This window comes from Nicotiana tomentosiformis, chromosome 1 (assembly GCF_000390325.3).
Source record: "Nicotiana tomentosiformis chromosome 1, ASM39032v3, whole genome shotgun sequence".
In the NCBI taxonomy this organism is placed as follows: Eukaryota; Viridiplantae; Streptophyta; class Magnoliopsida; order Solanales; family Solanaceae; genus Nicotiana; species Nicotiana tomentosiformis.
This window is the reverse complement of record NC_090812.1, coordinates 21,380,464-21,452,552: the sequence shown is the minus strand read 5'-3', so window position 1 is coordinate 21,452,552 and position 72,089 is coordinate 21,380,464. Positions and strand designations below refer to the sequence as shown.

The 72,089-nt window shown below is 36.2% G+C and overlaps 4 protein-coding genes across 6 annotated transcripts; 2 read left to right on the top strand and 2 right to left on the bottom strand.

The window, feature by feature from the left end:
* Positions 1 to 16,982: 16,982 nt before the first annotated feature.
* Positions 16,983 to 18,513, bottom strand: LOC138904324 (uncharacterized). The gene is made up of 3 exons (XM_070192825.1): positions 17,782 to 18,513; positions 17,595 to 17,732; positions 16,983 to 17,120 (listed from the first exon to the last, which is right to left on the bottom strand). Exons 1-3 carry the CDS (start codon positions 18,511 to 18,513, stop codon positions 16,983 to 16,985), a joined length of 1,008 nt encoding a protein of 335 aa, XP_070048926.1.
* Positions 18,514 to 39,409: 20,896 nt separating this feature from the next.
* On the top strand, positions 39,410 to 40,285 carry LOC138904309 (uncharacterized). Its single transcript, XM_070192811.1, has 2 exons — positions 39,410 to 39,925; positions 40,016 to 40,285. Exons 1-2 carry the CDS (start codon positions 39,410 to 39,412, stop codon positions 40,283 to 40,285), a joined length of 786 nt encoding a protein of 261 aa, XP_070048912.1.
* A 4,589-nt stretch (positions 40,286 to 44,874) lies between these two features.
* On the bottom strand, positions 44,875 to 59,787 carry LOC104117666 (mitotic spindle checkpoint protein MAD1). 3 transcript variants are annotated; one of them, XR_011409101.1, is made up of 16 exons: positions 59,424 to 59,787; positions 57,637 to 57,736; positions 56,480 to 56,640; positions 55,364 to 55,561; positions 55,115 to 55,207; positions 54,214 to 54,327; positions 53,267 to 53,514; positions 52,356 to 52,527; positions 51,945 to 52,055; positions 51,653 to 51,856; positions 50,585 to 50,747; positions 46,474 to 46,523; positions 46,322 to 46,391; positions 45,741 to 45,869; positions 45,494 to 45,532; positions 44,875 to 45,265 (listed from the first exon to the last, which is right to left on the bottom strand). XR_011409101.1 is itself a non-coding variant. In XM_009628740.4 (16 exons), the coding sequence occupies exons 1-16, from the start codon at positions 59,601 to 59,603 to the stop codon at positions 45,176 to 45,178; spliced, it is 2,163 nt and encodes a 720-aa protein (XP_009627035.1). In that variant the 5' UTR covers positions 59,604 to 59,786; the 3' UTR covers positions 44,875 to 45,175. The 3 variants fall into 3 exon arrangements, 1 of the variants encoding a protein (XP_009627035.1); XR_011409102.1 differs by having other exon boundaries at positions 46,474 to 46,514; XM_009628740.4 differs by having other exon boundaries at positions 46,474 to 46,564; positions 59,424 to 59,786.
* Positions 59,788 to 71,339: 11,552 nt separating this feature from the next.
* On the top strand, positions 71,340 to 71,768 carry LOC138904303 (uncharacterized). The gene has a single exon (XM_070192805.1). The coding sequence runs from the start codon at positions 71,340 to 71,342 to the stop codon at positions 71,766 to 71,768; it is 429 nt and encodes a 142-aa protein (XP_070048906.1).
* The last annotated feature ends 321 nt before the right edge of the window (positions 71,769 to 72,089 follow it).

The following is a 72,089-nucleotide window of genomic DNA, read 5'->3' as shown; positions in this document are numbered from 1 at the left end:
TTCAGAATACTTGCAGTGCTTCAATTAATACTTTTAGTGCACCACCGGCACGAGGTTCTTACAGTGGTTATTCCAGTTATCCGACAGAGATTTAGTATGAGCAGTTGCGCCCACAGAGGGGTTGTTATGAAAGTGGTGATACTAGACACATCAAGAGAAATTGTCCCAGACTTGGAAGGGGTGGATTTCATCAGAACACTTAAGCTACAAGCTTTATTCCAGTTAATACTCCACGTGCATAGCCAGTTAGAGGTGGAGGACAGGCGGGTAGAGGGCGCCTAAGAGGTGGAGGCCCAACCCGTTGATATAATTGCTATGAATTGGTTGAGGCCGATGCACCAGATGGTGTAGTTATAGGTATGATTTAATTTATAATAAAAGTATCATCATTCTTATTTTGATTCGATTCCGATTATCGAGGTGAGAACTCCTTTCATGCTCCTTATATATGGTGGATTAGTGAATTTGTACTCCACTCCCGTGTTTATCCCTGTTGGGAGATTTTATGGTGTTAGCACGTGTGTATCATTTTTATTTTGTACATTATTGTGGGCTATAAGTCCAAAGGTGACTTTCTATTACTCTCTACTGTGGGTTTCGATGTGATTTCGGAATAATTGAATTCAATTTTATGAATTATATGCCCTACCGGTATGAGGGTTCATTATGTGTTGAGAAAAAAATTGTTTACGAAATTTATTGAAAAGAAGAAAGAAAGGAAATTAAAATTTTCAGTTGGCACAATGTGCAAAATACTTGTAATTCGGATTTGAGGACGAGATCTTCGCATTTTTATATGATGTGAAATGTTTAAATTGGGCTACAAGCCGCGGTGGAAGTTATATAAGGACAAGATCCTTGTGATAAAATTTTATGTGTTTAAATTCTCCCTTTGTGAAATTAAAATGTGTACTATAGTATTAATAAGGAGGCATGCCTGTTAGGCTTATTTGATAATTCTTTTATGTGTTTCTGTGCATATTTATACATAATTATGAGGCAAATATTGAGCTTTAGCCTACGAGGTGAGTGCCCAGGCGGCGTTAAATGTGACTCGTTAAGTCGGATAAATAATTATGAGGTCTTCATGCCTCACATTTTGCTGTCAGTATTGTGAAAATTCGAAATGAGGTTTTGGTTAATATGAGGTTAATTCGCGATGTTGTAATCGATTATGAACAACTATTAAGACCAGAGATGTGGTGATAGGCATACATATGATATGCTTCATGTCGTGATATCATTATGATAATGTGGTGCTTGTAATACTGAGATTAGTGTTATTGATATATACATTGTGGTGCTTTGTTAGGTTGTGGATGTGTTGTTAGGAGTTATTTTGGTGTTACTCTGGCAGGTGGATAGGCCCCATTTACAGGGGAGACTCTGCCGAAATTTCTGAAAAATTTGGGAGTTAGTAAAATTTGGGGGATTGAGACATGCGAAAGAAGAGATAAGTTATGTTATGTGTTTGAGGACGGACTCTACCTCTCATTCAAGGGCGAATGATCCTAAGTGGGGGAGAATGTAACACCCCGAAAAAAAATTGAAGTACTTCAACACTATCAAGAAAGTTGATGCGTGCGTAGGCACAAGTTGCTATAGTTAGTTGAGACTAATATCGTGCGTTGATGTGAAAATCAGGCCTTTTGGAAATGTTTGGAGTGTAAGAAATTGGTTTTAAAGTTTATAAGTATGGATAAAAGAAATAATCTCAACTGAGATGGTATTGTCGGACCCATGTTAAATTGCGGAACATAAAACCACCCGCGAGTATGTGTGTAAGAATACACTCGGTAATTTAATGTCCTTGGAAAGATTCTTGGCACGTTCGAGGACGAAAGTATGTTTAAGAGGTGGAGAATGTAACGACCCGACTTGTCGTTTTAAGAATTTATGCCCCGTTCAGTGACTTAAGGTCTCGAGCAACTTCGTAATATGTATTATGACCCGCGGGTGTGGTCGAGTTTGATTTTCGGAAGATTCGGGATTAAATTGAAAGAACAATTTTCATTTTTGAAGCTTAAATGAAAAGAGTTGACGAGAGTTGGACTTTTGAGTAAACGACTCCGGAATAGAGTATTGATTATTCCAATAGCTTCGTATGGTGATTTTGGACTTAGGAGTATGTCCAGAAAATTATTTGGAAGCCCGTAGTTAAATTAGGCTTGCAATGGCAAAAATATGAAATTTAAGTTGGAAGTTTGACCGGGGAGTTGACCTTTTGATATCGGGGTCGGAATCCAGTTCTGAAAATTTGCATAGGTCTGTTATGTCATTTATGACTTATGTGCAAAATTTGAGGTCAATCGAACTTGATTTGATAGGTTTTGGCGTCGAATATAGAAGTTGAAATCTCTTAGTTTCATTAAACTTGAATTGGGGTATGATTCATGGTTTTAGCATTGTTTGAAGTGATTTGAGATTTTGACTAAGTCCGTAATATGTTTTGAGACTTGTTGGTATGTTCGGGCGGGGTCCCGAGTGGCTCGGGTGAGTTTCGGGGTGATTTCGGACCATTTCTAGGCCATTTTTAGTTGCTGATTTTTTACCACAGAGGTATGCATTGCGATCGCGGACAAAAGCTCACGATCGCGAAGAGCAGTTTTGCCATTTGGACACTGTGAATCGCGATCGCAGAAGCCTTTTCGCGATCGCACAGAGCAAAATCTGCTGCACTGACCCAACTTTGGAAGCTTATATCTCGCAATCTATAAGGAATTTGGAGATGATCCAAAAATAAAAGTTGTAGCCCTTGATGTATAGTTTTTAGAAAGTTAAACCATTTACAATTTTGAATTTTGTACAAAACGTTATAACTATTATACTAGAGGCTATCTGGAAGAGCTGGGCACTTGTTCTTCGCGATCGCGAAGCATTTTCCGCGATTGCGAAAGGCAAATTTTGGGCTGAGAAAAGTTGTGCTTCGCGATCGCGAAGAGTAAATACCTGGGCAGTAGCTATATTTTGAGGTTTCAGCCATTTTTAATATATTTGGAGCTATGGAGCTCGGATTAAAGCGCATTTTAAGGCAATTTTCACCATATGGATTGGGGTAAGTGTTATATATCCGAAAGTGATTATACTTCATGATTCTATGGTTATATTCATCATTTATTTTGGAATTAAATGGAAGAAATCAAGAATTTTGCAAAATATTTCAAGAACAAAAATTTAAGATTTGGAGGTCGAGTTGTTATCGAAATTTGATAAAATTGGTATGGTTGAACTCGTATCGGAATGGGTGTTCGAATTTCATAAAAATTATGTTGGGTTCCGAGAGGCGGGCCCCGCATTGACTTTGGTTGACTTTTTAGAATAAAATTTTATGTCGACGTTATATTATCCAAAATTGTTTCCAATAAATTTTAATGAAGTTATACAATTAATTTGAATAGATTTGAGCTTTTCGGACGATTAATTCAAGCAAGACGGCTATTTTGGATTATCGGTATAACTTTAAAAAGGTAAGTATCTTGCCTAACCTTGAGTGGGGAAATTACCCCTTATGCATTGAGTTGTATGTGCCATTTGTGTAATGTCAAAGCCGTATACGTGAGGTGACGAGTACGTACTTGGTTTATATGTGCAAATATTATTGGTTAAAATTCGTAGATGCCTTTATGTATTAAATTAAAAAATTGTTGGAACTTAATAAATCCTTGAATTGTCATGTCCCATTCCTTGTTTGTCGAATTTGTACTTTATATGATAATTTGGTGTTATTGTCACTTGTATTTTTATGTGAATTCCGTGTGTTGTTGATTTGATAATTTTCTTGGAAAAATTAATTATGGAAATTCTTATCTGCAAATAATTATTAAATAAGCTTAAAAGGTGGCGTTAATATATATATCAAAATTTTGGACTAAAGAAGGTGTTGTCCTATGCTGAGTTACTTTTCCATCTCAATTGTTATTTTGAGATTTTATATACGTTGTGCGGAGCCTTGGGCTGTTTATTGAGAAATTTATTGATTTTGCTATATCTTTGGAGTTGGTTGTGGTCATTGGGCAAATTGTGATATGAATTATTGTATTGTGCTGTCGGTTAAACACTATCCTTGATGTTACTTATGTTTCCTACCTTGCTTGTTAATGATATACATGTGCTTGGTAAGGAAGAGTGTAAAGCACGAAGGGTGATGTCGTGCCATTTAAACTATATTATCATGTGAGGGAGAGTATAAAGCACGAAGGATGATGGCGTGCCATTTCAGAGTGTAAAACACGAAGGGTGATATCGTGCCATTGAGAGTGTAAAGCACGAAAGGTGATGCTGTGCCATTTTATTTATATTATCAGGTGAGGATGAGAGTAAAAGCACGAAGGGTGATGGCGTGCCATTATTTTTATATTATCATATATTCATGGCACGAAGGGTATTTACGTGCAGGCGAGGACGAGAGACATACATTATATTGTGATATCGTTTTGTTGTGTATACTTTCATGCCTTTATCTTGAGATTTTAATGTACACCTATATTTTCTATGTGACATGTAGTCGTTGCTGCTTCCTCTGTGCCTCCACTTTATTTTTTTTATTGTTATTGGCATTTCTCCCACCTAGTTGGTTATGTTATATGTATGCACGGTGAGAAAGATATAAATGCACGAAGGGTATTGCCGTGCCAATTGATTTGATCTCTCTCTCTATATATATATATATATATATGGTGAGAATGAGACAAGTACACGAAGGTATTGTCGTGCCATTTGATGTGATATGATGAATATATTTCTCACGCCAGGAAAGTAAAATGAGGTGTCACATGGTGACTTTTATTTGAAAGAATTATATTAGAAAGATATTTATTTAAAAGATTAATATTAGAAAGATATTTACTTGAAAGAAGTATATTTAAAAGACATTTACTTGAAAGAATTATATTTGAAAGATATTTACTTGAAAGAATTATATTTGAAAGATATTTACTTGAAAGAATTATATTCGGAATATATTTATTTGAAAGAATTATATTCGAAAGATATTTATTTAAAAGAATTATAATGGAAAGATATTTATTTGAAGGAAGTATATTCGAAATATATTTATTGAAAAGGATTATATTTTAGAGACTTTTATTGAAAAACTTAAAGATAAAAAATGTATATTTTGAAGGACTTGATTAATTGGTTGTACATGTGTTTATTATTCCTTTAAGCAATATTTATGGTGTTCCTGTTGCCTTGCTGTTTAAATCACTAGTTGATTGGTGTTGCTATTACTGCTATTTATTTTTTATTATTTTTGTATGCTATATTGCACTGATTATTTGACTAGTGAATGTCTTGACTGTACCTCGTCACTACTCCACTGAGGTTAGTTTTGATACTTACTGGGTACCGACCGTGGTGTACTCATACTACACTTCTGCACATTTTTGTGCAGAGTCAGGTATTGAAGATATCGGATTCGGACAGAGATTAGAGTATGATCGCAAGGATTCAAGGTAGGACTGCTTGGTCATCGTAGTCCCTTGGAGTCTTTTCATTTTATTGTACTGTTAATTTCTTATTCGATCAGTACTGTATATTCGATCCTTGAGATAATTTCATATATTCAGTTAGAGTTCGTGACTTAGTATTACCAGTCTTGGGAGGTTGTATTAAATTATATATTTTTAAAATTGCTTGATTTATGATTATAATCGGCTTACTTAGTCTTAGAGACTAAGTGCCATCACGATGCATGTGGTGGGATTTTGGGTCGTGACTGGAAGCTCGTATCATATACTCTCCAAAAACAAAGGGATTTTGACGTCATGTTTTTGTCACTTGCGTCATGATATACCGAAGTGAGAATCTGAGGCTCATGTCGTTCCTCGTCATCTACTCTCCGAAGAACGGGGGACTATCTGTATAAAGGTAAAACCAAACTCAATATTCGATCGAACTTTCGAACTCCCTGATTAGGTTAGGGTCAAAATATTTGTGATCGAGTGAATTCGAGCTCAAAGATCGATCTGACGTCTAACATCATCAGTCAAGATCATCACATGGTGATTATGATCGAACCCAAAGTATTGTCAAAGTTAGCCATCGAAATCATCAGATTTGTCCTCGAGTTTACCGAAGGCGTAACCGGTAGGGGTCCGTAATTCACGCCATTAATCAATCCTTATGGCAGAAATCACGGAACGACTCAAAAAGGGAACCAACGGTCAATAAATCAAGGACTTTTGCCTTTTATAAAACAACAAAATAATACCTTAAAAGGGTAGATCTCCCCTAATATATAAAGGGGACTGGACAATTCGTGAAAAAGGTGGTAACATATACTAATAAGCAATACATTCTCTAACTTCTTACTCTTTGTTATCCTTGTGTCAATAAAAGTGCTTTCAACTCAAGGGTAGCTTGCTTTCCTAAGCTGAAATCATCTCACGTGGTTTGCAGTTAATTTATCGTTATTTATTTCAGTTGTAATCTAATTTATCACTTTGTATCATGTTAATCCGCATATCCTTTAAACCCCTAACAAATTTAATTGTTATCCAATTTTGAGGGTAAACATTTTGTATTCTTGATCATTTAGTCAATACTATTCTTTACAAGTTTAGAGATGAATTGATAAGAACAATTGTGCATGCCAAGAAAGTTGATTGACCTTGTGCATTTTTAATTCGACGCCTGGTAACTATGAAGTAATATATATTCTTTTACTTATTATTTTTTGGTTTATGGGTGAAGATAGTGTGTATACATGGACCACCATAAATATTGTTTTTTGACGAAAAAAATATATCGGAAACATAAACACTAAGCACCAACTTAGTCTAACTTTAAATATTCAGGAGTTAGTACAAGCTATTATTAGGGTCAAGAGTTGGACATGCATGTCACACGTGTTAATCTAGCATGCTAGTACTAAAAAAGAATTTGCCCCACAAATCCAATGCAACTACATAAAATTAATCACTTGTTTTGTGTTTCAAACTGGAAATAATATTGGAGTGAGATAGCACTATCTGAAAGAAGATTTGGTTGTGTCCGTCATTTATACAATTGTTTTTTAACATGCGATTTTATTCTTTAAACTAGTGATTTATTCTAATTGGGTTGTAAGCAAGTATAACCACTTAAAATTACATATATATATTCTTTAAACTAGTTATATATATTTAGTATCAGAAGATCGTCGTCGAGAAAAAGCAACGTAGAATAAAAATGAGGTATTCTGGGTTAGTTCCAATTCCAAATTTCCAGTTGGTCATATCCACGCATTGTTGGTAGGTGACGCTGGGAAAGTGTCCTCCCATCTCTCCGAAGGAAAATAATTTACTCTGAATATAAATATTTCTCTATAAGGTTTTTGAACTTTTTTGCAATTAAAAATAGTTAGCAATATATTCCGATTTATAATAGTAGGAAGCCTACTTTTGACTAGAAACTGAATAGTCTACTCCTATATGAGTTTGACAACAAGATTCTAACTCGATATGAATTAAATAAACAAACAAATATCAAATTCTAAACAAAGTTTACTAGTACAACTTTAAAGTATTCTTCCAACACTCTCTATAAAATAAAATTCCATACATAAGTTTTGATGATGCTATTTTGCAATAATAAATACAAACTAATGATTTTAGGAAAGAATATTACGAATAATTTTATCAAGTAAATAAAAAACATTTCAAATTAAACAGATATAGAGCCCGTTTGGCTTGGCTTAAAGAAACTGGCTTTTCAGCATAAATACATTTTAAGTCAAAAAGTAATAAGTTTGGGTTGCCTAACTTATTATTTTTGACTTATTTTAAGTAATTTTTAACTTATTTTAAATACTTTTTGACTTTGTCAAACACTGAAATAAATTATTAAAAAAAAGCTTAAAAGCTGATTTGACCAGCTTAAAAGCCAATACAAATACCCTCGTAGTGAAACAAACGAAGCAAGTACTTAACAATTCCTTGCAATGAGGAATTCAGGGATCAACCTAAATATAAAAAGGTAAAATATTCTCCACATTCGGATCACTTGTTACCAAATAATATTAGTAATGATAATTGTCAATATGTCAAAGATCCTTCTTTTTAGAAAAATGTTTCGCCATTTTGCTTTGAACTTTCAGTTTCATGGGAAGAATATATATAAATATTTTGTCACGATCAACTAATCGTGATGACACCTAACTCGACTCCCTAGATAAGCCAACTAAGATTCAATACAATCCAAATGAGATTTATAAGAAAATAGTAAAAAATTATCGGAACATTTATACAATAACCCAAAGACTAGTAGTACAAATCACGAGTTTTTAAGACTTAGAATTTACAACAAAAAAAACTGGTACGAATAAATATGTCATCTGTTTGAAGTTTATATAAACAGATTAGCAAAAATCTAAAGCTACCAAGGACAAGTGACAGCTATAATTGAAACACAAGTACATCTTCAATACCAGTTCTCGCCATACACAGCGACTCCAGCTTCAAAATCTGCACACAAGGTGCAGAAGTGTAGTATGAGTACAACCGACCCCATGTACCAAGTAAGTATATTGTCTAATTTCGTTGAAGTAGTGACGAGGATTTTTAGTTAAAAGATACTCACTGTTATAACATGTGCAGTAGACTAGCAATATAAACAATTCTAGAATATAACAGATAAGAGTACAAGAAAATCACTATGCGAGGCAGTAAATGATTAATAAAAGAAATCACGGTAGTAAATTCATAACTTTCATAGTGTGAGAAATATACTCAAGATATCAAATCAAATGGCACGGCATCACCCTTCGTGGATTTATCTCATCCTCACCAAATATATGAATGTAGGTCAACTCATTTGGCACGGCAACACCCTTCATGCATTTATCTCTTCCTCAACGAGCATACGTATAACAGTACCAACTAGGTGAAAAAAATGCCAATAAAAATAACGATAAAGTGGGAGACACACAGGAAGTAATAACGAGCAACGCAATGCATATGGGAAATAGTAACAGACTAGATATAAGGCATAGAAGTAACGATAGCATTTAAGATAGAGGAACATAAATTTTACTAGCTAACATGGTAGAAGGCTTAGATATAGATATAACATCCATGAAGGAAAGCATGATATTTATAAGCTAAACAAATAGAAGGCATGAGTAACTAACATGGTAGAAGGCTTATACGAAAGTGCAACAAATGAGAAACGTCACAGATGTAGATATGACAAACAAGAAGAAAAGCATGATATTTACAAGTTAAACAGATAGAAGGCATGGATAACACAACCACAATTGAGATAGAGGACAAAGACAGAACAACAACGACAAGTCACATAGAAAATATAGGTGCAATAGTAACCACTCAAGATAAAGGCATGAATATATACACAAGGAAAAGATATTACCATATAATGCATGTCTCTTGTCCTCGCCTGCATGGAAACACCCTTCGTGCCATGAATACATGATAATATAAAAATATGGTAATGTAAATAAAATGGCACGTCATCACCCTTCGTGCTTTTACTCTCATCCTCATATGATAATGTAAATAAAATGGCATGGCATCACCCTTCTTGCTTTACACTCTTCCTCACCAACCACATGTATATTAATGACAATCAAGGTAGGAAGCATGAATAACATCAAGGAGAGTATTTAAGCGGATATTCCAAATGAACATCAATCATAGTTTTCAAGCCAATAACAATTCTTATGTAAACTTAGGTTCCACCAAACTGTATAGAGAACTTGGTTCTCTATCAGTTTCTACAAAACATACACACACAGCAGTAAGTAAAAGACACAGCAAAGTTTTAAGAGAACAACTCCCAGCTCACGGGATTAAAAATCATGACTTACCCTCGTAGGATTTCAACTTCACTAACTGAGCAACTTCTAGATTATAACTATTGTAATCTATGAATTAACCTCTTAATCCCTCACATATTTGTAATAACTCTATTACAAGTCTTTGTAATAACTCTATTACAAAGCACACACTTTGACTAACTCTAACCAAAATACAAACACAAGGTTTATGATTTTGCAAAAGATCTCCTACAGAAATGCTTCTAAGTAAGCTGGGTAGGAGTAATAGATAAATGACACTAACAAAGACACAACAATACTAAAGACGTATGATAGACTTAATTCTAGGATCTGGTCCTTAGTTTTGTTGTTGCTTTGTTCTTCACTGACTTGAAAGTCGGCAGCACAATTGAGAGAGAATTGATGATTTAGGGTTGGCAAGTGTGTCCATTTTCCTTGTCTCATATTGGTAATATACAAGTGAGGTCATTGGGATGATGTATGCAATTATTCGGTAGAAGGCATGCTCCATGAAGTGACTGCTACATTGTTGCATGTGCAGAAAATAGTACAGCGACTTTACAACTGTATAGTGTTGACTTGTATTGTCATTAGAGAAACTGATAGACATTTGTTCCATCTCCCATTTCTTTGACTCAAGTTTTTGGGACTTGTGCCAGATTTGAGACTTGTTGTTCTTTAGCACTTTGAGGATGTATAACAGGTTCCCAATATGGTTCTTATTAAGAAGTTTGTTAGATCATCAAAATATACAAAGGCACGTAACTTAATAATTTTCTCCTTTTTGATGATGACAAACTTATAATTGAAGTTCTCCCCTAAAAACCAGATCTTTCTACAAAAAGACTTTATTCCCCCTGAGAACCTAAGGACATGTTTCCCCTTATCAATTTTCTTTCCCCTTTTGGAATCATAGAAAGATTATACACAAGTAAGAACAAAAAGAAGTCTAGCAAAGTTAACTTATGCCACATGTGTGCACACAACATGGTTAAAAACAGAGCGCAAAAGTATAATATGCATACCAAAGGATGAGATGCTCATTAATTTAAAAATAATAAATCAGAGATAGTAGCATCATTGTTACAAAAATATCCACACAAAAAACAACTTAAAGTACAAGTCATAGGAATAACAAAAAAGACTAAGATAGGATATACATCATTCAACTAGACACTGGGAAGGGAACTGTTTAAGGGGCACTAGAAGGGGGGAGGATGAGGAGGCAAGGGTTCTTAGAAGAATGTCCATTCGAGCATTTGCAGAGACTTGTTCGTTAATTAGCCGCTCTTTCAGGCCTCGGCCTATTTCCTAAGATCTGTATTTTCTTTGGTCAGGCGAGAAACCTCTGTGCCTTGTGCACTGCTAGAACCAGGTGCCTCATTGGCCTGACTAAGCTGCCCTTCAATAATGGCATTTCGTGCCTTCAACCTCCTTATCTCCTTATTTGCAGCATTTTGAGCATCAATCAATTGAGAGATAGTGGAATTGCTGCCAACACACCCTTTCTTATCAATACACTCTCATTCCTCCAAGATTGTCTTTGAGAAATTTTGCTTGTGAGTTCCCACTGTTGCTCTTCCCAAAGGGACTTTGAAGAAGTTAAACACCTTAGTAAGCAAGAACCCATAAGGCAAGTCATGATTTACATCCTTGAAGTCTGCCACCTTCTTCATATGTTCAATCATAAGACCAGGCAGAGTGATAGTGGTGTAGGAATCTAGGGCTTCCATGAGGAACATGTCTGCTTTTGAAGTAATAGAATGCCTTTCTGCGCGTGGAAGCAAGACCTTATTCACAATTTTCAAATAGAAGTTGATACACTGGAAGAAGGGCCTTCTTGTACACTTGTTCCCCCTGCTGTACAGCATCATCCTTTAGAATGGCTCTTCTGAAGTTAGGAGAACAGGTTCCTTCAAAGGATGAGAGCCTTTAAGTAGGCACTCCCAGAATGCTCCCTAGAACACCCTCGTCCATCACAAAATCTACGACATTGACCTTCAAGCAAATATTGTCATCATCCACTATAAACATATTTGCGTAGAAGCTACGAACCTCTTCCTCGTACACCTTGGGACTCTCATTGGTGAACAAATGTGTCCACTTTTGAAACTCACAAATGTCAAATAGTTGTGTAAGGCCCCGTAAAATTTTACCGAAAACCCGGGATTTCGTGTTGCCAATGTAGACTTATGTGTTGATAATTGTAGGGTTGCGGTACGGGATTTTTTGTGTTGAAGAATGCACTAAATTATTGATGAAAATTTTGGCAGAAGAAGGAAATTATGCGGTCTGTTTCGCGACCGCAGAACCATTTGCGAGCCGCATAAGCGTCACAGAGTGAAGCAAAAACTTGAGTTAATTTTTGGACCTTTATGCGGTCCATTATGCGACCGCATAATCGTTTTGCGAACCGCACAATACATAACAGAATAATCATGAAGATTTCTGGAGGGAAGTTCTACGGTGCATTATGCGAGCGCAAAAAATGTTTGTGGTGCATTATGCGACCGCAGAACAGGTCTGCGAGCCGCAGACCTGCCGCAGACCTAACCTGAAATAACCCAGTTTTTTGTGATCAATTTTGTGGTCCATTTTGTGGGCCCCACATCAACTCTGAGGTCCACTCTGTGATCGCAGACTTGGAATCGGAGGGTCCATTTTCTGATTTTTATAACCCGACCCCATTTTGATAAATAGCCTTTGTGATCACAGACTTTATATTTTTAAAGAGAAGTGAGAGTGTTCTAGAGAGAGGAAGAAGCTCAAGTGCTTTGTTCATTAAGATCTTGTCCAAGTTTTGAAATCCAATAAGGAAATCTCACAAGATCTTCACTCAAGAGTACGGCTCTAACTCTAGTCTTCAATTTCAAGTTTGGGGTAAAAGATGGATGATCGGGAGTATGATTCTAGGGTGTGAGAGTATTATGTATACATTCATGTACCAATAAGTCTTACAGGAAGATTGTTGAGACCAAATGGGTAAAGATTGGGTTCTGAAGTTAAAGAAATCTTGTGGAAGAACCTTGTAACCAATTTGCACATCTAGTGTTTGATAAAATGCTCAAATGAGTTGAAACCATGAATCTCTCCCTAATTATGGTTCAATTTTATTATATCTCCATTTGATTGGAACTGCTAGAAGTGTTGGGACGTTATGGTAATCTAAGGGAAGCTCAAGCAAGGTATGTTGGCTAAACTCCTCTCTTAGAATTGAATCCCACGGTATTCATATAATTTATGTAAGTCCTGATTTGTTTATTATAAAATTGGCTATTCTGAATAAGCTTGTGTTAAAAGATATATGTTCAATATGTATCCCAAATGCTTTTATCATGTTATGTTATCACTTGAGAATGTGTTCAAAGTATGGGCTATGCATTAAAAATGTTTCGACTTCAAGTCAAATTCAAACGAAGGCTATTATGTCAAATTTTGTGAAAAGTCTATATGTGCCTAAGACTCTTAGTTGCTCACATGTGTACTAAAAACCTTGATTTGAAATGCCTTATTGCTCATGAAGATGATGATGTTTGAAAGTGAAAAAGGTCAGCGTGAAATACTAAATACGGCTGACGTGCCAAAAATAATTTTATAATTATGGCCACTAGTGCCAATAAAATGAAAAGATGTGAAAGAAGTATGAAACTAGATTATTGGTAGAAAAGGATGATGTCGATCCACACATCATTGTGGTGAGATGGCCTAGCCGATCGGGTCGTGATCGGACGCCATGTCGCACACATGGTGGTGATTATGCTGGAAATTATAATTGAAATTGTGATTGTGGTTGATATCTCGGATGAGACGGCCTAGCCGATCGGGTCATGGTCGGACTCCGTGCTAAGAGTATGGTGGTATTATGAATGGTGGCATATTGGTACTAAAGATCTCCCAACTTGAGATATTGAAATTTATTTGAACATTGTCTTGTTCCTAACTTGAGGTTTGATGTTGTTTGAGGCTTCCACTAATATTATGATTGTTCTTGCTTGTATTATTAATCGTTCTATTGAGAGGGTATTTTGTCATTCATTCTAGTACTATTCCATATGTACTAACGTCCCTTTTGCCAGGAGCGCTGCATCTTCAATGGATGTAGGTGGTTCCACAGTAGGAGACATTGATCAGTGATAACGGTACACCCTCTTCCCAGCTGACTTGGTGAGCCCCACTTCATTTCGGGGTCATGTATATTTTGTTCCTTGTGTATTGTGTTTGAGGTATACCCTGGGCCTTGTTACCAGCACTATCATAGTACTCTTTTGTATCTATTAGAGGCTCCGTAGACTTAGTGTTGGGGAAATCAAACAAGTTATGTTGTGTTTGAATTACTTGTTCCACTTCAAACCATGAAAATGTGTGTAATTTGAGACTTTAGAATGAAGTAAATGATGGTAATGAATTGGTATTGTATACATGATCTTCTTATTGTCTAATTAACGAAAATATGTATTCTCTTTATTGATAAGTGAGTTTGGGTAGAAAGTGTCTAACAGGCTTGCTTGACCGGGTTCACTCGGTTGTCTTACCCCTGACATGTCAAGAATGTCAGTTTCAAAAGTTCTGCCCCATAGCACCCTCTGCTTTCTAAGGTTTTCTCTGCCTCCATCCTTTGACACTGTCACTTTAGCCTTCTTGGAGGAACTAGGTTCCTCTTTCTCACTAGCCTTCCTCTTCACAAACTTCCTCACATTTTTCTCCTTCTTTTCAGACTTCTCAGAAGATTTTTCACCAGATTTATCTCCCTCGACACTTTTCACCTCTACATCTTTCACATATGACCCTCTCCTGGGTTTTGGAATCAAAGGTTTCTTAGAGGATTTATGAATTAAGGAAGCAGGTTCCTCATCCACCTCTTCATCGTCAACATGAACAACAAGTGTTGGAGGAACATCCTCCTCATTTACCAGCTTTTCCACTTTCACCAACCTCCTTCTTTTCCTCTTTGTATTTCTCCAAAACAGTCGCATAAGCTTCTTTCTTTTGCAGTCTGGTAGTGGGTATTTTAAGAGTGGGATCTTCGGGAACTGCCCTTGTCACGACCCAAAATCCTAACCTGTCGTGATGGCGCCTATCTCAGTACTAGGCAAGCCGACAACATCAATAACCCACGATTTCCTTTAAGTTTGAAAACGTAATGTTTAAATAAAATCCACAAATCTTAGAAATACCGATACAACCACTCCCAAAACCAGGTGTCACTGAGTACATGAGTATCTAATTATGAATACAAGTTTGAGACCAATATAGTAAATAAGGAGATAGGGAAGGAGAGGCAAGGTCTGCGAAATACGGCAGCTACCTCAGGATCCCAGAAAAACTCAGCTGTGCGGAAGAATCAACACCGGCTATGTCCAGGAGCACTTGGATCTACACACGAAGTGTAGGGTGTAGTATGAGTACAACCAACTCAGCAAGTAACAATAATAAATAAGGAACTGAAGATAGTGATGAGCTACACAGCTACAGTCATATTCAGTAATTCCAGCAAATAATAGACATGCTTTCAAATCTAGCAGTTTAAGTCAAATCAATTTATACAGTTCATATTCATGTAATTCGGATAAAAACTCTTTCAGAGATTTCACAACAATGACAGATAGCAACTAAGTGCAACAACAAATGGAAAGCAAATAGAGCCTCTCACGACAACAATCACTCACTGGGCTCCCAGCCCTTATCACTCACACTCAATGGGTACCCCGCGCTCACTGGGGGTGTACAGACTTCGGAGGGGCTCCTACAGCCCAAGCGCTATAATCTGCACGGCCAACTCACGTGCCATAGTATCAATATATGGATCCGCACAGCCAACTCACGTGTTGCATGGACAACTCACGTACTATAGTATCAATATCTGGATCCGCACGGCCAACTCACGTGCTTCACGGACAACTCACGTGCTATAGTATCAATATCTGGATCCGCAGGGCCAACTCACGTGCTATAATCATGAAATCAGCCCAAACAACAATGATATGATGCATCAATAATGAACAATAGAGACTGAGATAAAATAAATAAGTAAACTATGACTGAGTACCAAAAAATAATTTAGCAGATAATTCAACATGTACACGACCTCTGTGGATCCCAGCAGTACCAACATATAGCCTAAACACGGTTTCTAACATGTCTTAAAGTCAAATTTTCACAACACATAGAGAGCATATAGCTAACAACAAATTATTCAACTTTACAGTTTCACGGGATGGACCAAGTCACAATAACCTTGGTGCATGCCCACACGCCCATCACCTAGCATGTGCGTCACCTCGAAAGTAATCACATGATACAAAAATTCGGGGTTTCATACCCTCAGGACCATATTTAAAACTGTTACTTACCTCAAACCGCGTAATTCTTTATTCTGTTATGCCTTTGCCACGAGAATTGGTCTCTGAAAGCCTCGAATCTAGTCACAATTAATTTGTTTCAGTCAATAAATTTATTGGAATTAATTCCATAAGAAAAACCTAATTTTCCATAAAAATCCAAAATTTAGCTCAAAAGTCGCCAGTGGGGCCCACATCTCGGAACCCGGCAAAAGTTACAAAATCCGAAAGCCCATTCAACCACGAGTCTACCCATACCAATTTTACCAAAATCCGACATCAACTCGACCCTCAAATCCACAATTTAAACCAAGAGGGTTTTCAAACTTTTCCAACTTAATTCACCAATTAAATGATAAAAACAACCATGGATTCGGGTAATTTGACCAATATTGAGTTAAGAACATTTACCCCGTTGTTTCCTCTAAAAATCATCCAAAACTTGCCTCAATCCGAGCTCCAAAACGTTAAAATGGAAAATGGGACGAAATCCCATTTTCTGAACTTAAACTTTCTGTCTAGACCTCTCTTCTTCGCGAACGCGACAGGTCCCTCGTGTTCGCGAAGCACAACTCGACTGACCACAAATTTAACCCTTCGCGAACGCAACCACGGCTTCGCGAACTTGAAGCTTTACCAGTTCAGACCACTTCAGCAACATAGATATTTTTCAATGTTTTTGCCAATAGAACCACTTCACCAGTCACAAGGTTTGTGACTGTGCAAGTCTTTGATAAGAATTTCACTTTGTTTCCTTTGTCTCAAATTTGAGAGACACTCAGTAGGATATATTTCAAGCTATTCACATAGTACACATTCTCAATTGAGTGAATGAGCGTCTTCCCAACTCTTCCTACTCCTAGAATGTATCACTTTTTACCATTGCCAAAGGACACACTCCCTCCTTGCAGGGCTTTGAGTGAAAGAAAATCATCAATGCTTCTAGTCATATGCTTAGAGCAGCCACTATCCATATACCATCTTTGGATACTTCCTTTCACTGCTCCCTTCACAAGAAGATCAAGGATTATACTTAGGAACCCAAACAAGTTTGGGTCCCTTGTAATGAGTAAAAGGGCAAATTAAACTTCTTTTTATTCAAGAAGGCATTACACGTTTTTTATTGGAGGAACCAGGTTCTTTAGCAATAGTTACCTTTTCAACAAAAACTTTATTTTTCTATTAGGATTGAATTCTAGCCTTACAGGTTTCTTTAAAGTGCCCAGTGTTACCATAGTGAGTGCAAAGCCAATTATCAGGGATAGTAACATACTTGCTATGTGGATTGTAGGGAGTCCTTTCCTTTTGGAACCCAACTCCCTACCTGTCCCCCCCCCCCCCCCCCCACTTGTATACATGGCAGTGATTGTATCAGAGGACCAGGTACACTTTAGAGATTTTTCTAGGTCATTTTTAACTCTGCCTAAATCTTCCTCAAGTTTTCTGTTTCTTTTAAGTTCAGCACACATACTAGATTTCACCAATTTGAGCTCATTTTCAAGCTTAATGTGTGCCTCACTTGAAACTTCCTTTTCATTTTGGATGTTCCCAGAACTGTTTCCCCTTCTTAGTTCCTCAATTATTTCTTTTAGATCCACATATGCCATCTCTCTCATGCCCTACGTTTTCAATTCTTTCAATTAGAGCATTTCTTTCTTTCTTTAAAACCTCAATGGTCTCTTTTAGGTCAACCACTACGACTACCATATCATCTCTCTCATGTTCTACCTCTCCTAGTTTCACAGTTAACACATATTTATCATTTATAAGAGTGTGATAAGTATCAATTAAAACATTATCCAAGGATATAAGCTTTTTTTGAGAGTAAGACTTCAAATTTTTTTGAACGTCTAGAAAGTGTACCTCATCATCATCATCATCGTTAGATTTTGCCATCAGGGCAAAGATAGAGTCATATTCAGTTGCTTCACTTTCAACTGCCATCATGGAGGTGTCACCTAGTTCATCATCTTCCCCAGATTCATTGGAGGAGTCTCCACATGCAGCAAGATCTTGTTTCACAACATTGTTAGCGGCATCTTTTCTCTTGAATTTCTTGTCAGGAATCGAGTTTCTCTTGGCTGCTTTGTTTGTGTTGTGCTTGTAATGGTCTGGCTTGAGGAGAGGACAGTCTTTGATGAAATGTCTTGGCTTCCCACATTTATGACACAAGTCATAAACTTTTGGTTTGCTAGAGCTTTCCCTTTTTGGAATGCCTCTATTCCTGCAAACCATTTTCTGAAATCGCTTTGTCAGGTAGGCCATGTCAGCATCATCACCACTCGAGTCATTGTTTTCTGCCTTGAGGACCAAGTTTTTCTCCTTTTTGGGTTCTTTTATTTCATAATCCTTCTTCTTCTTCATTTCATAAGTCTTTAGATTACCAATATCAATGGTCATCTTTTGTAAATATTTTACCTCTATGATGGCATTGACTTAGCTTTCCCAAGAGCCAGGTTATATGCTAAGTATTTCCTGAAAATTTTGTTTCTTGGAATGATTTCTCCTAGAGAGTGGAGCTCATTGATGATGGAGATGAATCGAGTATTCATGTCCTGAATGGACTGATCATCCTTCATCCTAAATAGTTCATACTCAGTAGTGAGCATGTCGATCTTTGACTACTTAACTTGAGTTGTTCCTTCATGTGCTGTTTGGAGAGCCTCCCAGATCTCCTTGGCGGATTGACAGGCAAAGATTCTTTTATACTCTTCTGGAACCATACCACAGACGAGGATCTTTTTTGCTCGGAAGTTATTCTCTATAGCTTTGTGGTCAGCATCGTTGTACTCCTTCCTTATTTTTGGAACTGTCACTCATGGCTCCCCAATGGTCTTCATGGGAACGAAGGGGCCATCGTATATGACATCCTAGAGCTTAGAATCCTCAGCCATGATAAAATCATGCATCCTTGTCTTCCACCATCTGTAATACTATCCATTGAATCTTGGTGGTCTGTAGGTTGATTGACCTTCTTAAAAGTTCGGTGAAGCAGTCATGTGGATCCTTTCTAGGTGTTAGTCTTGTAGAAAGAACCTGTTCTAATACCAATTGATGTAAACTTAGAGTCCACCAAACTGTATAGAGAACTTAGTTCTCTATCAGTTTCCACATAACACACACAGCAGTAAGTAAAAGACACAGCAAAGATTTACATGGAAAACTCCAAGCTCACGCAATTAAAAACCACCACTACCCTCGTAGGATTTCAACTTCACTAACTAAGCAACTTTTAGATTATAACCTATTGTAATCTAGGAATTAACCTCTAAATTCCTCACCTACTTGTAATAACTCTATTACAAGCCTCTTTGCAATAACTCTATTACAAAGCACACGCTTTGACTAACTCTAGCCAAATCACAAACACAGGATTTATGATTTTATAAAAGATCTCCTGTAGGAATGCTTCTAAGTAAGTTGGGTAGGAGTTAAAGATAGATGATACTAACAAAGACACAACAATAATAAGGACGTATAATAGACTTGATGCTTGGATCTGGTCCTTGGTTCTGTTGTTGCTTTGTTCTTCACTGACTTGAAAGTCGGCAGCACACTTGAGAGAAATTTGATGATTTAGGGTTGAGCAAGTGTGTCTATTTCCCTTGCCTCATGTTGGTAATATACAAGTGAGGTTATTGGGATGATGTATGCAATTATCCGGTACAAGGCATGCTCCATGAAGTGACTGTTTGCATTGTTGCTTGTGCAGAAAATAGTGCAACGATTTTACAGTTGTAGAGAGTTGACTTGTACTATCATCAGAGGAATTGATAGACATATGTTCCCTCTCCCGTTTCTTTGACTCAATATTTTGGGACTTGTGCCAGACTTGAGACTTGTTGTTCTTGAGCACTTTGAGGATGTGTAATAGGTTCCCAATCTGGTTTCTATTAAGAAGTTTGTTAGATCATCAAAAAATATAAAAGCACGTAACATAATAAAATTCAATAAATTTCAAGAACCTTATTGTGCAAGTACTTCAACAAGTCTCAAAAATTATCTTCAATTCAAGTATAGAATACAATATCTCAAGAATAACGGTCGAAGCGATGTGTTAGTGATTAATCATAGTGATGACCGAATTTAACACATCAATAGTTTTACAAAAATCCATCAAATTTTAATCAAGTTATAATAAGCTAAATCTTAGTTTCTAGCATTTAATTTCACACTCTTAGTAGTCTAGAAGTCAAATAAGACATAAAACAATAAGATCACATAATTCAACAAGGCACAATTAATCATATAACTTACCGTCGAGCATGATTAACCTTGACACATGAAGATATGCTCGTCACCTCATATATGCATCACCCCCGCATGTAGAAAATAATGTCAATCAGTAGAAAAAATCTTGCAACAAAGTTAGACAAGATATTTACCTCAAACAAGTCTAATCGATACACTAGAAGCGTCATCATGCTCAAATCATCCTCCGAACGACTCAAAAATAGCCAAAAGCAACTCAAAATCATCAACTAATGACATAGGAAGCAAACCCAACCGATAAAGGTCGAATCATACCCGAGCCCACACCTCGAAACCCGACAAAACTCACAAAATCTGATAACCCATTGAATTACGATTCCAACCATACTAATTTCACTCAATTCCAACTCTGAAGCGATGCTCAAAACTCAAAAATTCAGTTTAGGAAAGTTTAGACAAAAACCCCAAATTTCTCTTTAGAAATTATCAATCAAATACCAAAAAAGAAGATGGAATCATAGAATATAATCAAAATCGAGTAGAAAATACTACCCCAATTCATGTGAAGAAAATCCTTTCCAAAATCGCTCAAATCCGAGTTCCAAAATAATGTGAGAAAAAGTGACTAAATTCCGGAATAAGTAAAAAATACATTGCAGATATTATAGCTCGAATCATATCCAATATGACCCCAAAACTCACATTTGATAAGCCCAACATAATCCTTGCGAGATTACAATGAAGATAGCCTTTTGAATCACCCAATTTGGCCTTAAAATTAGGGAGATATGATGCTTTGAAATTTTAAAGGAAATCTAAAAATTTAAGAGACAAAAATGACATTTTTATAATTATTTTACACCAGGAAATGAGCAACAAAAAAAAATTCGTTTTAGCACCCAAAACTCATTCGGAACCTCCCGTACACAAACCATATATGTATTTCAATCATTAAACATGCTATGAACCTGCTCGCGCACTCAAAACACCGAAAAGAGGTCATCTTCACCCGATATTGACCACGGTCAAACTTCAAATCCTTAACTAGTTTCTCAACCAATAATCCAAAACACACCTGAGCCCCTCGATACCCCATTCAATCATACCAGCAAGTCCTAAAATATGATATGGACTTATTCGAAGCTTCGAATCACATCAAATAATATAAAAACCATGAATAGCAACTCAAATCAAACTTAATAAACTTTTAAACTTTCAACTTCCAAAACTCGTGCCGAACCATATCAAATCAACTCGGAATGACTTAAAATTTTGCACACAAGTTTCAAATGACATAACAAAGCTATTCCAACTCCTGGGACCAAAATCCGAACCCTATATCTATTACACCCCATATTTTTGTACGTGAAAGTATGCTATAAGTAAATTGATAAAAGCTCGAAAATGAGATGTAACATCCCGCAGTTTCGTACATTAAAGTATCGTCGTAAGTTAATCGACGTAAGCTCGGGAACAAAATTATTTTGAGGTTATAAGTATTATGCTATTTCAAACAAGTGATAAGTAAATTCGTAAAGGTGAGAGGGCGAACAAATCGAAAAAATTGAGTTTCGTCGAAGTTTGTCATTTTGGAATAAAATACGGTTTAAGCTATAATACCCGGTATTTATAAACTAGTGTCATACAAGGTATCACATGACCATGATAGTAAGATGTATAAAGTGTGTTAAATGGGACTAGTATTTTAAGTAATTTGAGATAATTCTTAATTATGCGGGTAATTAATTAATTATAGATTTTTAGTGGGAGATTAATTAAGTAGTTAAGATCTTTGGATAAGTTTGGTGGAAACATAACGTGGCAGCAAGTGGAAATGGATCAAGACTACATGATGACTCTTTAATTTTAGGTAATTAGGTGGCACATGGACAATATCCTTAATCATCTTTTGGTGACAATTCATATATGCACATGGAAAACATGTAGAAAGGGAAGTTTATTTTAGTCATCCTTAGGCTTTATTAGTCATGAATTCATGAATTATCACCAGCATATTAGTGATCCTTACACCTTATCTTCAATCCATACCATAATTTTATTTGGGGGAGTTGTAGAAAGGAAAAAGGCAAGATGACAAAGTGAGGAGATTTGGGAATTCATACGAGACTACATAATGTAATAGCAACGGGATTTGCAATTATAAGGGAGCCCGGTATAACCTTTCTCAAGAATATCATATGAATTTTTCCCTACTTCAATCTCGTCGTTACGTGTTTTGTCGCGATTGACATGTGTTAGAGGGATTGTCAATAGAATCGGCTCAGGTATGTTAAGGCTATCCCTTCTTTCTTTTTGGCATGATCCATACGATACAAACGAAACAAGCAAATGCACAACTTTCATAAATGACTCTATTCATAGAAGTACTAGAAAAGCCTATGTTCTTGATTCCCCATGTATCCTATTGTTCTATCATTTGTTCATGGGTCTCAAAAAATACGTAAGTTGATAAAATTTATTTCATGACATTAATCAAAGGCATAATGGCCTTATGACGTTCCGAGAGATTTTATTGGCGTACTTTTTATGCATTTCATGCATTTATACATGTACATTGACCCATGACCAGATAGCGTTATATACGCGTATATTATATGTATATGGGATATGGAAAAAGGTTACGACGTTATATACGCACCACCACTTGATCAGCTGGTATACGTTGATGATTTGCCCACAGTGGCCGAGATGATATGATGGGATGCCCTCAGAGACTTGATGATGTTATGTACGCATACACTTATGCATGGTGTGACATTTATATGTATATACATGACATTATAAATATGAAATGATTCACAAAGCGATTCAGACTTACGTGTTGAGTCTTTTACTCCATGTTTCTCTCATGTCTTTTATTTATGAATTTTCATTTCTTACATACTCGGTACATTATTTGTATTGACGTCCCTTTTGCTTGGGAACGCTGCGTTTCATACCCGCAAGTCCCAATAGACAGGTTGAGAGTCCTTCAAGTAGGCTATCAGCTCAGCGGAAGTTGTTGGTGCGCTCTATTTATTTTGAAGTTGCTTATTTGGTCAATATGATTTGGACATATAATGATTAGTATGGTGGGGCCCTGTCCCGATCTTTATGGTATTTATCTACTCGTAGAGGCTTGTAGACATATGTCATGTACGTGAAAGATTGTATGGCCTTGTCGGCCTATGTTCAGTATACGAGTGATCATTTTGGTCTTATACCGTATGTCATATGTATAAGTTTGTATTAGATGTTGAGTCGTCCTATGTCGAGTACTTCCTCATGTTTTATTCTACAGATCTCACGACAGCCTCTCCGGCTCATTTACCTATGATAGTATGATATGAAAGATACGTTACGTTGGTACTCGGTTGAGTAGGGTATCGGGTGCCCGTCGCGAACCATCGGTTTGGGTCGTGACAAAAGTGGTATCATAGCAGTTTTGTTCTAGGGAGTCTACAAGCCGTGTCTAGTAGAGTCTTGTTTATGGGTGTATTGTGCACCACACTTATAAGCAGGAGGCTACAGGGCATTTAGGACTGTCACTCTTTCTTCTTACTCTAGATCGTGTGGTAGAGATCACTAAGAGATAGAATATGTGATGCAAGATTTTAAGGTAAGTAAGGTAAAGGTGAACAACATATGAGATACTCAAATGCAGAAGGTTGTGAATAGTCCATACTTCGGATAAAAGTCTAGAAGCGTTGGGATTCAGTATCCAGGAATGATAGCGGCATCGTCAGTAGCATATTTTCAGCCTATGGTTTCTAGGTATCGAGAGGTCTAGTTAAGAGAGTAAAAAAGGGTTAAAGACAATATGATGTCTCGCTTGATGTTCCAGAATGACATAAGGAAATCTATGGTGCAAGCAAGTTGAAGGAAGGTTGGGAGTTGTATAAATAGATATGTGTAGGTCGCAAGCTAAAGTATGGTAGAGCGATAAGGTAAGAAGATATTAGTAAGGATAAGGAAAGGCGAGTAAGAAGGCGGCGAGAAGGGATAAGTCCTCAGGATTAAGCCCATGAAAACAAAAGAGCTGATGGTTTGTCTAAGTTATAGAAAGCTCAGTATAGCCTGAACGAACTCAAAAGAGTCTAAGGCTAGTAACATTTAGAAGAGATGGAATGTTGCTATGATAGTAGAATAAGGGTGTAATTATAATAGATAAAGGATGACGTTTGGGCCTTCGATTAAGTAATAATTTGAAGGAAAAAAAAAAAGATTTCATGGACGACACGGAATTAGAATACCCCCACCCATAAGATGAATCATGTTGGCATGCTATGAAATACGGTCATTGAAATATAGTATCGCCCCTAGGAGGATTAGGAAAGCCACTTCAGATATCCCCCGATGAGATGTAAGCCCTAGTGGCAATGTATTACGTAAGAAGTTTCAAGTTATCAGTGGTAGATTGTAAATCAACAATGGATGGATAAAAGATACAAAGTATGAAATGAGATTAGGCCATCAGTCTTAAGGTGAACAGTAATGAAGAAGGGTTAAAAGACTTAACTTTATGCATATAGGATGAGCAACGAGAGTAACCTGGAGTTTGGTAGCATACCTCAGTAACGATAAATCAAAGTAAGAGTTATGGTATAGTATGGCCTACTTAGATGTAGTAAAGCTAATGACGCCTAGAGGGACAGCTTGTCATAATTTTGTACATGTTCACAAACTGAGGCCTAGAGATTGGCTAAAAGCTGGAGGAAAGAGGAGAGAAGAGTTGCATAGGTGCACATACAAAGTCAGAGTCGTACAAGCTGCATGATAGAAGGTAGCAACAGATACGAGATTGGAAGAATTTCGACCACAAGTCGTGATATGAGAAAGAGGCCTAAAGGGGGGAATGCCCTGGCCTTTGGATTTATTCACAGAACAGTTGCCTAAATGGATTGGAGAGTACTAAAGTATTCGCAAGAGCCATAGGTTATGATAATGATAAGTGCATCACTCAATATTCGAGGACGAATGTTCCAAATGGGGGAATGATGTTACACCCCATATTTTCGTACGTGAAAGTACGCCATAAGTAAATTGATAAAAGCTCGAAAATGAGATGTTACATTCTGCATTTTCGTGCGTTAAAGTTTCATCGTAAGTTAATCGACGTAAGCTTGAGAACAAGATTATTTTGAAGTTATAAGTATTATGCTATTTCAAATAAGTGATAAGTAAATTCGTGAAGGTGAGAGGGCGAACGAATCGAAGAAAATGAGTTTCGTCGAAGTTTGTCATTTTGGAATAAAATACGGTCTAAGCTATAATACCCGATATTTATGGACTAGTTCCATACAAGGTACCACATGACCATGATAGTAAGATATATAAAGTGTGTTAAAAGGGAGTAGTATTTTAAATAATTTGAGATAATTCTTAATTATGCGGGTAATTGATTAATTATGAATTTTTAGTGGGAGATTAATTAAGTAGTTAAGATCTTTGGATAAGTTTGGTGGAAACATAACATGGCAGCAAGTGGAAATGGATCAAGACTACATGATGACTCTTTAATTTTAGGTAATTAGGTGGCATATGGACAATATCCTTAGTCATCCTTTGGTGACAATTCATATATGTACATAGCTAACATGTAGAAAGGGAAGTTTATTTTAGTCATCCTTACACTTTATTAGTCATGAATTCATGAATTATCACCAGCATATTAGTCATCCGTACACCTTATCTTCAATCCATACCAGAATTTCATTTGGGGGAGTTGTAGAAAGGGAAAAGGCAAGAAAAAAAAGGTGAGGGGATTTGGGAATTCATACGAGACTACGTAATGTAATAGCAACAGGATTTGCAATTCTAAGGGAGCCTGGTATAACCTTTCTCAAGAATATCATATGGATTTTTTCCTACTTCAATCTCGTCATTACGTGTTTTGTCGCAATTGACGTGTGTTAGAGGGATTGTCGAGAGAATCGGCTCAGGTATGTTAAGGCTATCCCTTCTTTCTTTTTGGCATGATCCATACGATACAAATGAAATGAGCAAATGCACAACTTTCATAAATGACACCATTCATAGAAGTACTAGAAGTGCCTATGTTCTTGATTCCCCATATGTCCTATTATTTTTCATCTGTTCATGGGTCTCAGAAAATACGTAAGTTGATAAAGTTTATTTCATGACATTAATCAAAGGCATAATGGTCTTATGACATTCCGAGAGATTTTATTGACGTACTTCTTATGCATTTCATGCATTTATACATGTACATTGACCCATGACCAGATGACGTTATATACGCGTATATTATATGTATATGGGATATGGAAAAAGGTTACGGCGTTATATACGCACCACCACCTGATCAGCTGGTATACGTTGATGATTTGCCCACAGTAGTCGAGATGATATGATTAGATGCCCCCAGAGACTTGATGATGTTATGTACATACACATATGCATGGTATGACATTTATACGCATATGCATGACATTTTAAATTTGAAATGATTCACAGAGCTATTCAGACTTACGTGTTGAGTCTTATACTTCATGTTTCTCTCATGTCTTTTATTTACGGATTTTTATTTCTTACATACTCGGTACATTATTTGTACTGACATCCCTTTTGCCTGGGGACTCTGCGTTTCATGCCCGCGGGTCCCGATAGACAGGTTGAGAGTCCTCCAAGTAGGCTATCAGCTCAACGAAAGGTGTTGGTGCGCTCCATTTACTCTGGAGTTGCTTATTTGGTCAATATGATTTGGACATATAATGATTAGTATGGTGGGGCCCTGTCCCGACCTTTATGGTATTTATCTACTCGTAGAGGCTTGTAGACATATGTCATATACGTGAAAGATTGTATGGCCTTGTCGGCCTATGTTCAGTATACGAGTGATCATTTTGGTCTTATACCGTATGCCATATGTATAAGTTTGTATTAGATGTTGGGTCGTCCTATGTCGAGTACTTCCTCATATTTTATTCTACATATCTCACGAGCCTCTCCGGCTCATTTACCTATGATAGTATGATATGAAAGATACGTTACATTGGTATTCGGTTGAGTAGGGTACCGGGTGCCCGTCGCGGCCCATCGGTTTGGGTCGTGAAAATATCACCAAAGTCAAATTCCGATCAAATTTATGAACATTCCAAAACTCCAAATTGCCAACTTTCACCAATTAACGCTAGAACCTTCAAGAAATATCCAAATGCAAATCCGGAGATACGCCCAAGTCCAAAATCATCATTCGAACCTAACGGAACCATCAAAATTCCGATCTGGGGTCAAAAACACAAAGGTCAAACTTGGTCAACTCTTCCAACTTAAAACTTTCTAGTTGAGAATTATTCTTCCAAATCAACTCCGGATCACCTAAAACCAAAACCGACGATCCACACAAGTCATAACACATTATATGAAGCTACTCAAGGCTTCAAACAGATGAACGGAATGCAAATGTCCAAAACGACCGATTGGGTCATTACATATATATATATATATATATATATATAGGCTGCAGCGGAGTCCAGATACAAGCTCGGTCAAACGTAATAGATTTTGTTCAAATAATATATTTAAATTTATATTAAAAGATTTATTAAATATGTACACATATTAAATTTATAACTCAATTATTAATACTTAAAGTTATCGTTTTATTTGTGAAAAACTTGGATTGCCTTGTTATATGGCTGAAAGTGTGAGGTGAAGTTGGATTTTGCAACAACAAAAAATGTTATCATTCACCGGTCTATATAAAATTGAAATCCTGACTCCGCTATATATATATATATATATATATATATATATATATATATATATATATATATATATATATATATAAGTAGTACTAGAAAATTTAGTACGAGGAAATTAGGAGAGTGATTTTGACGATACATACAAGGAAAAGCTTGAGAAGAAAAAAATGTCAATTTTGATTCATGTCATCCTTCTTTTGTGGGTGACTTATGAGTCTATCGATTGCATATTATTAGTACAATTTAGTGCCTTTGTCGACGTAGAGTGTTCCTATCCAAGTTTTTATTTATTGGTTATTTGAGAGGAAGTATCTAGCCACTTTTATAGTACTGATAAAGTACTGTAGAGAAATAGGATTGTCCACATGCGTCTTGAAATAAAGATATTCTCATTCAGAATAATTTATAGGACTATAATTTTTGGTCAAGATCATTCTCAATTAGGTCTTCTGCTCATAAAAGGGTGTCAAGATCTTATGGATCTTGCTGGTTCTACTTTTTAACAATCTCATATAAGTGAAGTCCTTATTTTGCTTTGCTAAGTTTCCATTAATGTTAAAGAATGCGAAGGCTGGCTAGCGTTTGGACTAATGCTACACGTGACATGTCTAGAAAAGTTTCTAAAAAAAATTCATACGTCATGCTTCCAAGAAGTAGGAGTGACTTTCCTATAGATGTGTTAAAAAAAATAAAATCTATGAACTTTTTTAACACATTAATTAACAAGCTAAAAAAAATGATAAATCCTATAAGCTCATTATCATGACATTTAATCCATCTTTGATAACAAAAATTATAGTGTTAGTTGCTTCTTATTCAGCCGATGATATGTTTATATGTAGTCTATGAGCCCTCTTTCTAACTTGTATTTATAATATCTTTAATCAAATTGACTCTATGAATCGAATTGCCATATATATATGATAATGAGTTTAAGTTCAGCGTGCAAAAATATTTACATAATTAGGTCACTTATTTGGTTACTACATAACTATAAATATTTATATAAGTATTAATTATAATCTGATAAAAATGATAACTATACACATATAGTATAAACAGATTTATAATGTAAGTACATATAACTAAAATGCTACCACGCGATATGTCAAGTTCTCAGCCTTTGATATTGTTTACCTTTCCGCTTATTAAGGAGTAGGTGGGATCTTCAACAATATGGAATATCACTCAATCTTTGTACTTAGTATAACATTAGTGATGTTCCATCTACACACAAGGAGAGGTTGAAGTGAATGCATAGGTTTTGACATTTTGTTGTTCCTTTTAACTTTAAGGTTAAAAAGAAAAGGAAAGTCAAAATGATAGTTAGTGATTTCTGTGGACTCTGGGGTTTGTCCTTAAATTTCTTCCACTCTCACAAGTTCTTCTTTTCATCCACCACATTTTGCCACTTTCTTAGTTTGGCCATGGCAATCTTGGCTGCAATTGCATCCCAACGGTGTGGCCTAATGATCAATGAAGTAGGTTAAGAACCATGAGGTTTCCAATTGAGAAAAAATATTAAGTGATTCTTCTTATTTGTCCAAGACTTGGTGGACAGAGTTAATTGGTTCCTGTTACTGGTGGGACGTAGCAGATATTCAGTAAAATTAGTTGTGCGTACAATCTTACCCGAATACCACGATTAGTTATAAAAAAATCTTGGTTGCAATAATAATCTTTTTACTTCTGAAGTGTCATCCATGCTCTTAATTCGAATATTGTAGTAAAATTCTGAGTGACATCAAGCCCTTCTTTTGACTTTTAACATTTCCTTCTTTTTCTTCTTTCAAATTAATGCAAGTTTGACATTAAGATAAAGCTAGGGTAGTAATACAACACTCTAGTAACATTCTCCTTTCATCATAGTCTCCTTCACTATATTTACCATGGTAAAATGGTTTCTACAAACTTGTAATCACCCTTTATCTTGGTGACCCGTTTACCCTAAGCTATAACTCTGATATGAAAATGAAACTTGGATTTATACATTGAACTTCAAAATTTAGATCATGATACGAGAAGCACAGACGACCATATAAAGTGACAATCATATGTTGTCTCAACCAATGCGGGGATTCTAACATTCCCGCACGCACAAGTCTAACTAACCGGAGCATGGACAATATAATATGAAAACCTATATAGAGTAATTAAATCAAAAACAAACATGTATCTAACTTTGATGCCATAATAATAAAAGGTAAAATTTCACGACTACATAACCTTTAAGACCAAATTTCATTTTCTACAACAAATAAATTGATTTCAGAATACACTATCTCCAACTAAAATTAAACACCTGAAAAATAAGGGAGTATCCCTACAATTAAATAACTGAATGAAAATAAATATTAAATATAAATGATTGTTGCCTAAAAAAATTCTTTTTCCTTCATATCTCCTCCTTCGACTATTTTCATGCTACAATTTCTACAAGTAATAGTTTCTCTCATTTTTTGTCGAAGACAATAACATAATTAAATTAGAATACCTATTTTAATGGGATTGAGTAGTTTTAAGTGGATATGAAAAATTATATATAATTTAATTAAAAAGTTAAACATTTATAATAAATTGTATTTGCAAAATTTTCTGAAAGTAATTGCAACTCTTTTAAATTATAAATTTCTTGTATCGTGTGTAAATTTCTCATAATAAAGTGAACCTCGAAAACTAACTAATGGGAATACTCTAGCAAGTTCTAAAACTAACTAATTCATGAAGATGAGAATCGCCCACGATCATACAGGGATACAAACTATTAATTCTCCCCACCGATGGGAATACTCTAGCAAGCTCTAACTTTTTTTTGTTGCTAGGATTTTTCTTCATGAATTATAACATAATTTCTTCATATGATTTGACACCAGATCTTAGAGTTGATTTTGCAATAATAAAACAAATCCCTTATTTGCCGAGATAGTCTATTCAGCATATATATCCACTGAATCCCAGGAACACAAGTTACAGTAAAATGCAAACTAAATAAAGAAATGATCAAAAGGGAAGTGCAGGTACAACAAGATCACAATGGAAAGAGTTGCATATATATGTGGTGTCCACGTGTTTGTATGGACTCTCATTTATTTATTTGTATGTATATGTATATATTGTTTTCTTCAAATATTTTGGTGGATGTCAACGTATCATTGTCGGCAAAAATTGAGAATAAGCTATAAGTACTATTATATTACAGATCTATGTCACGCCCTTAGTCGTTAACTAAGTACACGTGCGGCACTTGATAATTTGCTCACGTTCTTGTTATGCCAAGTCAGCCTTACTACACTCAAGATCGCTAAGAGAATGGCAGAAAGAACACAAGAGAATTGTTAAAGGAAGCTTTGTATTAGAGAGAACTTAAATTGTTTTCTTGATGAATTACAAATGAATGGCCTCCTTTATATACTAGTCTCCTAGGGGCTAGTGTGCAAATATCAATTGTTACACAAGTCCTTAATATTTACAAGATAAGGACTTTCTCTAGAATTCTCTACAAGCCTAGAAGATTCCAAGGACTTTCCTAGAAAATCCATAAACATCTAGGATCTTCCAAAGGAAATGTCCATACTTCTCTAGAATCTTCTCACAAATGCAAGCATTCCTCCTATGTAAGCTTCCACATGGCATTAATATATGCCAAATGGCGCTTATGTGGCATGATGATATGGCGAGTCATCACACTCTCCCCCACCTAATGTTGCGACGACCGCGGCGCAATGTTGCTGCATAAACTCTCGGATCTTATCATTGAATTGCCATAAATCTTCATAACGTTCCCATGTGGTCTCCTCCGGTGATTGCCCCTTCCAATGGATGAGGAACATTGCGGTGGCTTTTTGCCCTTGTTTTCGCCTGGCCTGGTAATCAATAATAGCCTCAATCTCCCGGTCGTGCGAGGCGGTGATAGTAATAGGCGCTCGACTTGATTGGCCCCTACTTGGATCATCATTGTCTTCATGATAGGGCTTAAACATGCTGGCATGGAAGACAGGGTAGATCTTAAGATATGATGGCATGTCAAGCTTGTATGAGATCTTTCCTACCTTGGCGACTATCTTAAATGGCCCCTCATACTTGCGAATCAGATTCTGATGCATGCCTCGTAGTGCCTTAAACTGTCTTGGATTAAACTTCACCATGACCATATCCCCAACTCTATAGTCCGTGGGACGCCGCTTATGATCTGCAAACTTCTTTATCTTCTTAGCTGCCTTATCCAAGTAGGGCTTAGCAGTGTCAAGCTACTCCTCCTATCCTTTAGCCATATGATAAGCCCCCAAACTCTTTCCCTCAAACGCGGCTAGTAATGAATGTGGAGTTTGTGGCTGTTGGCCTGTGGCTAGCTCAAATGGTGTCCGTCCCGTGGACTCACTCTACTGCAAGTTATAAGAGAATTGGGTGATGTCTAGGAGCCTTGACCAATTATTCTGATGCGCGCTTACATAATGCCTCAAGTAGCATTCTAGTAAGGCATTGACCCGTTCCGTTTGTCCATCTGTCTGTGGGTGAAAACTAGTGAAAAAGTGCAGTTCCGTGCCAAGTATATCGAATAATTCTCTCCAAAAGTTTCCAGTAAAACGGAGGTCTCGATCACTGATAATATGCCTTGGTAAGCCCCAATACTTCACCACATTCTTAAAGAATAGCTTGGCGGCTTCCTTGGCGGTGCAACCTGGTGTGGCGGGCATGAAGGTGGCATATTTGGAAAATCTATCCACGACCACCATAATAGTACCATAACCGTCAGACTTCGGTAGGCAAGTGATAAAGTCCATAGTCACGCTCTCCCATGGACGCTCTGCAACTGGTAGTGGCTCCAAAAGTCCTCCGGCACATAACACTCTATATCATCTCGCATGCGTGGCCAATAGTAGACTGACTCAACCAAGGCCCTAGTGTGATGTTGGCCTGGATGACCAGCCCACATTGTGTCATGACTCTCCCTTATAATCCGCCGTCTAATGTCTCCAAACTTAGGCATGTAGACCCGCCGACATGTGGTAAGTAGTAGGCCGTCTTCGACCCAAAAACGTCTCGTATTGCCCTGGTTGGCTAACTCGATAAGTTGTTTGGCTGCTGGATCGTGTCGCATGCCTTCTTTTATAGCCTCATGAATGTCCCATCTTGTTGAAGTGATTGCAGCAAGCTCGGCTTTCCGGCTCAAGGCATCGGCTACAACGTTACCTTTGCCCGGCTTATACTCTAGTACATAATCAAATTCGGCCAAGAAATCCTGCCACCGAGCCTGTTTTGGGGTGAGCTTCTTCTGCGTCTAAAAGTAACTAGTAGTTACATTGTCGGTCTTGACCACGAACCTCGACCCAAGCAAATAATGTCGCCATGTACGAAGGCAATGCACAATAGAAGTCATCTCCTTCTCTTGCATTGTGTAACGCCGCTCCGTCTCATTTAACTTGCGACTCTCAAATGATATGGGATGCTTATCCTGCATCAAGACACCCCCAATGGCAAAATCTGAGGCATCTGTATGCACCTCAAATGTCTTGGCAAAGTCAGGTAATGCCAAGACTGGCTCCTCTATTACAGCTGCCTTGAGGTCTTCAAACGCCCTTTGACAATGCTCCGTCCAAACCCATAGCTTGTTCTTCTTTAGCAACTCAGTCAATGGTGCGGCCTTTGCTGAGTAGCCATAGATGAACCGACGATAGTAGTTAACAAGGCCAAGGAAGGATCTCAACTCAGTTACCTTTATAGGTGCCTCCCACTCCTGGATAGCACGTACCTTAGCTTCATCCATGCATAGCTCGCCATTGCTAATAACATGGCCTAAGAAGTGCACCTTTGATTGTGAAAACTCGCATTTCTCCCTCTTGATGTATAGCCCGTTCTCCCGCAAGACTTGGAAAACCTTCCTTAAGTGCTTCATGTGCTCTTCCAAGGTGTTGTTGTAGATAACTATGTCGTCTAGGTAGACTACCATGAACTGATCAAGGTAGGGATGGAAAATCTTATTCATAAGGGTGCAAAATATGGCAGGTGCATTAGTTAAGCTGAAAGGCATCACCAACCACTCAAAGGTTCCATATCTCGTCACACATGTTGTCTTTGGCTCATCCCCCTCTGCAATGCGAACCTGGTAGTAGCCCTTGCGAAGATCCACCTTGGTAAAATACTTGGCTTGCCCAAGTCTATCGAATAAGTCAGCAATGAGCGGGATTGGGTACTTATTCTTCACCGTGACCTTATTAATTGCTCGGCAGTCTATGCACAAGCGTAGTGATCCATCCTTCTTCTTATGGAACAATACTGGTGCGCCGAAAGGTGCCTTTGATGGGAGAACGTGACCAGCATCTAGCAACTCTTTCAATTGTTTCCTAAGCTCCTCTAGCTCGGGCGGTGCCATACGATATGGGGCAAATGCGGGTGGCTTAGCCCCTGGCTCCAACTCAATCTTGTGATCCACCTCTCGCCTAGGCGGCAAGTGCTTAGGCAACTCCTCGGGCATGACATCTTTGTTTTCCTCAAGCAACTTCTCTATGCAAGGTGGTAGTGTCTCTTGAAAACTCTTATCTTCCTCCAGACTTGCGATGGTTGCCACGAACGTCTGCTCCCCCTTCTTGATCCCCTTTATAACCTGCATAGCTGAGAGTTGTGCTTGGTTCTGTCCATGTGGCATAGACATTGTAGGTACCATGCAAGCTCCTTCTCGCTCCATAACCAAGAGATGTTGGAGGTAGGGATCGATCAAAGTATGACAATGTCTAAAGAACTCTTGTCCCAATATGATGTCAAAGATATCCATAGCGGTTACGGTAAAGTTTGTCATACCTTTCCAAGTTCCCAATTTGACACCAACTCCATTAGCTACCCCACGAGCATTTTGTACCTCGGCATTCACGGTCTTGATGTGGGAGTTGGTTGGAGCAAGCGTCAATTCTAGTCTTTTTGCGGCAGCCTCAGTCACGAAATTATGAGTTGCTCCAGTATCCACCATTGCACGAGCAGGCTTGTTGTTGATGGTGAGATCCACGTACTGGTTTCCATTATCGGTAGGTTGGATAGATTGCTTTGTAACAGCACCGCATAATCCGATCATACCTAACTGTGCGGTTCCCGAACTCTCTCCTTGTGGCTGCTCCTTCCGTTCACGGACCATGGCGCTAAGGCTCTTTAGGTCGGGACAATTCCTGAAGCTGTGAGGCCCTCCGCATATGTAACATCCCTTCTTCCCGGCCTGCACTTTCTTCTCGGCGTACCCCTGACGGCCACTCAGATTTTTGGAATCTTGAGTCTTGTAGTATTGTTGTTGTATCTCCTTGCCTTTGCCATGGTCTCCCCCACCTTTGACATTGTTAAACTTTGATTCTTTGACTTTCCCTTTGTCGTGTTTGTCATGCCTGAAATCCATCAATGATTCGGCCTCCACTATGGCTTGGTCTATATTTGCGACTTGCCGGCGTTGTAACTCCTGCTTAGCCCAATTTTGCAACCCGTCCATGAAGTGGAACAACAAGTCATCATTGGTCAGGTTGGGGATTTGAAGCATAAGGGTAGTGAATTCCTTGACATAGACACGTATGCTCCATGTTTGCTTCAACTCCCTAAGTTTGCGCCTTGCCTCGTACAAGACATTGTTTGGAAAGAACTGTCGCTTGAACTCGGCTTTGAACTGATCCCACGTGCTAATAGTACATATACCTTTATCCACGTCGGCCATCTTCCTTCTCCACCATAGCATGGCAGTCTCTGAGAGGTACAACACCGCAGTGTTGATCATGGCCCCGTCGTCCTTCACTTTGCCGTGCTTGAAGTAGTTCTCCAAGTGCCAAAGGAAGTTTTCCACTTCTTGCGCATCACGAACACCTTTGAACACCGGGGGTTTGGGAGCCTCGATCTTGGCCTCCCTCGTCACCACAACATTGCTAGCTGCCTCGGTCACGCCAGCACTAACATGCTCCTCGAGTGACTCTATCTTTGCCTTTATAGCATCGATAGTACTCAAAGCCTCCATGAGTCTGCACTCTAAGGCAGTGATAGTTTGCCTTAGTTCTATCTCGGTCTGTGTACGTCCCTCCAAGTCATTTCGGATGCTCTCAATCTCTTCAAGAGTGTGCCCCTCAAGAACACTAAGGGTGCCTTCCACCTTTCCCAAGCGTTGGCCAAAGATCTCCACGGCGTCCATCCCTGCGTTCATCTTCATCACCCACTCTTTACCGAGCGAGACGTCCTCAGGCAGGACCTCCACTTCATCCTCGCTCGCCTCAGTGGCAGATGGTTCTTGGGATGTAAGCCCTTCGTTTGACACAACCTCAGGTGGCACCTCCTGGCCCTTGTTGGTGGCATTTCTCTTTTTGTTACGGCCGCTCTTGCCAGCAGCATCCTGGATGACGTTGGCTTGAGTGTTGGCAGCGTTAATTTCTCCGTCGTTCGCCATTCCCTTAGTCGCAACCTTTGCTCTGATATCAGTTGTCACGCCCTTAGTCGTTAACTAAGTACACGTGCGGCACTTGACAATTTGCTCACGTTCTTGCTATGCCAAGTCAGCCTTACTACACTCAAGATCGCTAAGAGAATGGCAGAAAGAACACAAGAGAATTGTTAAAGGAAGCTTTGTATTGGAGAGAACTTAAATTGTTTTCTTGATGAATTACAAATGAATGGCCTACTTTATATACTAGTCTCCTAGGGGCTAGTGTGCAAATATTAATTGTTACACAAGTCCTTAATATTTACAAGATAAGGGCTTTCTCTAGAATTCTCTACAAGCCTAGAAGATTCCAAGGACTTTCCTAGCAAATCCATAAACATCTAGGATCTTCCAAAGGAAATGTCCATACTTCTCTAGAATCTTCTCACAAATGCAAGCATTCCTCCTATGTAAGCTTCCACATGGCATTAATATATGCCAAATGGCGCTTATGTGGCATGATGACATGGCGAGTCATCACATCTAGTTCTATTAATTCAGGTCTTGACGAATGTTGAAAGCCCACAAATTTTGAAGATTAATTAATGAAACCATATCATATCACTAGAACAACGGTGTCATATTAGTATCTTTTTGGCTCATGGACTTTGTAATGATTACTAGTCGCACTTCCGAAAAACCCTCTATAAATATCGATCGAAATCGGTCGAAAAACTAAAAAAAAAATGACTAATTTCCGACCAATTTTAATCCATCAAAATTAGGTCGGTCAATAATAAAAAGCGACCGAAGTCAGTAGTAATTTCCGACCAATTCGGTCGGTCAATTAAATTTCACAAACGACCAAAGAAAAAAAACATCTGCCAAAAAAACTGACTAAAGTCCGTCTGGGAATGGGTATGTACAGTGGTAGGATATATTCTACCACTAGACCATTGGTATATTTTGGTTTAAGATTTTTTTTTATTTTATTTGTAATCTTTAATTGCATTTCCGCGCGAAAATAACCGACAAATTTCAGTCAGTTTTATAAAAAAATATAGAATTATCGACCGAAGACGGTTGGTTTTTTAAAATGACCGACTGAAATAACCGACCGATTTCGGTAGATTTTTTGAATATTAATTTTAATTTATTTTACATGAACCGACCAAAGTTGGTCGATTTCTAAAAAAATAATTTCGCAGGATGCCAAAATTGTTTCCTGTATTTAATTTAAGCCAAAAATACCGACCGAAGTTGGTCGGTTTCGCATATATATATATATATATATATTATTTTTTTTTGAAACACATACCGAATCTGTCGGCCTGCCGCGGTCGATTTTGACCGAATTTCTAGTAGTGACTACAAGCAAAGAGAAGCCTTTGGTATATAGTAAAAGATTTTTTCTAATTGCAATAAGGGCTTTAATTTGAAGACAACAAGCAAAGGCGGATCCACAATTTTAATTTGATGAGTTTAATAACAAATTCAGTAAAATTTCACAAGTGTGGTATGGGGAGGATAGTGTGTACCAGGGGCGGACCCACGTAGGGTTAAGAGGGTTCAAATGAATTCGCTTCGTTAAAAAATAACATTGTATATATAAGTATATTTTATATTTCTAAGAACGTTTTATGTATAAAAATTATTTTGACCCCACTTGAAACATTGATGATGAATAGTTTGTTGGCAAAGTGGGTTCAAGTTTTTCCACAAGGTCTTGAGTTTGAAACTAGTCAGAACTCTTTTTTGTATACAATTTTCTTATTTAAATACGACGTCGTTTATGTCTAAAATACAGCACCCCAATTCCGAAACCCTTCTCTGTTCTCTTGTTCTCTGCATATTTCATAAAAAATGTTGGCATCTTTTAGTTTAATTTAAAGGTCATATTGCTTCCTTCCATAGTTGTCTCCTTCCATTAGCCAATATTGTTTCGTGTTGGTTGTCGCCTCTCACTCTCTCACCCTCAACTATCACCATCAGGTTTCTCTCTTATTTCTAATCTTTTTCTTGTACATATAAATTAGGTATATCTTATCATTAAGTGATTTACGGATGACTAATTGACTATAACACATTGAATTCAGATTAATCTTGTTTTCTAAGTGTATGAGTGTATCTGTGTTTGGCTAAATGTATTATATAGGTGTTCCTTTCAATTAACTCAATTATTCCATGATATAAGTAATCTGCTTTAAAATACTTGCTTATCACTAGAAAATGCATTGCTGATTTTTTTATTTGTTCTCTTTGTTTCTTCAAGAAAAGTTATGATGAAAACAATAACTCATGTAAAGACATTTTGAACTTCCAAAGTTGTGGTCCAAAGCTCTTTAACGATGATTAAAATCTCATCTAACTATTTTATAATATAATGATATGTAAAATAAAAGAAAATTAAACCATTGGTGAAGAATGAATAAATATTAATTTAAATTTAAGTTTAATTAAATTATTCTTCTAATTCGAATTTAAATTGGTAATCCAGTTTATGTTACAATGAAGAGATTTTATCCTCCGGTATCTTCCAAGTTGCCACAATCAAGTTCATCCTCTCTAATTGCTACTCCCGTGGAAGAAAATTTGAACCAATTAGTAGAACAACACCAATCCTCTAAAAAACAAAGACAAGGAATAGATCTCGATTCTTTAAAGACTGATCCAAAGGAGAGATTACCCATTAGAGACTTTCATCCAAATGAGCGTAATGAGATTAGAAGAGAATACCTCTGAAGAGGTCCTTGCCAACCCCGATATCATAAGTTTCCTCGACCAGATTTTTCGGGCTTAAAGCGTCATTTCATTCCTAAATGATTTAAAGGATATCATAATTGATTGGAGTATAGTGTGATAGAAGATGCAGCTTATTGTTTGTATTGTTACTTATTTCAAGATGAAGGTATTCATCAAGGTAGAAGTGATGTATTTTTAAAGTTTAGGATTTAAGAGTTGGCACAAAAAGAACAGATTAGATATGCATGGGTCGAGCAGTATTCATAGTCAGGCAAAAAGGAAATATGAAAATCTATTAAAACAAAAACAGTCAATTCAAACTTCATTTGATAGGCAATCCAGTCAAACCAAGCTCGAATACAAAATTCGCTTGAAGGCTTCAATTGAGGTGGTGAGACTCCTATTGAATCAAGGATTGGCATTTCGTGGACATCGTGAAGATGAATCATTATTAAACAAGGGTAACTTTCTTGAGATTCTTTCATGGTATGCAGAGAGGTGCGATAAAATTCGTGATCTTGTGTTGAAAAAGGCTCCAAAGAATGATCAGTTGACTTCTCATAAAATTCAGAAAGACATTATCATTGCATGTAAAATTGAAACAGTTAAAGCAATTATGGACGATCTAAATGGAGACTTTTTTGCATTGCTAGTTGATGAATCATGTGATGTATCATGCAAAGAGCAATTAGCTATTGTCATGCGATATGTTAATAGATGTGGATCTGTGATGGAGCATTTTATTGGGATCGTTCATGTTCGTAATACTACTACTTTGTGTTTAAAGAAATTAATTGTTGATTACCTTGCTCAACAATCTTTGAGTTTATCTTATGTGCATGGATAGTGCTATGATGGAGCAAGCAACATGCAAGGGGATTTACGTGGCCTCAAAACTTTGATTCAACAAGAAAGTAAATCTGCTTATTCCATTCATTGTTTTGCACACCAATTTCAATTGACTCTTGTTGCAATATCCAAAAAGTGTCTTGAAGTGGGAGAACTTGTATTGTTGGTTTCTAATGTATTGAATATAGTGGGAGATTCTTTTAAACGTATGGATGATCTTCGAGAATCTCAAGCAGAAAAAGTTCAAGAGGCATTAGACATGGGTTAACTTGAAACTGGTAGGGTTTGAATCAAGAACTTGGTCTTGCTAGAGCTGCCGATACTCGTTGAGGTTCGCACTATAAATCTTTTAAGAACTTTATTTCTATGTTTGGCTCAATTATTGATGTTCTTGATACTATCGGTGTTGATGTCCGGACTTTAGAAGAAAGAGTTAAGGCAAAGGGACATCTTAGCACTTGTCAAAAATTTGAGGTTGCTTTCATGTTGCACCTAATGAGAGATGTTTTGGGGATCACAAATGAGCTTAATACATCCTTACAAAAAAAAGGAGCAAGATATTGCAAATGCTATTCTACTTGTTGAAGTGGCAAAGAGACGGTTGCAAAAGCTAAGAGAAGGAGAATGGGATTCACTTATTGATAAGGTATCTGCATTTTGTGTCAAGTATAATATTTTGATACCAAACTTTGATGACCTCTATGTTAACTCTGGAAGATCTCGACGTAAAGTTGCTGATTATACTATTTTACATCACTATCGTGTTGATATACTTTTTAAGATTATTGATTGGCAAGTTCAAGAACTCAATGCTCGTTTTAATAAGGTGACAACGAACTTTCTTGTTGGAGTAGCTTTCTTAAATCCAGGTGACTCATTTTCCGGTTAACATGAGCGGTTGTTTGGTACCTTATGTAGAAAGAAAAATATTTAACACCATTTCTGATGAAACTATTATGAATACGTTTCAGGAAATGAAAACTCATAGAGGACAGTTGTAATAATATATTTTATTAATATATATTTTTGTTGACCTCTTTATATATTTGCTTCTTCGTATTTTGAACCCGCTTGATAAAAATTTTGGGTCCGCCACTGGTGTGTACGTAGACTTTACCCCTACCTTATGAAGATAGAGTGAGTATTTCCTAAAGACCCTCGACTCAACAACAGAAAAAGGAGCGATAAACAAATAATAACATCAACAAATTAATATGACAATGGAAGCAAGTGATACAATATGTAATAACAAAGATCTAGGAATACAAATATACAAGAATAATGCCCAACTACCAGTAAGAATGACTCGCTGTGTAATAACAAAGAACTAGAAATTATAAAATATAAGACTAGTACTAATACAACTGGTGAGACTAGGAGAAATTCTCGACTACCTGTCAACCCACAACCGTAATTTCCGACCTCCACACCTTCCTATCGAGAGTCATGTCCTCGGTAAGCTGAAGTAATGACATGTCATGCCTAATCACTTCTCCCCAGTACTTCTTAGGCCTCCCTCTACCCCTCCTCTGACCCGCCATGGTCAACCACTCACACCTCCTAACCTGGGCATCGGAGTCTCTCCTCTTAACATGCCCAAACCATCTCAGCCTTGATTCTCGCAACTTGCTTTCCACAGGAGCCACGCCTACCTTGTCCCTAATTACTTCATTCCTAATCTTATCTTTTTTAGTATGACCACACATCCATCTCAACATCCTTATTTTCGCTACTTTCATCTTCTGAATATGAGACTTCTCGACTGGCCGACACTCTGTTCCATACAACATAGCCGGTCTAACTATCATCTTGTAGAACTTGCCCTTGAGACTTGGTGGTACATTTATATCACATAAAACACTAGACGCGAGTCTTCATTTCATCTACCCCATTCCAATATGATGAGTAACATCCTCGTCAATCTCCTCATTACTTTGTATTACAGACCCAAGGTATTTAAAACTATCTCTCTTAGGGATGACTTGTGTATCCAACTTCATATCCACTTCTACTTCATGCGTCCCAACACTGAACTTATACTCCAAGTATTTTATATTTTCTTCCTGCTCAACTTGAAACCTTTAGACTCCAAGGTTTGTCTCTACACCTATAGCCTAGCATTAATCCCGCATCACGTCTCGTCAATCAGCATTATGTCATCTGCAAATAACATACACTATGGTACCTCCCCTTGGATATGCCGCTTCAGTACATCCATCGCCAGAGCAAATAAAAATATGAGTCTCCTCCCACAATCCTCACCCTAGTCTTAGCTCCATCGTATATATCTTTGATCACCCTAATGTACGCTACCGGAACTCCGCTAAACTCCAAACATCTCCATAGAACCTCCTTTGGGACTTTGTCGTAAGCTTTTTCTAGGTCAACAAACACATATGCAAGTCCTTCTTCCACTCCCTATACTGTTCTATCAATCTCCTCACATGATGAATGTTTCAGTAGTCGACCATCCTGACATGAATCAGAACATAGACACACTCCTCCTCACCCTTCTCTCCACCACCCTCTCTCACACTTTGATAGTGTGACTCAACAGTTTGATACCTCTATAGTTGTTGCAATTCTAGACATCACTCTTATTCTTGTTTAATATTTATATTTTTACTACTGAATTCATTACGTATTAAAAATAATGGGCTCGGAATGTAATATTTATTGAAATTTTGAATATCTTTTACATATATATCTAAGCCATGTATTAAAGTTATGGATGTACTTAAACTCATAGCATGTGAGCTACATTCGCCTCTGGCTGCAAGGTGCATATATTCAACGAGTCAGAAAAGGGCCACTAAGAAATTTGATGAGATGAATGAGAACATTCCTTCCTCAATCGGAGATCTCCAATTCAAGATAAGAAAGCAGTTCCCTTAAAATAGGGCTTACACAACACAAATCTAGATTAATTAGACCAATAAATTTTGAATATAAGACGATTAATACAAAAATTAATAAGCTAGAAAGGGATGGAAGTGGGTGGAAGGGTACAGAAAAGAAAAAGAGGAGAATTTGATGCGTTAAGTTGACTAGTTGAGTGCTTAACTACCAACTTAACCTTTTTGACAATTTCTAGCTCCAAGAGCAATATATGTGGATCTAATATTGAAAAAGTTGGTTGAATAGATTGAAGCCCATTTATTCACCGTCTGCCTTTACCTAAAAGAAAAATTGTATCTACAAAAGTTGACTCATTGTGTATGGTGCCAATGGAATCCAAGAAAGCATCTCTATCCAGTAATCCTTGTTTTTTCCTAGAAACATCTGTCATATAAGACATTTCTTTTTATTTTATCTTATTTTCTTTTTACTTTTAAAAGAGACAGTTGGCTTTGAAATTTGAATTTTGTAGTAATCTTATTTCGGAGCACTCACATTTCACAGGTACGTAAATAAAAAGCAGTGACGTATGCATTATCAATGGGATCTATTCTAGACCACCTAAAATTCAAAAACAATGTCTCTGCCTTGTCTCCCACATTGTCCACACTACACCATTTTCTCCAACATTTTTGTACTGCATGTATCATTCAACAACTTAAAGAGCTTTTAAGAGAAGCACAAATTAAAGGGGCTTTTAAGCTTCAAAACTTGAAAATATATACTACGTAATGGATTATTATATGTCTTAGCCTCTTTAGGGTGGCCTGCACTTGATTACTCTCTTTTGCCGACAACCTAATTTGTTTATTCGCAGATGTTAAAAAGAAGCTTGAATTGTGTAGGGGCTCATTCATACTGCAACGTTAATGGGCTATAACTCCGACATCTGTCAATTTAGTTTATTAAACATTCTTATTAACATTGTTTAAACATCATGCATGTTTGTCATATTCTTGAAATTTATACTAGGAAATTGTAGTCTTATGTAACATAAAATAATTCAATTCTACTTCTTTTCTTTTTTAAGAGTTGTTGTTTTGTGATTCAAAACACGTTTGGAAATTTCCTTTTTAAAAATTGATGTTATGTTTGCAATTTCATCCTATATCAGTGAAGTGCGGGGTCAAATTCCCATTCCCAAAACAGCCTCCCCTTCTGCTAATCGGCCCCTACCAAAAGAAAAAGAGTAAGATTTCGTGATGAAAGAAAAGAATTAAAAAAGTTTAACCATAACCATATTTTCACCGAAAGCTTTCAAATGTATTTTAAAAAATAATAATAATAAGATTAAGTAGAAAAAAAATAAAAATTAAGATTAAGTGGAAAGGCTATTGGGATTTGGGAGTATGTTTTTATGAAAGCCTACCACGTTCTCATTTCTTTTTAATTCCGAAATAAAATATCATTACATGAGGAGTTGGGAGTATGTTAACCAAACTCTTTGGTGCTAACTGTAAAGACATAGTGTAATTCCAAAAGGGGGGAAGGGAGAATAGGGAACAAAAGTAAGAGGGGTTGGTTTGAGAAAAAGGGTATTTGTTGTGTAAAAAGCCTACAACGCAAATGGTGGTGTTTAAGAAAGGATGAAGAAATTTGGAAGGTTTCGGCCCCATTTTAACTTTAGACACCCACACTAGCAGTAGTTGGTTATTTACCAGGACATAGCTGACGAATTAATAGCGTTGCACAATTTGCTGAGGAGCAGAAAATATATCTTAAGATTCATCTTGTTCCCTTCTTTCGGGAATAGAAGATCAATCTTGCTACTGGACTAAAACTGTCATTTGGTTTGTTATAAATTCACAATGTGAAGAAGGGAATAAAATGTAAGTAAAGAAACAACTGGACTGGAGAATGACAGAGTAAGGCAGGGCTTTGTAAACGTATTCGTTTTAAATTATTGAAAAGGATCTTAGCTGTTTGATAATTATTGTGTATAAACAGTGGACGGGAAGATTACAAAAATCAAAATCATAGGACAAATGAATTATCCACCACTTCTGCAACGTTATCGTTTTTAACTGAATGTCTCAAATCGAAGAGCTGGCAAATTGGGACATATTGTACCTTTACCTAGATAGAAATATTCAATTGCATAAAATAGCATCGAGACATGGATATGTACATATTCGGACTACGCTTAGATGAAAATTGGAACCAACATCCAATCTTTCCAACAAACTCCGAAAGAACAGCAATCTAAATTACTATTGCCAGCAAGAGAAGGGATTAAAGAAACTGCCGTATGTATGTTACTTCAAGACAATGTTCTCTTGTTGAAAGATTCCACAGTTAAATTGGCTGTGAAAGCAGGTATTGAATTCATCTTCCGAATGAAAATATCCACCTGCAAAACACAATACCCCTACACTTTAGAAGGTTGATACCTCTCTGCAACCATTGTTATGTAGCTTAAAATAATAAAAGCTGAAAAACACTAACTACTCAAAGGATGAAAGTTGACAAGGACAAACAAGAAAAATTCATCTATAACAGTGGTAGCTAATTCGAAGAATGACAAAGATACTAGAGATTGACTTGCACAAAGGCTTATTTAAAAATCGTGGTTAAGCACCTGTCGGGATATCTCTGGCTGAGAGGTGTACGTGTTTGCCTGAAAGATCAAATGAAAGAGAGTTTAATGATCGTGCTTCTTCAAAAGTAAGAACTCAAAGGCCACCTATGTGTTTTACTAGCAATGTGCCGAACTGAAGCAATAAGGCATTGCACGAATGTTTGAAATTGACAGTAACATGTCCATCTCATGCTTCAACCCACCCCTAACATCCTAAAGCCCACAAAAAGAAAACATGGCATCTTACCAAAATGTTTGTGTTCCCTGATTCATATTCAAATTCAAGCTTTTCATCATCACTTTGAGCATAAATCGATTGAAGCATGAACCGCGTAACTGGTATTCCATCTGGACGATGGTGATCATCCATCACAATCTGACAACATAATTCCAATTATTGTTAGGTTGAGTAAAAAACGTTAAAATGGTAAAATGGTGCTAGCCTAAAAGCTAAAAGTTTCTCAATACATACTAAAGACATTAACTCAGTACTTTCAGGCGACATTTAACCCAAAGTACAACTTTTTCTGGTGCAAAAGAACTCACAAGCTACAAAAATGCTTTTCCTGAAACAAACTACCTTTTCAACCAACATTATAGTAGGAAATCATTGAGGAAGATACACCGTGCACTAAAATGAAGATGCTATTGAAGAAATGTAAACAAGATACACCCACCCTTACCTCCACTCAGAGCTTCCAGTTTTGTGTTCAAACTGGTGGAGTTAAAACACATTAATTGAGATACCAACTAGACTCTGGACAATTCTTTCTAGTGGCAAACTATATTAGGTCGAAATACAGTCATAACCCAGGAAGCAGGTAATACCTTATACCCAAAAAGTTCACAGCATGCCCTTCTGAAAACAGAGATCCTATCTGCAAAAACTGTCTTGTACCTGAAGAATTATTAAACTTAGTTTTTGACACGAATAACAAATCATTGACAATACAACTGCTGAGAAATCCTGAATTCTTTACCTCTCCTCGCGCTTTTCTAATGTTGCAATTTGCTCTTTCAACTGCATAATCTTTCCAGAAATATAAGAATCAACCAGTGTACCAGCGTCAGCTGTATACTTCAAGAGGTACTAAATTAGAGACAATAAAAGGTGACAAAAAGGTCTCTCTAAGAACTGATATTTCCAATTGACACCTCAAATGCACTAACCGTTGCATAATAGAAACTAAAGAAAGGCACTTAAAATTTCACAGTAAATTGGCCAAAGAGAGCAGGAAGATTAGGGAGGAATGAAAGAGAAAAAAATACAAATTCACGTTAATACTTAATACTGCTTAACAGCTCCAATTAACAGAGCATTTAACCAGCGAATTCTATACCTCTTTTGACATCTAAAAGGATATTCTGCAAGATAAATAGCTCCATTTTTACTATCCCAACCTAGTAACAAAAGGATGATTATGCTCCAAACGAACCACCAACATTGATTGATCAATCAATTAATAATCTCAAAAAAAGTTGGGGCCGGATATATGAACCCTCCATAACTGTTCTACTAACATTGTCTGCAGAGAATTTTTCCAGACTGGTCAGGATATCAGGATATAAAATAAATATAGCCACTAGTGGCGATTCTCCACCAAAGCTCTGAACATAAGCTATCATGGAACTACATTAGACATAAACACTAAATTGAATATCGCAACTAACCTAAAAGCAAGTTATCACTAACTTCCTATAGAACATAAAGCCTAATGTGGTAGATTTTCTCCATTTTCTTTCTTCCTATCAAAGATCTAATGTAAATAACTCAACTGGTGATGATATTTGGAAACATCAAGAAAACTGCTTTTCTTTGCCATCATATTAAATCAGGTTGAAGAAAGAAGTAAATCGTTTGTTTTCCAAAGCTAAAAGCATTACATTTTGTCTTTCCTTTTTTCTCTTTTCTAAATCTTTGTAATATGTGTCTTTTGTATCTCAGGTCCAACTGATATAAATTATTGAATGTCATTCACAGACAGCAACAATGACGTAAATTCCTTGATTTATCTCATTTTTAATGACCTCTACAACTAAAACTCAATCCCAAACTATTTGGTCTGCTATATATGTTCTCAATATCCATTCCACTCGATTTGGACCAATTTATTATAAAAAGGGCAGCCCGGTGCACTAAGCTCCCGCTATGCGCGGGGTCCGGGGAATGGCCGGACCATAAGAGTCTATTGTATGCAGCTTATCCTGCTTTTCTGCAAGAGGTTGTTTCTCAATAGAACTCAATAATTTCTCTTTCTTTTTCTAATAAAGTACTCGATAATTTATCTTTTAGGATAAATTAGGGGTTCTCTAACACCGGAGGTTCTCTAAATTTTCTAGAGATATACAAACTCTCTAAACAAACAAAAATGACTTCTAACAAACTCTGAACCTAATGTAAGCGCAGCACAGTTATGCGATAATCACAACTAGCTGCATCTCCTAATTGGATCTTTTGCTTCCCTTGTGTTCTATTCTTGGCTAAGTTTACATGGATACCGAAATATTATGTACTTTTCAGACAACTATTTCCCATACAAGTCTAGTAGCTTGTTTGGCCAAGCTTCTCCAAGGGCCAAAAAGTACTTTTTTCTCAACTTAAGGCAAGCTGGAGTAGTTTCTGAGAAGCAGAAACAGTTTTGACTTTTCTTCTTACAAAAAATATCCTTAACAAGATATAGTATATTTTTGAAAAGGTATACTTGACAAGGAACCTTGAAGGGACTTTTCCCTGACATTCATGATCTGAATCAGCAACAACATGCAGTTTTAGAAGAGGTATGGACAGTTCAGGGATGGAACTTCACCTTCAGGAGAATGTTAAATGATTAGGAGATTGATAGACTGATTGAGTTCTATAGGATCTTGGAACAGTTCAGTGGCATCAATGCTAGCCAAGATCTTATCATGTGGCAAGGGAATGGACAGGGGAAGTTCTCAGTTAAGAGTGCTTACAAGGAATAAGATTGGATGCTGGCCATGGAAGATGATATGGAAAATAAAAATTCCATACAAGGTTGCTTGCTTTACATGGCTATTGGCAAAAGAAGCAGTTTTAACACAAGACAACCTAACAAAAAGAGGATTCCAATTGTGCTCTAGGTGCTACTTATTTGGAGAGCAGGCAGAGACAATTAACCATCTCTTTTTGCATTGCAAATTCACTATACAGATATGGAGGATTTTCATCAGTCTAAGGGGAATTCCATGGGCAATGCCGGGAAGAATCCTTGATATTCTAGCTAGCTGGAATAAAGAGGGTGCACTTTCGAGAGACAGAGAGATGGAGAATTGTCCCAGCTTGTATATGGTGGACAGTCTGGGAAGAGAGAAACCAAAGATGCTTTGAAGAAATGTTCAGCAACATCCAGAAGATAAAGATGAAGTGTTTAGCTCTTTTTTATTTTTGGTGTAAAGGAAAATTTTTGGAGGATCATGAATCCATTTTAGATGCCCTAGATTCATTGTAAGAAGAACAAGGGCGAATAGTGTCCTTTTTGTTTAGTTTTGTATGGGCACTCACATTGTAATTATGGGTGACTTCACAATTTCAGTGAAGTCTTTATATTAATATACAAAATTGTTACCTTCTCAAAAAAAAAAGGTATACTTGAAGTGTCTAAATGAAGAATACCCTTAACAAGATATAGTATATACCAAAATAACCTTACTTATTTTAAACCTAGAACTTAAGATATTAATGTATAAGTATTTTTTCTTATTTTTAGGATAGCTTTCTAATATATAGTAACTTCAGGGGTGAATACTTTTATATTTGTTGAATGATTTTTTAATATAGTTAAATCATCTTAAAAGAATTAAAGTCCTATTTAATTTTATTTTCATATTTTACTTAATTAAAATGAAAAGATTTAATCATTATCTTTAATAATAAATTTTTGAGATTATTTATGTACTTATAATATTAGCTACTCCCTCTGTTTCAATTTAGATAAGGTAGTTTGATTCGGTACGGAGTTTAAGGAGGAAAAAAAGAAGACTTTTGAAACTTGTGGTCTTAAAAGCTAAAGGAGTAAAAGCTTTGTGAGGCCATGGCATTTGTGTGATTATAAAAGTTTCTCATTAAGGGTAAAATGGGTAAAATGAAGAGTTTAAAGTTGAAATATTTCCAATTGTAGAAATGTGTCATTCTTTTTGGAACGGACTAATAAGAAAAGCGTGTCATCTAAATTGAAACAGAAGGAGCACTATTAAGTAAATCTATTCATGTCCTTATTCGTAATTTGATACTTAGAAGCACTTTTTGAAAAGCTTGGCCAAATACAAATTATTGCTCAAAAATATTTTTCAGATTGATTAACCAAAATACAAACTGCTTCTCTCCAAAAGTACTTTTTCGAAACACACTTTTGGAAAAAGCACTTTTCAAAATAAGCTGATTTTTCCAGCTTGGCCAAACAAGCTATAGGTCTATGTCATCCCTTTTAACACCTTCAGTGATTCATTCTGCGGCGCCTACTGATTAATACGTCTGGAGAGATAGTCAAATCATCTCAGACTACATTCTCTCATTTTTACACTACATTCTCTCATTTTTACTCTCTGAGTGACTACTTATATTTTCTTTCGCTGGTGATGATTTCTAACCTTACATGACATCTATCCATCTTAACATCTGCACAAGATCCATCTTGTAAATATCTATTCAACCTTGGAGGCCTAATAATCACTCCAAAACTAGTGCTATCTAAATACACACATTCTTTCTTTAACTTCTAATTGGAAAAGTAATCAACATCATAGTACCAAGAGTTCTGTGAGTCAACCAGCTTAAACCAGCCTAAATGAGGAATTTTTCCAAGTAGATCTATGATTTGATAAATCACTTCTGAGTTCCATAGTATATATAAACAATGAATCCATTAAAGGGAAACCCCACTCCAATTTGTTGGAAAAATTCTAATAACAATTCGAATGACGGACCAAATTCTCAACCAAAACGAGAGCCAAGGAGCACAAGACTAGAATAGTATAAGATAACTCAATAACAGTCTGTTAAATAATACGAAAAGGAATTGAATACCAACAAAGTACAGGCACACAAGTACTTAAAATTGAAATTGTATGCACCTGACTGCTCTTTTAACTCTTGAACAGCCAGTAACTTCTCTTTTGTCTTCTGCAACTCGTTTTGAAGAGCCTCTATTGTCTGTTTTGCCTCACTTTCAACTCCCAGGGTGTTGACCATTCGCAAGACTTTAGTATTGGCAGATGAATAGTCTCCATGCCCTAACTGCAAGGTGACCAAAAGTAACATAAGGATACTAAATATGAGTTATAGCTTATAACATTAAAAAATTTCCCTAACATTGAAAAAATGCTCTAAAGCACCAATAATGATTCAATTTTTTCTTATTCCCCTCCCCTTTGATCCCTCTTTGTTGGAGCTATTGCTCCTTTGGTGACTCTAACCCACGACCCAGGGGTTGTAGGTGGGGGGTGCTGAGCAACCCCCTCTTGTCATGATTCATTCATAGTAAAAGGCACACAAGTGAGTATTCCACAACAGCATAACGAACAGAAAAAGAAAAAAAAGGTAATTTTGGCAGCAGATTGCATTCTCATTGCCGTTAAAATAGGCATTAGGTAGATAAAAAAGAATGCCAAAGAGATAAGTCAGCATGGTACGAAGCAATTTTTGCATCGAGTCCATCAAAATGTATAACATAATTCCACAGACAAAAGGTTCACTTAGCAGCAGTCAAGTAGTTTGACCTACAAAGCATATCAAGGAAACAAAGAAGTGTCACTGCATCTTCGATGAAAACGGCAAAACATCTAGCGCATAATTTCAGCATCATGAATGGGATTTAGCATATGATAAGATGGACATAAATGATAAAACAAAAGGAAGACATGAAATTTCTAAAATTCTGTAGTATAAAAGATTATATTCCTACCAAGTTCTTTTGTACTAACTCGCTCAAGTGTATTGAGAAGTCATAAGCTGGATAACCATGCATGTACCAGCATCTTAAAAGGTCTTTTTAAAGATATCTAAATGTGAAATTCTTATGCTTCATGGACGGAAAGCATCCCAGTAGCATTTCCTGCCAGGGCGTTGTCACTTGTTTGAAAAATATATTTTAAGAAAAATCCAAAAGACAACAGTACAAAGTCTGTAACCCAGAAAACAACCTTGGACTCCAAGAGAGCTATCGCAGAACATAAGCGGTCACCCTCCCTCTCCAAAGATCTTATTCTTCTAGCTTCATTATTTAGTTTCTCGCTGAGCAAATTTATTTCGTTCAGCTGACGAATATTAACTTCTTTTTGTTCAGATAAACTGCTCTCCAATTCCTTTATAGAGTTTTCTTTCTTGGCAAGAGATGCTTCAAGCCCCTGTAGTCAGGAAATAACTACCACAATTAGGTAAAGAACAAGCAATAGAGGTAATTCATCAAAGGGAAAAAAGGACACGGACTATAACCTGAAGAATAGCTCCACTGACCACTTCATGCCCGCTTTCAACACTCTTTTGCTTCCTCAAGTCCTCAACGACATTTTTTAAACGATCCTTTTCCTCTATAACAGCAGCAAGCTACAAAGAAATTTGAGATCAAATACATCACAAGTTAAAAAGCACACGGAAGGCTACGAAAAGGTAACTCCGAAACTACAGCCATAGGGTTATCAAAAGAAGGTAGCCTAATTTTGTACAAACAATACACTATTTGGGAACAGTGATATCAATACAAATCCTAAGAAGGACTTGGTTTATTAAAACATACTGGCCTAAACTCCAAGCTAGGAATCAAGAAGAAACAAAGATCACAGGGAAGATGGGAAAGCAATTTTACAGCAACTAATTTCTCCAACATCAAATGGAAAACATGCTAACCTTCAACTTGATCCTCTTGATCTCTGATTTGGAAGATTCCGCGCTCTCCTTTGCAAGTGCAGCCTCACTCTCTGCTTTCCTTTTCTCGAGCTCAGCCGTGTCCAGTGCCACCTCCATTTGCTTAAGTCGAGCCTGGACCTCACCCGCCTTAGTCATGCTATCAAGCACTTCTCTGTTTCCCAGAAAAGTAAACGAACTCTTGAATATCAATTAAAAGGGACAAAAGCACGGCAAGAAAATCATGCAATTTAAACCCCAATACATCTGAGAAAAAGGGGGTAGAAACTATTTTCATCCTTTCTCCTTTTTCCTTTTCTCAATAAGTCAAGTTTCACATAAAGCAATTGTGTCTCTTAGTACTAACCACTGTAATAAAAGACAAAAGATAAGTGTAGGAAATCAAAAAACTGGAAATTTTGAGATGGTAAAGTTTGAGTCACCCTAACTAAAGCAACTTTGTTAAGGTGTAAAAGATGTGCATCATCTTACTAACTTAATATGCATGAAATCTACAGGTATACTTCCTACATCTACATCTATGAATGTTTCAACACAATCAATCGACATTAATTGGGACTAAAACTTTGTCAGTTTGCAGGATGTGCACATTATACTATTGAAGCAAAAACGGCAATGATTACCCAAAGAAAAAGAACAGGAAGGACAGAATTTCCTCCGTAGTTTAAAATTAGACAATTAAGAGCAAGTAGTTAACCTAAAGCTAGAGTAAGTAGTTAGGCTAAAGCTATCCAAATCAACAAAAGAGCTCCTAATGGACGTAATCTTAAGCATCAATGAAGAGCATGAAGTTAGAAACAAACCTCATCAGAAAACATCCTTGCTACAGAACAAGAAAAACTTTAGTAAGCACCAAAATGAAGAGAAAAAAAGGAATCAAGTTGACAGCTTACCTCTGCAGAGCTGCAAACTTGGGAGGCACATCATCAGCACATGATGCACCAGGGATGTCTTTAATCATTGATTTCCATGTAATTAGTTCATCCTCTAACTTCTTCATATCTCCTTGAAGATCTGCGAATTTTAGCAGCTCCGATTCTGCCCTATCTCTCCGGCCCTTTTCCTCAAGTAGTTTTACCTTCAACAACTCGATGTTTTCATGAGATGACCTCAGCTTTCTTGCTTCACGTACTTCAGCCTCCTGATGACGGGATCATGACATATCAGTCAAACATCTGCTTACCCAAAGTTAAAATTCTTTATAGTAAAAATGAGGCACCGAAAAGAAATGTTCTGACAAGTGGTAACCGGTGGGATAGTCATGCCAGTTTGGCCAGCATAATTCAAAAAATTCAGGAGAGCAAAATAACTTCAAGATATGAGATCAATCTGTCACCTCCTTTATAGCAATCTCATGAAAGCTAAAAGGAAAAAAGCTTCCTATGGTTTGGAAACTAATCGAGAAACTAGCAATTTACACAGCTTATTGTGGAATTATTCTCTTAATAAAAGTTCTTTTTCCAACGATCACTCTATTAGCTTGAAATGATTATGTTAGTCATGGCCCAGCGAACACGAATTTCTAATTATTGTAAGTGCTAGTATTAGCTCTCACTTAACTTGCAACTTAAAGGACAGTGGCGGATGTAGCATGTAAACAACGGGTTCAAGGATTTCCCCCATGGAGTATATGTGTGTGTGTGTGTGTGTGTGTGTGTGTGTGTAATATATATGTGTAAATTATTAACCCATTATTTCTAAATTATAATAGGTTCACTGGTAAAAACCTAAAGGTGTTGAATCCATCAAACTAAAATCCTGGATCCACCTCTACTCGAAGAACTGACAAAAAGCATTGAGAATTGCACATTGGAACAATAAGAATGAGGATATAACTTACACAGTTCCTAAGTTCTTCCTGCAAATGCTTCACCAAAACGTTGTCACTAGAACAACCTTCTTGAAATGTGAAATTTGACAGTTTCTTCTCTGCTTCAATTCTCTGCTGGACACACTGAAAAAAAAAACAGAAAATTGTAATTTCATTATAATTCAATATTGCCAAACATGGTAAACTAACAAACAGAAGAAACATGCAAGACCACAGTCTGACATCGCAGATAATGTAATATCCGAATGCATGTCCTTCAATTGTTAACCTACATAACAAATATGGCATCAACTAGATACTAGTTCAAAAATTACTGACATAGCGACTAACTATGCCATAGAAGCAACATTAGGACGGTAAATGCATATTTAGTTTATTTATAACTTCCATAGATCATGAGACAACTGCAACTAAAAACTCTAGGCACTCTGCCACACTACATATTTCCCCTGAAAAGTTTTTACGTTATATGCTAATCAATATATGCCAAGCAAAGACATGCACGACTGCAAAAACAAGAATCCGTTCCATTTCAAAAGATCAAATACTAAAGACTTTAAGTACCAATCCACACATGCAAATCTAGAGGACCTATTTTGTGGAATACCCATTCCATAACAGTTAACACCCGTGTTTTCTGTAAAAGGCCATTCCCGTCTCCCAGTTAGACCTTCACTTTCAAATGAAGCAGTAAACGTCGTGTTGCAAGTCCATAGAGGAACTCATTGGTCGACATTCAACAACTTATGCAAACGCATTTTAAAAATCAAAAAACTTCATGATAAAAAACAAAAACAAAAAAAAATTAGATAGACCTCCACTCTGCTTGCTCCAGCATACGCTTGTGTGGCTTCACGGGTGACATTTAAGACAAACAAAGCAGTTATTCTAGGATAGAAGATGCATTGACCTCATCAAGTCTCTTCCTTAGTTCTTCCAGCTGCTCCTTCAGCAGAACTGACTCTTTCTCAGCATTGGCAGCTCTGAATTCCATTCTTTCAAGCTACATAAAAGCAGATTAGATTTTGGATATAACACTTGATTCCATATATAACACTATGGATATTTCATTGAACTTCATGCAGAGCAAGCTTGCAACGTTAAACATTAGTTGTAAAACTAGCACCTTTATTTAATTTCACACACAGCAACTTCTTACATTTTTACTTATTTTTGTGACAGAAAACTTGGATTCACTTTTCAGCTGCTCCAGATCATTCTGCAGGCGACTTTTCTCTCTTTCTATGCTTTCCGACACACTACTAAGCTTTCTCTCTAGAAGACTTGCTTTCTCTTCTGATGCAGCCGCTGACGTCTCAGCTTTTTTACGAAGATTCATCTCATGTTGGAACTTCCCCTACAAGACAATGAGATAGTTGATAAAATATATCATAGACTACTACGAGATAATCTAGAAAGTTATAAAGATTAAGTTCCTTGAGAATTCATAAAAGCTACCAAAGAAAGGCTCGAATAGAAAAATGAATAACTTAAGATAAGTCTCCATCCATGCCATTCAGCAGTTAAATGATAAATCCCCTGCGACACGTTTACATTCTGACGCAGGCTATGTTGCTACAGATTGTTACTTTAAAAAGAACTAACAGAAAACACCTGCTTTCATTCTGCTTATACGTCTTCTCATATTTAAGGATTCCAGAATTGGGGGAATGTTTGACTTATGACCAAAGTATGGCTTGCGTTGAGCATTGAGGACCAAGCCAGCACACATCAACAAACAATGTAGATGTACACATTATAAGTCATAAATCAGTGTCAATACAATGACAACTTGAATATTACGGTCTCTGCTACCTTTTTTTCATTTGGAAGCAAAAAATGTAATAAAGTTAGAGAATCATGTAATCAAAGTAAGATAATGTCTGGCTCGCTTCGTACTTCTCAGGATCTCATCTTGACATATAATCAAACTTATTGGCAGGAGGAATATGCTTATTGTCCTCAGACCATGATTTTTTTTCTATTCACCAATAGGGATCTCTCCTAAGAAACTCTTATAAAAAATAAAAAAAAGATATCTAAGAATCTGTTTCTCTTCCTTGGCATATTTATCGTATATTAAAGTCACTTACCAAAAATATTTGCGTATATTTAAGTTAGTTTTACAAATTAGACCAAATAAATTACAATGAACTCGTACATCAGCATAAAAACATGACACGAACCAACGAGAACCCACTGATTCATCTCAAGAATGTGACATAAAGGAAAGGAAAATTATACAAATAATGGGATATAACAAAACATCTAGCACCTCAAGTTCACTGTACAGCTGCAACTGTTTTCTGAGCCGTTCTTGAGAGGCGTTGACCTCCTTCAATAGCTGGTCCTGCAGAGCCTCTTCACGCCCTTTAGCAGCAGCTAGTTCTTGCTCTGAATTGAGGAATTGATCCCGAAATTTCTTCCTTTCAGCATCTGCATGTGCAATTCATGTCATCATGCAAATTAAAATCAATACAGTCACTGAAGGGGTCATTGCCCGATTAGTTGAATTTCAAACCATATAGTCATTGTCCTTCCTATGGAGAAAAGGGTTACTGGTGAATAGAAATAAAAACAGAATTTAATAAATACAAAGGAAATTACCAAAGTATAAGAAAAAACCATGCTTTAGTTACTAAAGAGGGTCAACACATGATTAGGAGACAAACGAAATTCAAAGGAAAATAATATTATTCCAAGTAGAGTAACATCTGCTCTCCATAATAGTGCCAACTTCGTAATGAAAGCTAGAATTTCCCCAGATTATGGTTATACCTATCTATATAACGAAAAATTCCATAGTTAGACAACTGTAAAATTTGTAAACCAAACTTTTGGCGCATTAGGACAATGTTATACAATATTAGCATGCTAATATTCTTATTGATCCGTACAGAGTGATCTATATTAAAGGAGACTGCAGATGTGCTGGAGTCCCACGTAAAAAAGAAAGTAAGAAACAAGAACAAAACATGAAATATCAAGGATCTTGAAGAGATAAAGCAAAATTTAACTCTTCACACCACCTAGGCACTCACCAAAAATTAGAACGATTCTAATGCAAAGTTCAGCCAAGCTTTCAGAAGTTGCTAGTTTTTTGGTAAAGTTGCTTTGTTTATCGGTTAAGTTGCTAGTTCTCACACATAAATTTACAAAAAGAGAAGATAGCTTTAACAATTGCAATCAGGGGAACAATTGGACCGTACAAATAAGATTAGTTTAGCAAAGGAGCAAATTGTAGCTCTGCTTTACAGATGTTTCTACCATAGAACTCCGATGGCTTAAAAAATCAGAATATCTTTGTTGTCCGGTGCATAAACTTGTGCAGTCGAAGTAGGTAAATTTTTAAGCAGACTGTTGAAAGGACAAGGGGAAACAAAGCATGAAACTAGTCAACCATATTCAAAGAATTGCATACTGATGACTCACCAGCTTTAAGATAATCATCGTTTAGTGTTTCAAGTTTGGATTGGGAATCACGAGCTTGCTTTTCTGCACTGCTTAAGGCATCAAAAAACTCTGATTTCACCTGATAATGAAAAATTTGTATAGAAATAAACAAATTCATGAAGAAAACCCATAAGAACTGAGTACAAAGAATCAACAAGGACCCATCGAGCAGTCATTAATAAACACAAGAGACATATGAATGCTAACTTGCAGGAATATCTTAGTTAGCTTTGAGGTCTTCCATTATCTTCTGTCATTCGGTGTAATCAATGAAAGGAAAAACTGCATATAGGTCCTATCATTCATACCGACTTGGAAATCATCTTTATACTTCAGCAAAATAAACAAGGAACGAAAGAAGGGGGGAGGGTTGATGAAAGATATAGTAATAGTAAATGAGATTAACACCTAAGTGAAGAAAAATTAGCAATTACGGAATCCCAACTACATAATCAAAGAAAAATTAGCAATTACGGAATAACTACATAATCAAAACATCATATGTGCACCATCACTAAACTTTCACAATAAAAAGCTCCAACTAAAATTCAAAATAAAGTCAATCTACCAAATCATATATCACCATCCAAAAAACAACATATCAAATCATCACAAAAAGTATCTATCCAAAGTAGAACCTCAACCAACTTAAAATGTTGCATTATCATCAACGCAATTACACAATAATAGCAAAGTAGGAGGGTCTCCCTGAAAAGATGTGTAAGTTTTGAGATTTTCTCCTTGGCCACCTTGCGGCTTGTCTAGTAACAATATACTTAGACTTTTGCTGTTGTGTATTTGAGTTGAAATGAGAATTTCTTTACATGCTTGAACAGAAATGAGGACAACGATCTTTTTTCATTTTTTGACTTTGTATTCACTAATTGGTCTTGTTTTGATAGTTGTGATGTCGTGAGTTCATTTGTTTTTATTGTGATTTGGAACATATCCACCTTGACTGAATCATGTGACATGTGTGGTGACAAATATGATACCGGAGCCAGATTGGAGCAGTACAATAGTGGGGCAAACAAACCTCAGTGTAGGTTGAGTCCCTAGGGGATGTATGTGATGCCCATGACAGAGCCAGGCTACTGAGGGCGCATCAAATAGAAGGACTAGCACGCTTCTAGGTTGGCAAGCTTCCGAAGAATGGGTTAATATGACACCTTAAGAAAATCCTACGAAAAGGGATATATGAGTGAAGTGTTATATAAGACAGCACAAATTCACATGGCATGCGCACTTTTGGGCTCAATGATGGCATTGTCTGAAGGAAAAATACATGAAGTCTGTTTGGCCAAAGCGGACAATACGCTCCATAGACTTGGGCTATGACGAATATATGCGCTCCAAAAAAGATTAGCTCAATTCGAGTTCATTAATATGTACTTATAACTTTTTTATAAAACAAGAAGATTTTATCAATGAAGGGCATAAAACACCTGTATACAAGTGGCAAACCGAAAAGTAGAAAAGAGTGTACTAAGTTTATGAGACGAGCTTTACAGGTGATTAATTCGTCATCTAGTCGTTCGGCTTCAAGTTGACTCAAGAATCAATTAGGTAGTTGGCATACACATCCAAAACAAAATTCACTAGCAAATGAATAAAGCACGAATATAAAGCTCAGTAAGGAATTAACCCAAGCTCGTAAGACCATTTACCCTATATGTCTTAACTCTTTTAACATAAATTAATAAGCACCCGCAATAGCGATAGTTTCCCAGAAATGATCCTTAAGAGAGTGGCGAATGAATGAATACCATTTGGCGGCATTGGTAAGTGCAGAGCATTTGGTCTGAAGTTTCAGGATGATCGTGGGAAGATTCAGGTAACGGCGTATCCTCGTAGATGATGAGCTGCCGATTGCCGGAGTTGGGACTGCCATCTTCAGGTTGCTTGCTCTGCGCCCTTCGCTTCAATGGTGGTGTTCTCAGCATCATGATTCCTTCCTTTTTTCCTTTCACGGGCTCAGCGCGATCCTAGGGTTTTGAGTACACTATCTGAATCGCCTGTCTGTTGATATATATCTCTGATTAATGATGTATCTAGCGCTTTTGAAATGAAGCTAGGAGGAGTAGGGGTGTTCGTCGATCACTACCCTACTTTAGTTATTTTCCGCATTACATTTCTTAAAATGTTGTGCCAATAGTGTAACTAATTAATTTCGGTATGCTTACGTTTTTCTCAGCATACAGTCATACACGTTAATATTATTAATTAAAGTATTCGAAAGCATAAAACTAAAAATATTTATTGGCAAAAGTTTTGTCCAAAATCAGTATATATCAATTGAAAGAGAAAAAATTATACATAAAAGAATAAATTTGATCATTAGAAATGTCTTGTTACTTGCTTAGATTTAATTGATGAATTTAGAAAGTAAAGTAAAGTAAAATTTTAGATTTCTTATATTTATGTTATTAATTAATAATATGTGTATTGTGTAATATAATATATATTTTAATACGATATCGGTATTTTAGTATTTTATTTTAAAATACTAAATAACTTACCTAATACTAATTTTTTTTAAAACTTAAACCAAATATCATATCTAATACCAAAATATCAATACCAAATATCAAAAAATTCGATTTCGATACGTTAATTCGATATTTACCAAATTAAGGTGGATTATTTCGAAAAGTGAGGCGCCAATTGGTGATTTAGTGAATCGGATTCGGGGACCCATACTGAACCGACTCTTGATGACCCGATCCATTAAGGGATCGGACTGATCTCCGTTTCCTAGGGCAAGTGCTACTTGCAGGCATTGATGAAACACGATCGATTGCCAAACCCTATCCGTTTTCTTTTTGTTCTTTTTGTTTCAATATTTTTTTTAAAAAAATTGTAAGAAAAAATAATGATTGAATATATTCAAATTGGTTATATAAAGGGTGCATTTGTTTGTGAGTTTCAAGTAACTACAATAAGAAAATATCACTTTGACATTATATGATCATGTGTGGGCATATATAGTAGGTTAATGCGATAAAAAGAAACGGGATAAATTTAAAATCACTTGAAATAAAAAAAAAATTAAAGGACTTTTATAATTTCTTGAGATACATGCAGCCTCAATAAAAGACAAGGCACAGAGAAAAAAATCTATATAAGAAATACCTATTAAATAAGAGTATAGTTTACTTATGTTGGTACTTTTTACATCTTATATTTTTTTAGGAGTTGTTTTAATTTTCTCAAGAAAAAATTTATACAGTGCCAAAAAATATAAAGAACTTATGATGCTTTGTATTTTAACTTTATATAAAATTAGTATGAAATGAGTATAAATAAAATAATATGGTCTCTAATAATTTATATATCTGATCTCAACTTGTTTGATATTGAGGTATAATTGTTGTATATTCCACTTCAAGATATTATTAAGCTCGTTCTAAATTCTCCGAGAAAGTGTTGGTTAGTTGGTTAGTAACATGGAAATGTGATAACTAATTCCAACCAACAACAATAAAACTAGTGTAGTTTCACAAGTGAGTTATAGGAAAGGTAGTATGTGCGCAAACCTTACTCATGCCTTGAGAAGGTAGAGAGACTAATTCCGGTAGACTTTCGACTCCAGAAAAAATGAAAAAAAATAGTAACACCAACAATCCAACATGAAAACCTAGTAAAAGAAATAACAAATAATAATAAAAACTACGAATAATAAAATACAAGGCTAACACTACTACTAGTATGAACAAGGAAAACACTCGACTATCTGGCCTTCTACCATATATTTTGACCTCCACGTCTCATATTAAGGGTCATGTCATCAGTCAGCTAAAGCAACGTCATGTCTTTCATTATCACCTCTTTCCGATATTTCTTTGGCATAACTCTACCTATACATCCTAAAACCCATGAAGGCCAAACTCTCGCATCTCCTTATTGGGGCATATGTGCTTCTCCTTTTCATATGTTCGAAACATTTAAGCTTCATTTCTCGCATCTTGTCCTTCACATGTGCCGCGCCCACCTTGTCCTCGATATCTTAATTTATTCCTATTTTATCTATCCTGGTATGACTGCATATCCATTTCAACATACTCATTTCTCTTACATTCATGTTTTGGATATAAAAGTTTTTGACTGACCAATATTCTACCCCATACTCCACAATAATTCAGTTCATATGTAACTATTACCGTTTTTATAGTTAGTCTAGTGACTAGTGAATTCAAACTTATTTGAGTTAGAGGTCTTGTTACTCGTTATTTAATTTGGTATAAGAAACAGTTTATACAGTTATAATCATATTTATGGTTCAAAGTTAATTGTTTAAGAGTCTAAAGCTAGTCGTTTTCAATGGCTAAACACGTAAAATTAAAGTAATATTCATGTCGCAGATGAATCCCTAAACGTGTATTTTCCACAAGTCAAATGTATTTTTCTCAAATTAGAAGTTTAGCTTTTACAAGTCAAATGTATTTTTTCTAGAAAAATTATATTTTTTATTTTTTAGAGGGGGTGAGGCGGGGAGAGGGGATCAATTGAATTTCCAATAATCTTTATGTCCAATAAATTTTACGTACATTATGACTTTTAAAAGTCAGGGTCATAGTTGGTCAAAGTCGCGTAACTAACATAAAATTAGGAGAAATTTATTAATTTTTTTCCATTATTGGGGATAACTGAAATCAACCTAATAAAAAAATCAATTTTATACATTATTTCACCATTTCAACTTCAAATATTTATTTTTAATTTCAACTAAATATCTTCCTAACACCTACTCGAGGGTCATTTGGTTTGAATTATGAGAAAAACTTAATCCTCGCACAAAAATCTATACTTATACATTCCACATGTTGTCTATTAAATGAGCACCAGTACAACATTTCAATTTGTTTTTTTGTAAATTTTTTTTGCATAATTAATGTAATATCAGGATAACTTCAAATAAGTTGTGTGGAGTTTTATATAATAAAGCAAACACTAGTACTGCAATGACCTAATCGGTCATTTTAACTTTTAGAACCCAATTCTCTAAAATAAAACTTCTCATATGTGCTTTTAATGATTATTGACTTGCGGGGATAGTTGGTTCGGGAATTTAAAGCGTTTGGGTTGAAATCGGGACACTTGGTTTCTTAAGTTAGCCTTAAAAGGACAAGTTTGACTTAAGTCAATATTTTGAGAAAACGACCCCGAAATCAGGATTTGACGGTTCCAATAGCTCTGTATGATGATTTCGGACTTAGGAGCGTGTTCGAAATTTTATTTGAAAACCCGTAGTTAAATTAGACTTGAAATGGCTAAAACAAGAATTTAAGTTTGGAAGTTTGACCGGGGAGTTGACTTTTTGATATCGGAGTCAGAATCCAGTTCCGAAAAAATTCATAGCTCTGTTATATTATTTATGACTTGTGTGCAAAATTTGAGGTCAATCGAACTTGAATTGATATGTTTCGGTACCTAATGTAAAAGTTGAAAATATTAAGTTTCATTAAGCTTGAATTGAGGGATGATTCGTGGTTTTAGCGTTGTTTGGTGTGATTTGAGGGTTTGACTAAGTTCGTATGATATTTTGGAACTTGTTTGGTATAATTGGTTGAGGACCCGAGGGGCTCGGGTGAATTTCGGATGACTAACGGATCATTTTTGGCCTTTGGAACATTAGTGATAACTGCTGGTGTCTTCTTTTGAATTCCTTATACGTGATCGCGTAGGTTGGTTTGCGATCGCGTAGAGTAATTTGGGCAGGGGTGGATTTATTCTACGCGATCGCGTGAATGGGGTTGCGATCGCGTAGGCTTAATTTGGCAGCTAAGGATTTGTTCTATGCGATCGCATGTGCAAGTCCGCGATCGCGTAGGTTGGATTCAGTTGTGCTATGCGAACGCGTGGCTAAGGCCGCGTTCCAAAAGAGGAAACGAAGCAGAAGCGGACCACGCGCTTAATGCTTCGCGATCGCGTGATGAGGCTCGCGATCGCGTAGGCTTGCGGAGGCTATGCTACGCGATCGCGTAGGGTTAATGTTTGGGCAGAAAATTTGTGCTACTCGATCGCGTAGAAGGAATAATTAGGTAGAGAGTTTAACGATTTGGAGCTCGAATTTAGGCGATTTTTAGGAGATTTTCAGAGAAAATAACGGGATAAGTGTTCTTAACTCAATATTCGTTATATTACCCGAATCCATCACTATTTTTATCATTTAATTGGTGAATTGAGTTGGAAAAGTTTAAAAACCTTCTTGGATAGATTTGAGGATTTGAGGGCTGAATTATTATCGGAATTTAGTGATTTTAGTATGGGTAGACTCGTGGTTGAGTGGGTGTTCATATTTCGTAACTTTCGTCGGATTCCGATATGTGGGTCCCACATGCGAATTTTATAATTAATTTCGGATTTTTTATTAAAAATGTAGCATTTTCTTATAGAATTGATTCCTATAATTTTTAGTGATTGTGTTCGAATTATTTTGGCTAGATTCGAGCCAAATAAAGTTGGATAATCGTGGAAAAGGCCTTCTAGTGGACTAAATTGGAGCAAGACGAGGTAAGTCTCTTATCTAATCTTGTGGGAGGAGGGGGGGAAGGGGAAATTACCTCATAGGTGATTAAAATTTAATAATTGTTGTTAAATGTAGGGGCTACGTACGCACGAGGTGATGAGAGTCCGTGCGTAGCTACTATTAATGCTAAAGTCCGGGTAGTTCAGGACTCAAAGCATGAATTACTTGTGTAAATTGTATTCCTTGTTTAATTAATATTACTTGATATATATATATATATATATATATATATATATATATATTGTGAATTGTTAGCTAAAAATATTAAAGGATGAAAATCTCATATACTCGATTTTCTGTTTAAATTAATTAATTGTTAAGAGAAATTGTTCTTCCTCCTAAATTTATCTTAGAACAAATATACTCTCATTCCGGAGGTACATAAGAAAAATGTCCTCCTTTCCAGTGGAGCGGATCAAACGCCTCGCCAGGATAGATGCATCTATGGATCGTGTCGCACGTCTCTCGGCAGTATACACGACACTCTGGATCGGGTCGTACGTCTTCGGCAGAAATCGTGCTTAATAATAATAATTACACGATACTTTAATAGTTATTTCAGCTTGCGAAGCTAATTGATAAATTGAAAAATTCTTGAAATTTAATGAATTATTATTTTTGCTTGTTAAAGAATTAATTGTTATTCCTGTAAATGATATTTAATTGATAAATTAAAAATTATTTGAATTAAAGGAATTTAATTAATATACTGAGGATTGTTGCATTTGAAGGAATTTAATTATTTCCGCTGATTAAATAAATTATTATTAATTCTGTAAATCATGCTGATTTAAATATCCTAGTTATATTTTTATTATTATTATTGACCCATAGTGAGTGTCAAAGTCGGTCATCTCGTCTCTACCACTTCGAGATTAAGCTTGATACTTACTGGGTACACGTTGTTTACGTACTCATACTACACTTGCTGCACTTTTTGTGCAGGACCTGAGGCAAGTATTAGTGGGGACCTATCGTCTTACACCCACGCTATCCAGGGGCATAGTGGTGAGTTGCCTTTCTGAGTCGTTCTGCAGCTACTGGTGTCTTTCTTTGTATTTTTCATTTTATCTATTTTATTTCAGACAGTATTTGAGGTTTTGTATAATCTACTAGATGCTTATACACTTGTGACACCGGGTCTTGGCACACACATTAGTAGAATTTGGGTTTTATTATTTCTCTTGGTTTTAAATTTTTTCAATGAATGCTTAATTTATTAAGTTGGCTTGCCTAGCCGTAGTGTTGGGCGCCATCACGACCTATAAGTGAAATTGGATCGTGACAATTACCGATTCCAACATATCTTATATATATGAATAATATGTGAATTATCTCATAAAAGATAAAATGTAATGTAATCATTACACATATATTAACAATACATGAGTAAGAGTATCTAAATATAAGAAAAATCCTACGTCGTGCAATTTTCGATATAACAATACATATTTGATTATTCATGACACTATAACTCTGGTATTATCATTCACTACATTAACAACCCATGGCACTACAATTTCAGATTAAACGATCCCTTATTCTATCTTTTTACTTAAATCTTTCAAACAATTCAACTTTATACATATTCTTTGTACTTGTTATTATGGAAAAAAGGCCCCAGAATGTCCTTACAAAATTATGTCCGTGCAAGATTGTCCACAAAAATGTAGCGCAAAAAAAGAAAAGAAACAAAAGAAGGAGAATTCTATATTGGCCGGCAAAGTGGTACGTAGCAATTAACTACGGTCGAAAACATTATGGAAATATCCGATATGAAAGAAAGCTACTTGCGCTGTATGTATATTCCAGACTTCCAGTCAACTGAAGGGATTTAACCATGGTTAGTTTATTGTCTAGCTTATTGTAGGTATTAAAGTTACAAATGTACTCTTCCAACAAACACACAACACTTCTGTCTAGTTACTTTGGAAGTAGCTAAGGTTCTCCTAAAGTAACCCAAACAAACATGTGGAGTTCATTTCACGGCTTCCCTATTGGGCCACGATTCTATACTTTCACTTCCATTATTGCTTCCGTGGATGTCCATCCCTTTCTGTCTCTTGTTTATTTATTAGTACATTATTTTTAATTTTTATTTGTTGGTAATCGTATTTATTTTACTTTTTTTGGGTTAGCTTTCACTGTTTGAGTGGGCAATGCACTTAGTTTCCCAACTATAGTGGGACCCTTTTCCCATTTCCTCGTTCTCTATTTAGTTCGACGACCCATTCCACTAAAGTTCTAACAAAAAGACAAACTTAGGTTCTTGATATAACTATTATAATAACTATTTCTGCTAATTGTGCTTTAAATAATTTTATTATGGTGGGTTGAAAATACTCGAAAAATATATTAAATCTAGCTAATTTATCATTGGGATGATCTTTTGTCACAAATTATAATAAGATAGTCTAAGGGCAAATGATTCATTTAGAAAAAATCTTATACCAAGTGAATAAAGAAAAAGGGTTTTATTCTTGTGTAGGGAAGGCAATGTGGAGATGTGTTGGCTAATCATTAATCATATCCATTAATTTTGAAGTGTCTTATTATAATATTGAAAATTTGTTAGTTTTCAAAAAATTTAAATGATCTATATGGCATTATATTTACCTGGAGTACAAACTTAAGTAAGTGTTAGTAGATTTTCTTTTTCAATTTAATTAATTGCAAAATACATATTGGTTTATTATGATTGATGATTCATGTAGAGAGAATGACATATGTCATGAATTTACTAACTTTGTACTTATATCAAATTTGAATAAACTTCTTTTTACTAAAGTTATACGGTTCATCCCAAGGAAAAAAAATTAATTATGTTAATTCATACGCATTTTATAGTCATAATTTGTGTTTTTACCTGCATGATAGCTACATATTCTTTCACTTGAAATGTGGGTCTATTGGAAACAATCTCTATAGATGTAAGGTCTGGATACACTCTACTCTTCACATACCTCATTTCGTAGGATTACAATGAGTTGTTATTGTTGACAACTACATATTTGACAAGTTGAGAAAGTACAAAATATATTTTGTATTATATTGTAAATGCACTTCATACGTACAAAATACATATTTTCTTGTGTCATATTAAGATATAATAGTAAGAACATATTATAAATGTGCAAGAAACACGTCTTGTTTGGTATAATTAAATTGTTAAAGTCTTAGATTGAACACGACTAGTATTCGGTTGTAGATTAAACAAAACGAATCGGCTGTAGCCGATAAAAGCTCATACTGAATAGCAATGACAAATCAGAAGAAGCAATAAATGAGGGGACTGAAATGTCATTAAATCCCACAATATATGATATTAATGTCAAATTCCACTAAGCCATCAATAATGAAACACACCCACACAATTAAATAAACCATTAAACAATTTAAAAGCAGTCTATCAGTTTAATTTATTTAATTAATTGCAAATAATTAAAGCAGGGAAAAGAAAAATCCCCCAATTCCCAATGGAGTTTGCTTTAACGCGCGTGGACACTGGACGGGAAACCTGTTGGCGTTTCGGGGCACGCTTTTTTTCTCTGTTTCTTTATTTATTTACTCCCTCTATTATTATTATTCCTCCTGCCCACCCACCCCCACCCCAAAGATCGGATCTAATTATGAGTGCAAATGAATCCACTGTTTTGACTTCATTTATACATTTATATATACCTCATCACTCAGTTATCTCCCATTCTAAACTTGTTTAACTTGACTATATAAATATTGGATTGCTGTGCAATAAGTTATAATATAACAATTATTATACAATAATTATTTACTTCAAGGCATTTGATCGTTAGATATTGAAAACGTGTAGTCTTATTTCACATAAAATAATATATATTTTCTTGAAATTTTATATGAGTAATAGTAATGTGAGTAATAATATACATTATTTTAAAAAGCGTTTTATGGACGAGCCCTGCGGTGAACTCTGGACCGAGGCGTACCAAAAACGCACCAAAACATACTGGTGGGGCGTAAGTATTATGGGGTATAAGCCTCAACATTCCGGGTGTTCGCTTAGGCGTAAGTCCCAATATTCTAAACGTTCATTTAGGGCGTAAGCCCGCAAACTTTGACAAATTTTAGCAAAAATTGCTTAATAAGTCTTTATTTCTAACTTAAATATCTAAAAGTTAACACATAGTAAATTTTCAAACTAAACATCTCAAAAACCAAAGATTTTTTTAATTGTTTATCCGAAATTCATAATCTTTTCAAATTAATTTTTGATTTTAGAATTTCTTTTGGTATGCTTAAGTTTAGATATTATTTCGATGACACTATTCTTGCTTTTTGTATTATATGATGAGTATTTGTGATTTATTATCTAGTTTAAAGTTTTTAAACAATAACGTTATTTTATTGTCACTAGAATGTTTTTTTATAATTTAATGTGTGTTCTATCATGATCATTTTATTGGTATAATGCATATATACGTTTTTCACTTTCCAAGTAAAAAATATTATTATTTTTTGTATAATTCATGCACATGCTAGTATGTTTATTTATTTATATATATACTAATTTTATCTTTTGGTATCGCTTAAGTTTAGATATTATTTCGATGACTCTATTCTGGCTTTTTATATTATATGATGGGTATTTGTGATTTATTATTTAGTTTAAAGTTTTTAAACAATAACGTTATTTTATTGTCACTAGAATATTATTTTTATAACTTAATGTGTGTTCTATCATGGTCATTTTATTGGTGTAATGCATCTATACGTCTTTCACTTTTCATGTAAAAAATATTATTATTTTTTGTATAATTCATGCACACATGCTAGTATGTTTATATATGTATGTGTGTGTGTGTATATATATATATATATATATATATATATATATATATATATATATATATATATATATATATACACACACACACACTATACTATATATACATAGTTGAATTATTTTTAAATTTTAATGTATTTTTTATTTATATATTTATAAAAATATTAAAAATTAAATACCAATGGGGCCTAGGGCTTTCGCTTTGTCCCGTATTAGATAATACTTCTCGCCCACGCTCACGCCGTTTAAAACACTCATACTATCAACAAAATATTATATTACACATTCTAATGGTAGCAAAACTTTTTTTCTTACGTGACGAATCAACAATGTATTATTTGTGCAAAATTTTATATATATATATATATATATATATATATATATATATATATATATATATATATTTATTTATTTTTATGGATGCAGCCAACCCAAACAAACCCCAAGACTCTAGTTTATATTAATTATGACTTTTGGAGCTAAAAAGTCCTCTAAATGATTCATTATATAGTATCGTGATATGAGGGATTAAAAATATTTAGGTGGTATAGTTTAAAATTTTATATGATATGATTTGCTAAAATCCATATAAACTTATCTATTTATACTATATTAAAAGCGCAAAGTATTTTTATCCTTTAAAAATAAAGTCTACATCATATAAAATTATAATTTAATTATTTTCTTAATATTTAGGACTTTGAAATCAAATAATTTTTTTAATTTTTTTCATAATTTGAACTACGTAGGAAGTCCTACTATTTCGAGTTTAACATTAATTTTATCTTATATATATATATATATATATATATATATATATTATTTGAATGTTTTAATATGTGTAGTAATCACTATTAATTTAACCGAAATTTTGATTAAACTTAAACTCTTAATTCTTAGAAAACTAGGATTTCAGAAAAATGATGGACCAACACTAATATTGGAAACACGTTAAATTCCACTCGTTGTATAATGGATATGTGTCTATTATTTAGAATATCATCAGATCAAACCTACTGTAGATTCCAATATTTAGTATAAATAAAGCTTGGTATTTGATTCCAACTGAAAATAAAGATTTGGCTATTTTTATTTTCTTAAAAATATTATGAGTTTGGAGTTCAAAAAATTAATCCGAACAGCTTTCCGGCGGGACGCAGCAGGACTGTCAGTGCTCTTGAGCATATCCGACACACTTCAGGAAAACTTGCTCCAGGTTCTTTCGCTCTATATCTGGTATTCGTGGAATTGGTTTTTTATTTTTATTTTTTATTTTTTGCTTGCATGTATCTTTGACATCTGCAGTATCATGTTTAAATTATATTTAGTTAGACTTGTCTGCTTATATCTGTCTATGTCTATCACTTTAGTGTTATAGCTAATACATAGTTTGTCTCTGCTTATTCGGATCCCTTGTTAGCACCGTGTGTACCTATAGGTTTCTGTTTAGTCTATCATTTTGTAGCTTTATGCTGGTCTAGTGGCTGTGCCGAGCTATGATAGAGTGAGGGCATGTCCTCGGGGGGAGCGGGGGGTAGAGGGGAAGGGTGGTAGAGGGGGTAAGGGGAGGGGTAAGGCACCTTCTAGGTTAATAGTGGGGTCATGGAACATAGGGACTCTAACGAGGAAGTCTATAGAGTTAACAAAGATTCTCCATAAGAGGAAGATTAACATAGCTTGTGTCGAGGAGACTAGATGGGTGGGGAACAGGGCTCGGGAGGCTGACGGGTTTAAGTTGTGGTATTCAGGGAGGGTGAAAGGAAAGAACGGGGTAGGCATTTTAGTTGATAAGGATGTAAGAGAGCTAGTGGTTGAGGTCAAAAAGGTGAATGACAGATTGATGGCTATTAATTTAGTCGTGGGAGAGTATACTCTGAACGTAGTTAGTGCTTACGCGCCTCGGGTGGGTTTGGACGAGGAGATTAGAAAATGATTCTGGGAAGATTTGGATGGGTTGGTGCGGGGTATACCGTCCACCGAGAAGCTTATTATAGGGGTGATTTTAACGGCCACATTGGGAGGTCGTCTGGGGGATACGACAGTGTGCATGGTGGCTTCGGTTTTGGAAACATAAACGGATGAGGTACTTCGTTACTGGAGTACGCTAAAGCTTTTGAGCTGGTGATCGCTAACTCGTGTTACCCGAAAAAGGCGGAGCACCTGATAGCTTTTCGGAGTACATGGACAAGACCCGGATTGATTATCTACTTATTCGGAAATGTGATAGAGGTTTATGCACGGATTGCAAGGGTCATCCCGAGTGAGAATCTTACTACCCAGCATATGCTTTTGATTATGGACTTAGAGATCATGTAGACGAGGAAGAAGAGGGTTATGTCTGGTATACCTAGGGTCAGGTGTGGTGCATTGACTAAGGACAAGGGCCAAAAGTTGGGGGAGAAGTTGCTGGCTATGGGGGCCTGGAGGAGTAGCGGAGACGCGAGTTATATGTGGTCTATGACAGCTAATTATTCTAGAGAGGCGGCGAGAGAGGTGTTAGGGGTCTCAAAGGGTTTTTCTGGTGGTCATAAAGGGGAATGGTGGTGGAACGAAGAGGTTCAAGGGAGAGTGAAAGCCAAGAAAGCGACATATTTGAAGCTAGTAGAGAGTATAGACGAAGGGCAAAAGAGTGCTAACAGGGAGGAGTATAAGAAGGCTAGGAAGAAGCGAAGTTGGCGTTTACTGCGGCTAAGACCGCGACGTTTAGTCGTTTATATGAAGAAATTGGGGATAAAGGCGGGGACAAGAAGTTATACATGCTAGCAAAGGTGAGGGAGCGGAAGGCCCGGGATCTGGACCAAGTGAGATGCATAAAAGACGAGGAAGAAAGAGTTTTATTAGAGGGGGCACATATTAGTCAGAGATGACAGTCTTACTTCCATATGCTCTTGAATGAATAGGGAGATAGGGGAATTGTACTGGGGGAGTTAGAGTACTCGGAGCGGCAATGAGATTTTAGGTACTGTAGACGCATACGAGTGGGGGAGGTTGTAAGGGCTATGCGCAGGATGAGTAGGGGTAGAGCGACTGGGCCGGACGAGATCTCGGTGGAATTTTGGAAGAGCGTGGGGTAATGAGGGCTTG

Bases quoted from the DNA above. Each gene is read 5' to 3' on its own strand.
- LOC138904324 (XM_070192825.1), bottom strand. From the start codon at position 18,513: ATGACCATTGATATTGGTAATCTAAAGACTTATGAAATGAAGAAGAAG. The intron at 17,733-17,781 runs GTTTTAAAGAAA...TTGAAAACGTAG, and splicing joins ACCTAAAAGAGACCATTGAG to GGCATGAGAGAGATGGCATA. The intron at 17,121-17,594 runs GTGAAATCTAGT...CTTCTTGTGAAG, and splicing joins TTGAAAATGAGCTCAAATTG to GGAGCAGTGAAAGGAAGTAT.
- LOC138904309 (XM_070192811.1), top strand. From the start codon at position 39,410: ATGCATGGGTCGAGCAGTATTCATAGTCAGGCAAAAAGGAAATATGAA. The intron at 39,926-40,015 runs GTTCGTAATACT...GTGCATGGATAG, and splicing joins ATTTTATTGGGATCGTTCAT to TGCTATGATGGAGCAAGCAA.
- LOC104117666 (XM_009628740.4), bottom strand. From the start codon at position 59,603: ATGATGCTGAGAACACCACCATTGAAGCGAAGGGCGCAGAGCAAGCAA. The intron at 56,641-57,636 runs GTGAGTCATCAG...TTGCACATGCAG, and splicing joins CGATGATTATCTTAAAGCTG to ATGCTGAAAGGAAGAAATTT. The intron at 54,328-55,114 runs GTCAATGCATCT...TTTTTTTTTCAG, and splicing joins TAAGGAAGAGACTTGATGAG to TGTGTCCAGCAGAGAATTGA.
- LOC138904303 (XM_070192805.1), top strand. From the start codon at position 71,340: ATGTCTGGTATACCTAGGGTCAGGTGTGGTGCATTGACTAAGGACAAG.